Source organism: Cyprinus carpio, chromosome A9 (assembly GCF_018340385.1).
Source record: "Cyprinus carpio isolate SPL01 chromosome A9, ASM1834038v1, whole genome shotgun sequence".
Taxonomy (NCBI): domain Eukaryota; kingdom Metazoa; phylum Chordata; class Actinopteri; order Cypriniformes; family Cyprinidae; genus Cyprinus; species Cyprinus carpio.
This window is the reverse complement of record NC_056580.1, coordinates 30,588,182-30,641,959: the sequence shown is the minus strand read 5'-3', so window position 1 is coordinate 30,641,959 and position 53,778 is coordinate 30,588,182. Positions and strand designations below refer to the sequence as shown.

General features: G+C 36.8%; 1 protein-coding gene across 1 annotated transcript; it reads right to left on the bottom strand.

The window, feature by feature from the left end:
• Positions 1-6,180: 6,180 nt before the first annotated feature.
• On the bottom strand, positions 6,181-45,824 carry LOC109057972 (NACHT, LRR and PYD domains-containing protein 12-like). The gene is made up of 11 exons (XM_042764424.1): positions 45,643-45,824; positions 36,099-36,180; positions 35,807-35,920; positions 35,430-35,543; positions 33,520-35,328; positions 30,566-30,739; positions 16,456-16,570; positions 10,602-10,643; positions 10,294-10,487; positions 9,344-9,522; positions 6,181-6,484 (listed from the first exon to the last, which is right to left on the bottom strand). Coding segments are annotated over exons 2-11 (2,793 nt in total). The 5' UTR covers positions 36,149-36,180; positions 45,643-45,824; the 3' UTR covers positions 6,181-6,482.
• Between the last annotated feature and the right edge of the window lie 7,954 nt (positions 45,825-53,778).

The following is a 53,778-nucleotide window of genomic DNA, read 5'->3' as shown; positions in this document are numbered from 1 at the left end:
TTCAAAGTTGATGTTTTTTACACTATCAATAACATTTTGCTTTTCAAGCAGGAATAAGCTGGTTGGCCAAATAGTCCCTTGAGGGCTAACTGTGTGTTCACACCGCCGCCGTTGATAGCGTAAAAATCGCTCTGGCCGCCCTGCTCACAACGCTGCAGAAAGATTGGTGAGCGCTCTGACGCTCTGACGTAGATCGAATGCTTATCTTGTATTTAAAGCGGCCGCAAAGCAAACAAACTTGTTAAACTTGTGCAGACTAACCACAATGAGGTTAACGTTATAAGTTAACCTCATTAAATATTGTTGTGGATGAAGTATTAAGATCCTTTACTTAATAATGTATAAAGCACTGTAAAAATACTCTGATGCAAGTAAAAGTCCTGCATTGAAAATGTTACTTAAGTAAATACAGTGGCGGATCTAGAGATTTTTTCCTGGGGTGGCAAAGGGGTGGCATGAGGTTTCAGGAGGGGAGCCATGGACATTATTCATAATTTAAAATGCTACGGTTTTCATTGAATGTGTTTTGTTCTCTACACTACAGTACACGGAGTGGGAGTCAAATCAGAGATGTAGTGGGTTTTAATTTGTGAATTGTGGACCCTTTCTCTGTGTAATCACTATCAACAGTCTGTGTAGTCTATACTTAAATTGTACTGTGTGAAAAATCAATTCTTGGGGTTTTGGGGGTATGCTCACCAGGAGATTTAAATAAAAAGAAATTATGTCTTCTAGTGATTTTTGAGGAAATATGGACAGATTTAGTCATACAACATAAGCCATCAATAGATTTAGGTTGTCTGGATTGAAACAAGATTATAATGCAGGATTGTTGCAATGATAACCATGACTGTCAAAACATTTCCCTCTGATTCAATAAAGACTCAGTGAAGTACCTTTTTAGTCAAACATTATTTTGGATTTATTACAATATAACATACAACAATTTAAAATGTACATAAGAACGTCATTCATAATCTCTCTCTCTCTCTCTCTCTCTCTCTCTCTCTCTCTCTCTCTCTCTCTCTCTCACACACACACACACACACACACACACACACACACACACACACACACACACACACTCTCTCTCTAAACTGCTGATCACTTTAAACTGCTGATCACTTGAGGGCAAACATCAAAAACAAATCAACAGGAATTATGGAATTCATATTAACTATAGTTTGGGCATTTCAGCCCAAGATAAACATTTATGGATGCCAGGCATTTGTGAGGCTCCATACTGTATGCAGAAAACATAGGAAACATTTTGTGACAGCAGTAGTTTAAACACACACAAAGAGCTAGACTAACGTTAGACCCTTATCTGACCTGACGATCATAGAAAAATTCAATGAGACAACAAAGTATTGCGGATGTAAATAACGTAACAATGTGGTTGTTGCAGGGTTAACTGTCTGCTTATGTATTTTTTTCGACTTGGTGTCAAACTTATCTCTAAACTCACTGCCAACTGCTTATCAACCTCTCTTCTCCGAGACACTGCGTACTGCAGACAGATGCACTGTGCAGTGAAATTTTGCGGGGTTCGCTGCCGTGCTGATGATGGGTGAAACCATTGTGGCTGTGAGAGGGAGGCAGGGGCAGATTAAGGTGATCAGGGGCCCCTAGGCTGCTCTTTGTGTGAGCACCCCCCCCCCACCCCAAAAAAATTATTTAGTGCCATACATGTCCATATGCTATTTGTGTGAGCTGGCATACACACACATTGAGACAGCCAACACTACAGTGTTTTCTTTACATTCCTTCAAGTGGTGGACCACAACAGTAAGACAATTACCACCACACCACGTAGGTAAAATGAAAAATTTAACATTACAAACAAGGCCCAGTGCTTAGAATCAACCATTTAATTTTGATCAAGAAACACTGGCAGAAGAACCAAAACTAACATAAACAGAGGTGTAAGTACAGGCAATTGGTTGATAAAACATTGATCAAAATTAAGATACAATTTATACAAAACGAAAATCTTTTAAAAAAGAGACTACAAAACAAATTTTAATGAAGTGGTCAAAATGTTTTACTCATGTCTCCAAACATATTGCGCATTACATGATGTATCGTATCTTTCTCATGCTGCATGCTCACTTTCATAATCAACATTGATTAAATTAAAAAACAAAATGACGTCACATATTTTCCAACCCAGCTCTCAGCCCTGTTGCAACCGTTGTTGTTTAGGTACCTTAAACACGCACGTACACTCTCATAGTCATCGCTGCAACCAGGAGATGAAGAGAGCTGAGATCCACATCACCTAGCACATCTTCGTCTCTGCCACCTCAGGGTTCTAGCACGACCAGTGCCGTTGCTAGGAGAGCGCTTCTGCCTCGCGAGTGGATGATAGCCCTGAAGACGCCTAGCAATGGTATACCTTTAGTGGTAGTATACCTTTAGTTAAGTTATACCTTAAGAGTCTTTGTAGTGCACTAAGAGACAGCATTATCGGGAAACGCAGCCCAGGTATGATGCGTAATGGAGATTCCAAAGTGCTCTTCTTTGGTCAGAACCTGGAGAGCGATCGCGGATAGGTCCGTCCTATGCACCGAAACTTTTTTACAATGCAACAGAATATTTAAAGAGCATTAAGCTATTAAAATCTATATTATGTATACTCACAGATAATTTAACAGTATATTAGTCAGTAATTTTTATTAGGTTAAATAGTGATTGGATAACGTTTTTAATTTAACGTTCACAATTTGTCTGGCCCATCCAAACTGGAAACTGGAATGATGCACCATGCTGTGCCTGGTTCGCACTTAAGTCTGGTCAATCCAAGGCCCCCTGCACACGTGGGGCCCTTAGGTTGCAGCCTATGCAAGCCTGTGCATTAATCCGCGCAAGGTGGGAGGGGATTCTAAATCGGCGATTTCTGTTTGAGAGGAGTTTGGTGCGGGTCTCCTTGGCCTTCTACGTGTAGGCTATGAACATAAAATATACTTAAAAAATATTATCTGATTTATAAATGGGGTGGCAACAGGGGTAGCAAGACTGTATCCCAGGGGTGGCAGCTGCCACCCTTTGCCACCCCGTAGATCCGCCTCTGAGTAAATATAATCAAGTATAAACATTACTTAATGTAAGTATAATCAAGGAAATTTGTTTAAAAGTAAACTGGGACTACTGTACTATTATTTATTATATCATTAGATTATTATTCCTATATCGTTACTGCACATCAGCAACTCACCAGGAACATGAACAATCTCAGACGCCTTGGTCCACGTATCATTTTTATTTAATTTTTTATAAAAAAAACGCAAACAGCGACACATCATAGATTACTGCAAACCCGCCACAGCAATAATCAACCTGTCCTATATTTTGCTTGGGAACTAATGTGGTCGGAGCTGCGTTCTCTGGAATCCTCTCAAGCGGTGGCCTTCTACGTTCTGACTGGTTGCCACCGAACCCCGTCATAGCTCATTACCATAAAGTTGCCCTGATTTCAACTCTCCTCGATGCTCTCAACGGCCAAGTCGCGCCGCACCGCTCCTCGCCGCTGCTTGACGCCGGCTCACATTGAAAATGAATGACTTCTGGCCACTTTGACGCTCTCGACGGTGGCGGTGTGAGCACACAGTAAGACACTTGTTCATTTTCCTAAATTAATGAAATATAAACTGTTATACTTATAGCCATTTATACACACACTCCATTAAGCCCCTATTTTACAAATAATAATGCAGCAAGGAGATGGTGTGATGCAATGAGTGGTTTCCACATTTTTAAACATTGAAAATGCATGAAAATAAATATTTTCTATCACTTTATCACTCTTGAAATGAGCTGTACACTAAATAATCTAACCTTCATACTTACATAACAATAGCAGTCTATTTATTTAGTGGTCCAAGTTGAAGTCAGTATGTATATTAATGACAATATGGGATAAATTTAATGTAATTTAGTGTAATTTAGTGGTGGCAGGTGTACCGCGCTGCTGGTACATGTACAGTCAGACAAAACGACGTGCACAGTTTTCAAAGGCGCAAGTGCGCGTATATTCATAGGAAACTATGTGTTTGGCAGTTAAAGACGCAACGCGGTGCATCTATGGAGTGCGCGTCATTGGAAACAATGTCCTCTGTAATTAAAGAGGCAGGGCGGCGTTTCTGTTATTTGGTTTGTGATTTGGTTTTGGCGGCCTATTTGGTTTGTGATTTGTGTATTTGGTCACGTGTCAAAACAAACAGCACATGGTGTCAGTGATTCGTCTTTAGAGGTCACTCTTGCTCTTGTACCGTAAAAATACAGCAGACCCAGCCGCTCCAGCAATGAATGCAAACCAGAAAAACTATCGGCATGGATTTTATAGCCAATAGTTCCGGCAATCAACTATCAGTGCAGATAGAAGAGAGAAGAGAGGTTGATATTTATTGCTTTTAAATACAGAATTCCAAATCCAATGATGATAAACCTCTACCACCGTTTTCATTTATTTTGATAAATTTCTAGTATATATTCTGTATTTTATTTGTAATTGCTATTTTGCTTTCATTAGAATTTTATTTAAATAGGTACTTTTACACTTGCCATGTATTTATGTTTTGACACCTTGACAAATAAAAAAAATGGAAATGAAAATAAAAATTATTTTAAAAAATAATTTTAAAATATATTTTATTTCTGTCTGAGGCCCAATATTGCCAAAGTTCATTTCAAAATAAAAAAAAATATTTAAAATATTTAAATCAGGATATGGCAGGGCACACATTTCTTTAGATGGTATCAATCGGAAGCCCCTCTTCTCGAGATGAGACATAATTAAAAAATAAACACATTCCAAGGCTAGACACTCAAATGTGAGACTAGAAAAAAGTACAATAAAGAAATGTACAAGGAATAGTTGTCTATTCCTGAATTTCAAAATACACAGTTATGATGATCTATATTAAATCTATTCCTGAGAGGCTGGACAGCTCAAGATATAAGCCCATCACTGAAAATCTTACATTGATTTTCTTTGGTTTTTGGTGGTGTATAAACATAAAATCTATTTACTTAATGTCCTTTAGATAAAAAACCTTGACACTCCATTACTACGTTGTTTTGTAAATGTGTGATGACCTCTGTATTATGTGGGGTTTACCTCAGATTAATTGTTCTGTGGTAGTTTCACTGAAGACGTCTGTTTTTGACTTCCTTTTGGGCCTTTTAAAAGAAGCAAGATGAATGGCCACAAGAGAGCTGATTTTGTTTGGTTTCTTTTAAGCTTGTGCCTTTTGTACATCCAACACTGCTACACTACATTACACTTCCATGCATTCATTTAACTTAATATCACTGATTCCTGACTGTTACATTCTACATTGTGTTTTTTGTTATAGTTTGATTTTTTTTAATCTGATTCTTTCTCGTGCGTTCCTGTTTTTGTTACATCCCTTTTGAGCCATGGGTTGTAACAAATGGGGGCTCGTCCTCGTCGCAGTAGAATCCAATCAGTGTGAGGGTGATCTGGAAATATCTGAAAAATTTTGTCGTTTCATTGTGTTTTGTTGTGTTTTTGATTCCTTTGTACGAGTTTGGAAATCATGTTTATTATACCACAAACACGGGTTGAGATTAAACATACCGGTCTGAGCTGACCTCACAGAACAAATACCTTTCTTTACATTTCTCCTTAAATATCCACCCTTCCAGGTAAATTTTCTTTTTTAAACATGTTTAAAACAACAACTTGACACACAAGCATTTGTTACAACACAGTGATCATCAATTAGGTCCTGCTGGAGATTCTGGAACTGCTTGATCCTTTACACGCTTGTGTTTGTGTCCCAAGGTGTAATATCAATGAAAATGAGAATAATAATTTGCATTAAAAATAAAAAACTGTAGCTAATTTTCACAACTGCCATTTCCCTTGCTAAATCTGCCTTTATAAGCCCCATGTTTTCACTCTCTCATTGTGAAGTCTTTTTTGTGTAACGCTGCATTTCTGATCACTTTCTCTGGATACACGTGTTATGTTTTGATCTTGAGCCTGGTTTCTTGGATTTCCCTGTTTGCCCGTGTTTTGGACTCTGTTGTTTGGATTGTTTGACCTTCTGCCTGGTATTTGAATTAGGATTGTGGATTACCCTTACTTAAGTGTCGTTTGCATCTTCAACCCAAGTCTTGGAGCAGTTCGTAACACAAATACACTCTTTTAAATTTTCTAAATAATGTGTTATTTATTATTTTACATTATTGTTAAAATCATCACGAGGGCCAGATTGGACATCTGATGTACATTGTAGACAATATATAGTGAATCCAAAATGATTCTGCACTCAATTTCATGGGCCATTACCTATAAAACAAGACATTAAAAGACGACACTCATGACAGTGTGATGCTGTGTGTCTCTGTGTCTTCAGTCTCTGCTGATTGTGTGACTGTGACATCTCTGTAGCGGCTCTTATACACCTTCAGATGATCCTGAGGAAACTGGACTGATGTCTAAATACTGAGAGTCCTACAATAAAACACACAGACAGTCACATATGAGTATGGGACATTACTGCTGTCACATCTCATCAGCAGATCCATTTCAGAAAAAAAACACAGTATAATCATATTACAGCCAGAGATATTAATGAAAAACTGATCATAGATTAATAACAGTGAATGATCAACAACTCTGTCTTTATCACTTGCATACAGAGATGAAAAATATTCATATACTTATAGATCATCACATAATTAAACACAGTTTAACCTGTTAACAGCACCCCCCATTATGGGACTCACACATGAAAATGCCATACCTAACTTAAAATTGCAACGGTTACTTAAGCCAGTGTGCTACACACAATTTTGGTGTTTTTGGAAAGAAGACCTTTTGGGTCTTACTTTTCATCACCCAGAGTTGATAATGCTCAAAAAGATTAAAAGTTATAGACACTGAAGTGCCTTAAAAATTGTACCACACTGAATTTTGTTTTTATTCATATAAAAATACATGAAATCAGTCCTGGAGCAATCTAGAAAAGTAATGGGTTGAAAGTCACGTCTCATGAGTTTCTATTTCAAATCTGAAGAAGGTACCTAACACCCGATGTACTTGCTACATCGTTAGAAGAATGGCATCTACGCTAATATTAGTCTGTTTCTCCCTTATGCTGAGGTCACCGTAGCCACCAGATCCAGTCTGTATCCAGATCACATGGTCACTGCAGTCACCCGGATCCAGTACGTATCCAGCCCAGATGGTGGATCAGCACCTAGAAAGGACCTCTACAGCCCTGAAAGACAGCGGAGACCAGGACAACTAGGTGAGCCGCAGAGACAGATCCCCTGTAAAGACCTTGTCTCAGACGACCACTGGGACAAGACCACAGGAAACAGATGATTCTTCTGCACAATCTGACTTTGCTGCAGCCTGGAATTGAACTGCTGGTTTCGACTGGCCAGAGGAGAACTGGCCCCCGACTGAGCCTGGTTTCTCCCAAGGTTTTTTCTCCATTCTGTCACCAATGGAGTTTTGGTTCCTTGCCGCTGTCGCCTCTGGCTTGCTTAGTTGGGGACACTTAATTAACAGCGTTATCGTTGAATTGATTGCAAATGATTGCACAGATACTATTTAAACTGAACTAAGATGAATGACATCACTGAATTCAATGATGAACTGCCTTTAACTGTCATTTTGCATTATTGACACACTGTTTTCCTAATTAATGTTGTTCAGTTGCTTTGACATAATCTTTTTTGTTTAAAGTGCTATTTAAATAAAGGTGACTTGACTTGACGGTACCATGAAAAATGAGATTCCTGCAACCATTTTTCTGATACTATGTCTAGTCGCCAATTACAGTACATCCTGAGATTGCTAGAAATACAGCGTTTACACTAGATGGTAATATAGTCAATTATCACGTGCTGACGTGCTGATGGCCAGTTATAGAGATGGTAATCATACAGATGCGCCATAAAGTCAATAATCACACTCTATTCATAAAGAAGGTGTTCACATTGATAGCTGTGATTACACAGTAATAACATGCTGATTTGTGCTCAAACATATGGTAATCATGCAGATACATCCATATTCCCCACAAAACACACACACACAAAAAACGTTGAAAAAGAAAAAAAAGGACGTATATTTATTTGTGCCAAAGCCCGATTGCTAAGTTACGCCCCCATCAGATGACCGGTGCGTCACAGCGCATGTCAGGAGAGAGCGCCAGAATTCAAATAAACAATCTTCCTTCTATCTTTGATTTTTATTTATTTTTTTTTATTTTTTTGTGGATCGTCTCATTCTGTTTGTGACTGTCACGATCATCAGCTGGAGTGCCCAGGAACTCCAGCAGAGGACACTCCACTCAGGACTTTTGTATTTGGTGTCCCTTTCCATTCCCAACTCCATTTCACAGAATCCCGTGCTTAGGGCTAATCATCACCAGGTGTTCCCCATTACCACTCCCCTATATATACTGTGTTTGGACTCTCAATGATTGCGAAGTCTTGTTTAGCCTAGTCTGACATTTCCGAACGTTTTCCCTGTGTTTGTTCCTTCCGGGTTTTGTTCTTGGATTGTTTATACCGACTGTGATTCTCTGCTGCTTGTTTCTGTTTTCGATTTTGGATATCCTTTGACATACCTGACGCTGTCCTCTGATCATTGCCTGTTTGACCATTCTGATAATAAAGTACTGCATATGGATCCGAACATCTCTGACTTCATGTTACAGTGACACTGTATGCTACAAAACCATGCTATTTTTTTTTTTTTACTACCAAGATGCAGTTTTTGAGCATGAGTTATTCCATAATGGACACAGACAATAGTGTCTCTGAAGAACTAAAATGTAAACAAAGGAATTACTATCCATATTACAACGTTATTGCTTCATTGGACTAAATGTGGTCTTTGGAATGTCGTTCAGTGGACCCTTACCTTTCTAACTAAACTGGGATTTACAGCTGTGGATGCGTTTATGACTCATTATTAGGATAAATCTGGTACATACTGCTTTTTGATTCTTCATGTTTTGATGTGTACTGCTTAAACAAATTTAGCAAATACATTCTTTATAAGCTTTCCATTGAAAAACAGTGATCTGTTGTCGATGTTTGAGGCTTTGATTTTTACAATGATATATAGTTTGTCAAGATTAATTTTGTCCTGTTTCATTTAATCTATTCATAATCACTGACACATGCAAACAAAGAGAGTTCAGTGTGCCTGTGTCCAGGTGTGGGTTAACAGGTTAAAGTACAGAGAATAAAGTGGAGCTGAATTATTATCTTATATTCTCCAATTACACACATATAAGGCCTGTTACTAAACTTTGGCCATTTTAAAAGATTTAAATAATAATATACTCACAGAAGTCTAATGTCTCCAGTTTATAACGTGGATCATCTTTCAGATCAAAGAGTAACTTCACTCCTGAATTTCCTAGTTTATTCCCAGTCAGATCCAGTTGTCTCAGGTGTGAGGGGTTTGATCTGAGAGCTGAAGCCAGAGCAGCACAACCTTCATCTGTGATGCCACAATCTCTCAACCTGTAGAGAACAATGACACAGTGTTAATTGTAGATCAAGTGTCTGTAGTTTCTTATTGACTCTGGTTTCAGAGCAGGAGAGGAGATATAATGACAAGCATTGCCACAAACTGCTGCTGATAGAATGAGATTCATGTTTGTTGATGGTCAGTGCTGCTGTTTGAAACTGTTATGTGCTTCAGGATTGAACAGACCAAAGAGCTAATTGTGAGATATTGTTTCATAGTGATATAAAGATGGAGCTGTCTGGAGAAACAGTCACTTGCTCCTCTAATAAACACCTACAGGAGGACATTTGCTTCACATGAGCCACGTGTTCCCCATTACATCGCATTTATCAACTCTTGTGACCAAACACATCATTGTTTCATGTTTGGCAGCTTTTAAACTGAACAGAAATCACTAAATCACAAATTAGTATATGAACATTCAGGTTCAATCTTTATGACATCCGTGAGAACACAATGAGCTCATGGGATTTCAGAAGAAGTGGAAAATAAAAGGAAAATAAACTATTACACAGAGATGAGCAGGTGAAGGAGTATTAATCAAACTAGCAGAAGCAACTGAAGCTCCAGTAAATGTTTGGTGGATCAAAAACAGGAGCAGAAACTCATGTAATGTTATGGAGATGAATGAAATGAACTTCATCTTCAGTTGTCAGAGTCAGTTGTGCTGAGATTGAGTGTGTTTATTGAAGATTTAAGAAGCCTTAGTCTTAGAATTTACATCAAAGGACAAAGACATGATACTATTAGAGAGATGATTTTACCACAGTTTTTCCAGTTTACAGTGAGGATCCTCCAGTCCAGCAACGAGACGATTTATACCCAAATCTCCTACTTTATTCCCAATCAGATCCAGTTGTCTCAGGTGTGAGGGGTTTGATCTCAGAGCTGAAGCCAGAGAAGCACAACCTTCATCTGTGACGCCACAATAATTCAACCTGTAGAGAACAATCACACACTCTTCACTATGTCAGATCAGATCTGTTTAGCAGTGAATCCACTGGTAAAGACAAAGTACAAATCAATGTTTGATGGATCATTGGACTGAGCAGGGCCGGATTAACAATAGGGCTAGGTGGGACTGAAGCCCCAGGGCCAGAGCAACAAGGGGGCCCTTGATTGGCTGTGGAGTGGATTGACTGAAACACCAATCGCCAAAGCCCCACCACGCCCCCACTTATTAGCACTATTATTTAGTGGAATTTAGCCGTAAATTCCATGTATTACCATTAGAGATTGAAACGTCACTTTTAAATTTGGTTTGCCAATCAAATGCATTTATTCTGTATTTGACTTTTGAATGAACTGTATGCACATCTATCAGGTGATTGCTCCACCTGATGTCCGCATTCACCTCCACTCTTGACTTCATTATGGCATAATCTGGAAATGGTCATGCAAAGAGCAATCTTCGATAAGTAAAAATGTTAGCTATTCTGAAAAAAAAATTATAGCCCGTGATAGAGGGGCTCAATAATAATAATAATAATAATAAATATACATAAAATAAGAAAAACGTAAAATACAAACAGCAGATAAAACATAACCTAATCAGTAAAATCCCCAGCTATCAGGTTATTTTACTAAAGCTGATGATGGAGTAAAAGCTCTGAAACAGCAAGTGGACCGGGCACATGGAGCAGATAAAAACAGCGCCATCGTCCACACAGAGTTTAGGTTAGTTTGATTATTAACTTGATGGATGTATTTGACTTTTTGTGTTTGATCAAACTCTATATATTCACTTAAGGGTTTGGGAAATAAATGTCATTCGTTTTGTGCGTCATGATGTAAGCTTAAACAAGTTTTAAGAATTGTGGTTTAAAAACAAATGGTTTTAAACCATTAATCAACATTAAGCAGCGGGGCACAATTCTTGTTGGTAAATATGTGCATTAAAGAGTTAGTTCACCCAAATATGAAAATTCTGTCATTAATTTCTCACCCTCGTGTCGTTTCAAACCTGTAAGACCTTGGTTCATCTTCGGAACACAAATTAAGATTTTTTTCGATGGAATCTGGAGCTATCTGACCCTGCGTAGACAGCAATGCAACTGAAATGTTCCCAAGTCCAGAAAGGTAGCAAAGGAGATCTGTTAATTAATCCATGTGACATTAGTGGTTCATCCGCAATTATATATAGCTATGAGAATACTTTTTGCATGCAAAAAAAAAAAAAAAAAAAAAAAAAACGACTTTATTCAACAATTTGTCTCCTCCGCATCTCCTTGGTGCCATTATGGAGAATATCTCAGCTGCATCACGCCGATACGCTGTTTCTGTTCAGATCAAATCACAACAATGTAGGAAATAGTTCTGGTGTGACGCAGCTGAGACATTCTCCAAAATGGCACCAGGGTGATGCAGAGGAGACAAATCTGTTTAATCACACTATTCATTACACAGCTGAGATTTATACTGTTATTTTGCTCTGTGTGTGTGTGTGTTTCTGCTCCATCACCCAAGGAGAGCAAAACCTGAGATCACACTGTGAGATATTATTTATACTTAGTGTAAATTGTAGCAGATAGTACTTACACCTCAATGTATACCAGTGCTTTACAAAACAGTACGTGATAACATATTCTTGTACATGATTCTATTGATTATAAACATATGCTGCCTTATAGTGTCCTTACTTGTGTCTATTCCTAAAGCCACTCCTACACCTGCTACTAATCATACTGAAGCTTCTGATCAGTGAAGTTGTTCTTGAAGCTGCAGGAAGAGACTCACACTTTTGAGTTTGGGAACAATATGAGCTGCATGTGGTTGATTCACCAGTCAATCTGATCAACGTGAGGACACCACATATAATTTCTATTATAGGCCTATTAAATGCCTGTTGAACATTTTATTTCCATGTTTTGAATATTTTAATTTTTCTTTAATATAAATACATATCTGAGCTAATATTGAATGAACAAAAAAAAAAAAAAACATGCAGATTTGTACTCGAGTTGGTCGCCTCAAAAGCCCACTGTCCTTACTCTCCCACTTATCTGACTGGTTTCTTTAGTAATTTTGTCTGCTAAGAGTCAAGCCTTTGCTAACAAGACGGTTTTAATTTTACACAGTGTAAACAGACAATCCATTTAAAGGTTTTGCTATTGTAAAAACAGCTTTAACATGAACACAAAAGTCCACACATGTACTGTACAAGAAACAAAGTCACATTTTTTTATTATTTGGGTTTTATCGTCATTAAGTAACATAAAATTATTAGTGAGCCACACTGTTTTCTTGCAAACAGGCTTCCAGTGTTTTGAGTGCTGAGTTATCATTACATTTTATTGGTATGTAGAGTTGTGTATCACTTGCGTAGCAGTGGTACGATACACCAACTTTACTCATAATAGATCCCAAAGGTAGCATATACAATGAAAATAATAATACTGCTAAAATTCATCCCTGGGGTACACCACAAGTAAGTTAAGCCATCGAGGATGAAAAAGCACCTGAGCTAATGGAAAAACTTCTATTTGACAGGAAGGATTGAAACCATTTCAAAACTGTGCCAGAAATGCCAATTGAACGTTCAAGTCGGGATAAAAGAATCCTGTGGTCCACAAATTCAAAGGTTGAACTCAAGTCTAACAACACTAAAGCCTTAGTATCACTAGAGTCAGTGGTCAATAAAACATCATAAAAAATTTTTAAGAGCGCAGACTCAGTGCTGTGCAGTGTTTTAAAACCAGATTGAAAAATGTCAGAGATGGAGTTGCTTTGCAAACAATTTAGAAAACAGCTTTTTCAAGAATTCTAGATAGCAATGGCTAATTAGAGATGGATCTATAGTTTGCATAGTTAGCTGCGTCAAGTGAGGTTTTTTTTTTTTTTTTTGAGAATTGGGGTCACAGTAGCAAGTTTAAAACAGGCTGGGACAGTCCCTGTTGACAGACAATTATTAATAATACATAAAATGTCTGGACCGATTGTATCGAAGATCTGTTTTAAAAAATGTGGTGGAAGGATGTCGCGAGGAGAAAAAGTGGGTTTTAATTTTAACACGATTTCTTCACATGTCTGAAGAAAAATCGTCGTAAATTCGCTCCACTGTGAGTAGGAAAGAGAGAGATCGGATACAGGTTGTATCGAGGTAAACATCTGAGCTCGAGTAGTATTGATTTTGTTGTAGAAGAAATTGAGAAATTTTTCACACTCAAAAGAAGAGCAAGCAGATGAAGACTTAACAGACGGATTAAGAACAAAATCAATGGTTGAAAATAACATTCTAGAACAGTGGGAGTTTTTTTTTACAAATAATATCAGATAAGAATTTATGCTTAGCACTCCTGACAGCCCTGACAAATATTCTGTAAGGAAACAATCAACATTTCAAATGATATTTGAGGCCTGTCTTTCGTCCATCTATGTTCAAGCCTTCGACATTGCTATCGTAGTGATCCAGGGCTGTGACTTGTTTCGAGGATGGACGAGCTTTCAAGGTGCAGTAAAGTCCAAGACTTCTGAACATTTGCTATTAAAAGATTGAATCTGCTTATCAACATCTGGGTATGATGAAGCAAGATCAGAAATAGGAAAATATTCAGCACCCAAATACAGTTTGGAGAAGACGTGATTGGAGTGGGAAGTCAATGTGCAAGGCCACTGTGCTTGACGTGGTAAGGTTATAGGTGGAGCAGGCAAAAGTGTGGAAAAGAGCACTGGTCTTTGATCAGAAAGTGGAATGTCACAGATGTCAATGTTAAATCAAGTGTATGACCATGACAATGTTCAGGACCATTTACCCATTGAACAACATTTAAGGAAGACAGTAGATTTAGAAATTCCTAAGCTAAGGCATTGGTAGAGCAGCATACATGAATATTAAAATCACCAAGTATTAAAATATGACCCTATCTGATCAAAACATCCCCTAGGAGCTCAGCAAACTCATTTATAATGTTACTAGAGGAAGGGGGGGCGATAAATTAATAAAAATAAAATGGGATGAGGACAGTTTAAGTGAATTTTTTGAACCTCAAAACTACTAAAGATGGCCGTGGGAGATAAGTGGCAGTGAAATTTATTTTTGAAAACAGTCACCCAGCCAGTTAACCGGGGAGTATTAAAAAATTCATACTCAGGAGGAACCAGTTCAGAAAGAGGACTTGGATCACCTGATTTTATCCAGGATTCAGTCACGAAGAAGACGTCAGATTGTTTGAAGAAATTAGGTTGTTACAGATGAACCTTTTGTTTGGCAAGGATTGCGCGTTGGCAAGTCCCATCTTGAGCTGCCGTGGATCATGCTAAATGTGTCAGAAGCTCAGCAAAGTGAGCACAAGTTGCAGAGATTCGCTTTCCTACATCGAAGTCATGGAAAACTCAGACGGGTAATCCTGGGAAGTGAATCCAGAACAGTCAAACGAATCCCCAAACAACCATGTTCCACCAAGCACCAAGAGATCCGGGGGCGGCAGACCGAGTCTGGCGGCACTAAGGCCGAAAACAGGGAAGTAGGGAAACCCGATGCCCAGGCCAGCTTCAGTCGCACAGCCACGCCACCTCGTTTTCCGCATTGTCTCCATCTTTTCATTCCACGTAAGTCTCTTACGTGGAACCCCGGGAGCATAACAGTGTAGGTAGTCGAACAAACTGGACTGCGTAGCTGGTGAGTGGAACTCATAGTTTTTTAGAATAGAGTGGTGCCCAGAAGGTTTTGGCATAGCATGATATACAGTACAGGTCAAAAGTTTGGAAACATTACTATTTTTAAAGTTTTTGAAAGAAGTTTCTTCTGCTCATCAAGCCTGCATTTATTTGATCAAAAATACAACAAAAAAAATGTAATATTGTGATATATTATTACAATTTAAAATAATTGTTTTTAAATTTATTATACTTTAAATTATCATTTATTTCTGTGATGCAAAGCTGAATTTTTAGGATCATTATCACATGATCCTTTAGAAATCATTCTAATATGATGATTCATTATCAAAGTTGGAAACAGTTTTGATTTTTAATATTTTTTCAGAACATGTGATACTTTTTTAGGATACTTTGATGAATAAAAAAAAATAAAAAAGAAGCTATGTTTTTAATATTTAAATATTTTGTAATAACAATATACACTACTGGTCAGTAATTTGGGGTCAGTAATTTTTTTTTCTTTCTTTTTTTTTTTTAATAAAATCATTACTTTTATTCAGCAAGGATGTGTTAAATTGATAAAAAAGTGATAGTAAAGAAAATATATTATTAGAATATATATTATTAGAATTTTTTTTTATTTTGAATAAATGCATTTCTTTTTAACCTTTTATTCATCAAATATATTAGACAGCAGAACTGTTTTCAACACTCATAATAAATCAGAATATTAGAATGATTTCTAAATGATCATGTGATAGATTGGATGTTACATGTGACACTGAAGGCTGGAGTAATGATGCTGAAAATTCAGCTTTGCATCACAGGAATAAATTATTTTTTTAAAGTATATTCAAATGGAAAACTATTATTTTAAGTTGTAATAATATTTCACAATATTACTGTTTTTTTCTGTATTTTTGATCAAATAAATGCAGGTTTGATGAGCAGAATAGACTTCTTTCAAAAACATTAAAAATAGTAATGTTTCCAAACTTTTGACCTGTACTGTATATCAATAAGTTGTTGGCGAACAAACAACAAATGACAGAATGGAAATAGTAGAGTCAATAAAAACCAGATGAGTAACGGAGACAGTGGACGGCACGCCATACACACTGGCGCCATCTTTTCATCCAATCAGTAGTAAGTATTCCATTTATAAACAATACATAATTTGTACATTTTGTCTGAATTTTTCTGACTTTCTTTGGGTGATTAGTTTTTTTTTTACTTCACAAATACTTTACAGTATGTCATATATAATGATTATGAGAGAGATGATCTTACCACAGTTCCTTTAGTTTTAAGTGATGGTGCTTATTTACTGAATTTAGTAGTTTATTTGAATTTAGTTTTATGTTTCTAGGGTGTTTGGGGTTTGATCTCAGAGCTGAAGTCAGAGCAGCACAACCTTCATCTGTGACGCCACAATCACTCAACCTGTAGAGAACAATGACACACTCTTCACTCTCTCGGATCAGATCAGATCAGTTTATATGAAGGTAAAAGTGTAGCATAACTTGACAGCTAGTTGATTTGAATTTGAGAACTTTTCATATTAATATTCCTATTTGTTAGTTAAAATTTACACACAGTTCTGATGTGAAAAGATTCAAATCTTAGCACTTTGATTTTCCTACCCCTTTTGCAATATTCCTGTTGCAAAGCACACTTGTGCGCATGTAAATTCTTCTTGCATTATTGTCTTCTTGCATTATTGACAAACTATTTTCCTTTTTGAGACTGTAAAGCTGCTTTGACACAAACAGTATTGTATAAAGCACTATACAAATAAAGGTGACTTGACTTGACTTAAATGCAGATGCGTGAGAGCAGAACTGGGGCTGGGGTGGGAATGTAGCCATTTTATTGGTTCATGCCTGACCAGTAAATTTGGATGGTTTCTTTGTGTGATGATGTCATACAGCAGCAGCACTTAGTTTGCCATTTTGGTAGGAAAGCCAGCTTTGGGAATGCAACGGCACGGCAGAACACCTGCTCACCTAACAACACAGAAGACACGGGAAGCCATGGTGGACAACAGACTCTCCTCACTCAATGGAAGATTCACTGTCCTCCCGGCTCCCAAAGCAGACAACACATTCTGCTGTAATGTAATGGTCAGTTTCATACAGTAATGTCCCATCTGAATATGTAATTCCTTTTCATAAACAAAGATTCTGTATCAACACTTCCCGGTTCTTATACAAAAATAAATACATAAAAAATTCAAAATACAGTGCTGTTTCAAATGAACATAAAATAAATAATAAATAAACTTAAAACTGTATTAGTAAGTTCTTCGGTGAACCAATGTGTATTTCTTCACTATAACCTATTGATGAGACATTATTTTATTAAACTATGTAATATTAAGATCATTAAATGTGGCAGCTCTGCTTAATGTTTTCACTAAAAACTGTTTGACTGGAAGCAAAGTTTCCAGTTGTGTGATGCCTTCATTTAGTAAATAAAGCATGCTTACAATACATGATATAAACTGCACAAATGAATCTCTGACCTAATAAAATTTTTATAACCTATGCTGTTCTGTTGTCCTCAGTTTCTTGTATAAATATCAAAGGTAGACTTGAGGTAAAAGATCATGCAAGAATGTCTCGGGTTACTTGACTATAACCCTGTTCCCTGAAAAAGCATGAACAAAATGCAGCGTTTCAATAAAGCTAATGATAACATTCTTTGTTCAACTGGTTGTGAAGCATGTGTGTCCAACACGCCAAAAATTGGCTTAAATAACCTCGGTAGGTGACGTCATTTGTTTACGTGCACCTGTGGGGTTATAAATAGACGTGAAATGGACACACCTTCAGGTTACACCTTTGTCTGAAAGGACGTCCAGGCACGTCTACAGTGCAGCACTGAGGTGCAAGCATCTCATTCCAGCTTTTTCAAGGAACAAGGTTACATTCAAGGAACAAGGTTACATTCAAGTAACCCGAAACATTCCCTATCAAAAGCTACTCTCGATGCTGCACTTCAATAACGCTAATAGTAAGGAGAATACCAATGCCGCAGCACTGGAAGTGTCTGGACCCCCCCCCCCCCCCCCCCAAGGTTGTGTAGTGTGTGGGCACAAACATTGAAGGGGTCTCAGAAATGACTCTGGGATGTTGACTCAAGGACATGCGAGCCCGGAGTAGCATGGACATCCAAACTGTAGAATCTGACAAATTTGTGCAGAGAGGACGCATCACACACTTGCTGCAAGGGGACACCTCTTGCCAGAGCCATAGAGGATGCAACCCCCATGGTTGAATGGGCCCTAACTCCTAGAGGCCGAAGCTTGACCATGCGCCTCGTAGGCTAGGGCAACAGCATTCCTCAGCCAATGTGACATTGTTTGTTAGTGGCAGCAGCCCCCCAGTGTTGTGAACGAAGGAGGGTATATGGCTATTAGGATGAATGTTTGTATGTTAGAGTTTGGAAATTTGTTAAGATGATTGGTTTGAGGATGAATGGTTGCTTTGTCAAGAATGGGGGTTTGATCTAAGCAGGATGACGAGTGTTACGAGCCCCTGCTCTTTCTTTCCCTTTTTCCCTTCCTGAGTGCAGCTATTACAAACACCTGAGGCCTCTACTTATTTAAGAGTTGCTGGCACTTCAATAGCAGCTTGCCCTGGGAACTCCATTTTGTGTTTGCTTTTAGTCTTGTTTTTCCTTATTCTCTTTTGTTTAAGGATGGGGAGTGATTGCTTGTTTAGTTACCACAGAGTACATAGAAAGCATAGGTAAGTGAGCTGACCCGGAAGACTTTGCTGTGTTTGATTTCTTCCTCGGGAGATAGGAAGTTTTTTTAACTCTTGAGTTAGTGGTAGTTTAAATTAGTTAGCTCACCAGTCCTTATTTAGGGTTTGTTTAAACTTTTTGCTGTTTTCCTATTTTTGATTATTTTAATTTACCTGTATAATAATACTTTAACTTTTTGCCCTGGCCACTGTGGTGTTTGTTCCCATTAGAATGGCTTTCTTATGTTGGTCCCTAAACAGGGTCGTAACATAAATTGGGGGCTTGTCCGGGATCTGAATAGCCTTTTGTTTGAAGAGTTACTTTTTTGTAGTATGTTTTGTTTTTTGTTTGTTTTGTTTGTTTTTTTTTGTTTGTTTTGTAGAATGCTTTGTAATATTTATAATATTTATGCAATGCTACTTTTGTGTTTTGTAGTTTGCTTTAAGATATTGAGGCAATTCTACTTGTGTCTTGTAGCTTGCTTTGTAAAGTTGTTGCATTGCTACTTCTGCTTGTTTGTAGCATGCTTGTGTTTATTGCATTTCTACTTCGTTTTTGTACTATAGCATGCTTTTGTATTTGAGGCATGGCTACTTTGGGCATGTCCTTTGGCTGCATTTATTAGTTTGAAAGGTGGGTTTGGACCAATTTTTGCTGTTCTTTTTGTGCAAACTACTTTTGAGTGACCATGGGCTGGAGGTGTTTCATGGGGTAAAGTTCTTGTATTTGCTTATTTGTATTTTACAGTAGGTTCTTACTACATTTTGGAACCTTTTGTAAGGAGAAGTTTTGTGATGGAGGATTTTGATTTGGATGAGTTTTTTGCAGTCCTTCATTAGTACAGCTTTATAGATATTAGAAAGCAGAACTTAAGTAAATTGCAGATTCTGATAAAACTGTGTTTGTGGTAGTGTTAAAGCTACCGTGAGACATTTTATCTAGATTAGTAGATCAAAAGGCATCTTCAAGTGATGCTGCTTCAAAAATAATTTTGCAGACTAGTCAGTTTGATTTGCATAAACACTCGCTTGTTAAAGTCTCAGAATGTGCAGCCACTGACAGAGCCTGCAAATCCACAATTCTCTTCAGAGAAGTAATGGCCATAAGATAAACCACCTTAAGAGTCAGAATCTTGACAGGCACTGACTCGAGTGTTTCGAAAGGGCTACCCAACCAGACATTCAAGTACTTTAGCTTATTAGACTATAGACAATTGGACGAGTTTTTGGGGCAGACCTGACCTGTTGAAAAGAGATGGTCTTCATCCCTCCTGGGGTGGTGCCGCTCTTCTCTCTAGAAGTATGGCACATAGTCTTAGAGTTTGTATTTGACTAACTGGGGCCCAGGTCAGGAAGCAGACAAACTGGCTAAACCAACTGTCTGCTAGCCGCCTCACGTCACAGAAATCTAAAACTACTATATCTGATTACTTTTTGTCTCTTTTAGAAGAAAACAAACATAACCCGAGGTATTTATTTACACAGTGGCTAAATTAATAAAAAATAAGGCATCAACAGGTGTTGACATTTCCCAACAGCACAGCAGTAATTACTTTATGAACTACTTTACTTCCAAGATCGATACTAATAGAGATAAAATTGTAACCATGCATTAAAGAATTTGCCGATTTTCTATCCGAGTTAGTCCTGGCTGCAGATAAAGTTTTAATTGTTGGTGATATTAATATCCATGTTGATAATGAAAAGGATGCATTTGGATTAGCATTCATAGACATTTTGACATCTATTGGGGTTAGACAACAAGTGTCTGGACCTACTCATTGTCGTAATCATACTCTAGATTTAATACTGTCACATGGAATTGATGTTGTTGAAATTATGCAGCCAAGCGATGATATATCAGAACATTATCTAGACATGTGCAAACTTCATATAGCTTAAACGGTAAATTCTATTCCTAAGTATGGTAGAACCATCACTTCTAACACAAAAGACTGCTTTGTAAGTAATCTTCCTGATTTATCTCAATTTCTCAGCATATCCAATAGCTCAGAACAACTTGATGATGTTACAGAAACTATGGACTCTCTATTTTCTAGCATTTTAGATATGGTTGCACCTTTACGCTTAAAGTAAAAAATGTAAACATCAAAGATGGCGGTGAGGTCCACTGGTGCTACAGGTGCTCTTGTAGCCCTCTTGATATACTCCTTTGTTTGGATTTTTTTTAAACTACCAATTTTTTAATGTTCAAGTTTGTAAATGGGAATATGATCAAAAACCGCTGGGCAGTTGCAAGTTTTTTGGTTCTGGATGAAGAGTGATCCTCTCAAATTCTTGGAGGTACTCCTCAACAAACAAATACGCGCATGGCATTGCTCAAAGAGAACGCAGGAGAGATAAGTCGATCATATCTCTTTGCCTTTTGTTATCGGGAGACATTCATCAGTGCCCTGGGCCTGAAAATCAATCTCTTCGGGGAACCAGAGATTTTATGTCGGCGGGCTTGGAAGGTAGCTGGCATCGGAAAGAGGGTGTGTTGGACGGCAGGTGGGTGGTAATGGAGACAGAAGAGAACTTAGAACAACGAGCCGACAAGCATGTGGAGATCTGAGAAAACCTTTCTGTGGGAGAAAACCTTTATGTGGGAGCGAGGGTGGACAGCTCAGTTGATTCTTGGTGGGGGGAAGTTCCTTTGCCATCGAACGGGCTGTGCCAACAGAGTGGCCAGCGGTCGGGGGCTGGCGGGAGAGGCACGGAGGGGTCTGCTCAGACTCATGCTGTCTCTTCTGTGGTGGAAAAGCTACAAGCAGAGTCTCCGTTCCTGGACTTCAGTTTCACCAAAGGTCTACACATTATGCAACTTAATGTTCGCAGTCTTTTTTCCAAATTTGATGAGATAAGATTGGTGAAGTGTAAAAGTAAAGTTGGGATTGTGTGCTTTTCAGAGACCTGGCTGGACGCTTCGATCAGTGATACTGAAAATGAAATTGAAAATTATGTTGTTTTAAGAAAAGATAGAAATCAAAAGGGGGCGGAGTATGTGTTTATATTAGGGCTGATATTTGTTTTAATCGTAGAATGGATTTAAATCATGATCTTATTGAAGCTGTGTGGTTTTATGTACAGTTAACTAAAAGTAAGCCTATTTTAATTGGGGCTTTGTATAAACCTCCTGATCAGAATAATTTCTATCAGTTGTTGGAAGAATCTTCTGTCCCCTGTAGTGATTTTAAGAATGAGGTTATAATGATTGGTGATTTTAATACTGATGTTTCTAACAAGGATCATGTGATGTACAAAGCGTTTAATAGGTTTTGCCAGGTTTTAGGTTTACAGCATTTAATTCAAGAGCCCACACAAGTGGCTAAAATGAGTCAAACGGTCATTGATCTTATTTTGGTATCTGAGCAATCTATGATTTCCCAGAGTAGGGTTGTAAATTGTTCTATGAGTGACCACTCATTAATTTATTGTACAAGGAAAAAGTTTAAAGCTGCATTGAAGAAACAAAACACAATTAAGATCAGGTCATTAAAAAAATATAGTCGTGTGGTCTTTATTGAGTGTCTAAATTCACTGGATTGGCCTCTTGTGTTATGTTTAGATGTTGATGAGGCATTTTAAAAATATGTTCTTAGAGGCAGTAGATAAAGTTGCTCCTATAAAAACTATTAGAGTAAAACTGAGGTCAGAGCCATGGATGAATGGTGATATTTTAGAAGCAATTAGTAAGAGAAATAAAACCTTTTCTGTATTTGGGAAGAATAAAGAGCAGGTTGATTTGGATAATTATAAGAAGTTAAGAAATATAGTGCAAAAACGTGTAAAAGGGACTTTTTTTCATGATAAATTAATTGAGTATAAAGGTAACCCAAAGAAACTCTGGCAGTCATTGAAACAAATTCGGTGCAGTAATAGACTTAAGACAAAGTCAAATAATATTTGCCTTAACATCAATGGGGAACTCTCTTCTAATCAATTAAAGGTTGCGGATAAATTTAATTCTGTTTTTACTTCTATAGCTGGATATTTAGTTGAAAAGCTACCAAGAAAACTTGGGTTGTATGATGGTGAGGTTATTCTAAGCTTGGAGTGGTAGCAGACTCTTTTTGCCTTTCTATGGTTTTACAGGATGAGGTATTAAAGTTATTAAATGGACTTGAGTGTTCGAAGGCAATTGGTCTAGATGAAATACCGGCCAGATTTGTAAAAGATGATGCAGAATTTATTTCTCCATATCTCACTCATATTTTTAATCTTTCAATTATGTCAGGTAGAGTTCCGAAAGATCTGAACCTTGCTAGGGCTGTTCCGCTATAAAAAAAAGGGAGCAAATTAGAAGAGGATAACTATAGACCAGTTTCGATTTTGGGAGGTGTATCAAAAGTTTTGGAGAAAATAATACAAGAGCAAATAAATAATTACATTAGTAATTCTGATTTGTATTATGAATTGCAATCTGGTTTCAGGACATTTTATTCTACTGATACGTCAAGTCAAGTCAAGTTACCTTTATTTATATAGCACTTTAAACAAAAAAGATTGAAACAGTGTGTCAATAATGCAAAATGACAGTTAAAGGCAGTTCATCATTTAATTCAGTGATGTCATCATGCAGCTCAGTTCAGTTTAAATAGTATCTGTGCAATAATTTGCAATTAAGTCAATGATATCGCTGTAAATGAAGTGTCCCCAACTAAGCAAGCCAGAGGCGACAGCAGCAAGGAACCAAAACTCCATCGGTGACAGAATGGAGAAAAAACCTTGGGAGAAACCAGGGTCAGTCGGGGGGCCAGTTCTCCTCTGACCAGACGAAGCCAGCAGTTCAATTCCAGGCTGCAGCAAAGTCAGATTGTGCAGAAGAATCATCTGTTTCCTGTGGTCTTGTCCCAGTGGTCATCTGAATGTGCAGACTTTACAGGGGATCTGTCTCTGGGGCTCTAGTTGTCCTGGTCTCCGCTGTCTTTCAGGGCTGTAGAGGTCCTTTCTAGGTGCTGATCCACCATCTGGGCTGGATACATACTGGATCCGAGGGACTGCAGTCTGACACCGTGGTATAATGAGCACACTCCCACCCTAAAGAGAGCAGCCCGGAAAATGGAGCGCAGCTGGAGGAAAACAAAACTAGAGGTATTTCGTATTGCTCGGAGGGAAAGTAACCTATCCTACAGAAAAGCATTAAAAACTGCTAGATCTGATTACTTTTCGTCTCTTTTAGAAGAAAACAAACATAACCCCAGGTATTTATTCAATACAGTGACTAAATTAACGACAAGACTCAAGATTCAAGATTCAAGATTTTTATTCGTCACATACACAATTATATAGAGCATATACAGTAGGTGGCCATCCAAATCATTGGTCCTACTGCCACTCGTACCGCCGCTGCGCCGTCTGCAAAGTGCATTTTCAGCTTTTGACCGCTGAGTGGCGCTTTAATCACAAGTTTTCAAACAAGCGCATCAAAGCACATTTTCGCAAATAGACGTCAGCTTTGCCTCACCGAAGTGTTATATTTGACTGCAGTCGGGGAAAATGAAAGAAAAAAATATTTAATATTCACAGATGAAAGTTTAGTCCTTATGAAGATATGTGTGTTTCTTAGAATGAATTCAAGCAGGATAAATGTCAAGCCTATGAGCCTGTGCTTATATTTTCTCTACACCATATTTTAGATTAGACACATTTAAATAGTGTGCAGTATTATTTATATAATATGAATTATGTGTTATATTATTAAAAAGAAAATGTGGTTTACTTTGCATCGGAGCATTAAAAGTGGTAACCTATTGTGAGCTAGGCTCGCGTGTTTTATAAATTATTTTCTTTATTTTAGTAAAATGTGAGGCATTGTATAATTTCGCTCCCATTATTTAGGCCTAATTAAAACAAGAAACGAATAAATTAAACCTGCACGATTTAACTAAATCACTGAAACTCTAAAGAATGGATGGATTAATAAAACGTCCTCACTTATCAACAAAGTGCACACGATGTAAAAAAAAAGAGCTTCATTAATTGACAATTTCAGTGATTTTAAATGGAGTCTTCTTTACTTGCTTTCATATAATTTAAGTAAAGTAAAAATAAATAAATAAAATAAATGAATAAATTGCAGCCGCATTTAAATGCAGGTTTGTATAATATTCCGTAAAATATCAGTGCAAGATTTGCTCTGCGCACGATGCTGAGTGCACGTGCAGCATTTATTCTTATTTGTCTACATATTTTATCTTCATTACAAATCTTGTTTGGTTTTATTTTTGATAATTGCATGTAAAAAAATTATTTACTTTGTAATGCATATGCAAAATGTGAATTATTATTCATATTCAAGTGCCAAAGCAAAATTATTCCAAAGTGGCCCGCTGCTCGCGCCGCATGGCTCGGTGAACGACTGCTGTTTCCAATGAATATGTGCGCGTGAGGCACCAGCGCGATCAAAGTCACAATTCACAATTATTGGTCACACAGTAAAGGCATAATTCAAAAATGCAAAGTGTTAGCAGTTTGAAAAATCAAGAATAATAACAGAGTTAATAAGAATTATTTGTAAATGCTGGACCGTTCACATTTCGCTCTGCAAATGGACCCTGAAGATTATTATTATAATTTTTTTTTAACCAAGAATGAACTGAAATGAAAACATTTTTATCCATGTATATATATATATATATATATATATATATATATATATATATATATATATATATATATATAATGACTGTTATAAAACAATAGCATGCATAAGAGCCTTTGTGCAAAGGTCTTTCTTTAATTTTTTGATGAGTAGACTGTAGCCTAAGACTGTCCTATTTTTTAATGGCTTTTAAGGATGTTATAATGTATATTATAATGTTATTGTTGTTTTACGTCATCCTTTCATTTTACAATTACATTCAGTTCACAATCCGTCCCTTTGCACCACCTGGCGGTAGTTTCGCAAATGATTTTAACACGCGACTGATTTGCAGTTAACGCCGCGGCGGTATTACCCATTTTGGTTGTCTACCTACTGTATAACCAGCAGTGAAATGTAAGTCAGGTCCACTCCATGGACGGTGCAATTATTGAAGAATACAACACAGATGAAAATTAACATAAATATAGGTATGAAAGAATGAAATAAAAGTAAACAATAAAAATATAAGAATAAAATATAAAAAGATGTATACTGTAGAATTAAATATAGAATAGAAAATAATGTGCATGAAAGTATACACAGGAATGTACAAGAGGCAAATGTGCATGTGTGCATTATACTGTAGTCTTAAATATTAAGATACACAGGAATGTGCAAGAGGTGAATTTGCAAACAGGTTGACACTGTCAGTATGTCAATGTGAGGTAGAGGATGATGAATATCTTACTGATAAAGTGAATATTAAGTGGAGACATAAAGATGTTAAGAGGCTGGTTTGGAGTTTAGGAGCCTGATGGCCTGGGGGAAGAAACTCCTCCTAAGTCTCTCGGTTTTTGCCATCAGGCTATGGAAGTGCTTACCAGATGGCAGCAAAGTGAAAAGATGGTTACTGGGGTGGATGGAGTCCTTGATGATTTTAACAGCTCTGCTTTTGCAGCGTTTGAGGTAAATGTCCTGCAGAGAGGGGAGAGCAGACCCTGAGATGCGCTCAGCTAAGCGCACAACTCTCTGCAGGGCTTTACAGTCTTGAGAGACTAGATGAGCCCCAGATACAGAGCTGCAGTAAATACCTTGTCTTCTAGATGGCCACCGAAACAAGACCACGGGAACCAGAGTCCTTTGCACAATGTGAATTTGCTGCAGCCTGGAATTGAACTACTGGTTCGTCTGGCCAGAGGAGAACTGGCCCCCCGACTGAGCCTGGTTTCTCCCAAAGTTTTTTCGCCATTCTGTCACAGATGGGGTTTTGGTTCCTTGCAGATGTCGCCTCTGACTTGCTTAGTTGGGGACACTTAATCCTCTGAAGTCGATTAACGCCGATACGCGTTTTGAGGGATTTTCTCCTGATAACCCCGAAAAGAACTTAAATTACACTTTCAGTTTTAATCGTACAAATAAGAGCAATACATCAATCAAATCTGTAAACTGAGTCTACTTTTATTTGTATACACACATGATAACAACAAAACTTTGTGCATTTATAAAATAAAGAAAACAAACAAGGTGTGCTGTCTGGTCTGCGGTGATCTTCATTCGAAGACGCGTCATTAAAATGAATTGTAACTCAGTGAATACTCAACGAAAAGACATGAGAGAGATATCTATAGAAAGCTTAGATATCTCTCTAAACTTTTAAACTAAGCAAGTGCTACCAAAAACAAATATTCTGTGATAAAGTAATCCATATGAAAACAACGCAATGTCCGTCTTTCACATCTCCCTTCATTATATCTAATGCAACCACGCAGCTCGCGGCGGGTAACCGCCCTCATCAGAGCAAACAAAGCAGTGAGACTGTACTTCGCGTTTTTTAATTGTTACTGTTCGCTTCGTGCTGAGAGGAATAAGACATAATTCACCTCAAGAAGACCGCTGAGAGGAATAAGATTTGGATCACCTCAGAAAGAAGAATGAACGAAGCGGCTTGACCCAGCAGAGATAAACATGAGTAAGTCTCTTTTATTATTAATCTACTTGTATTAGTTTTCATATAACTTGTACACATTTTACTAGTTAGACTTTTTCCAAACTATAATTCCTGACTAAATGTATAATCAGGTGAAATATTATGAAGTTTCATTTACATTATCTCAATGTTTCACGATGCCAGGATGTTTTTTTTTTATTATTTTATGTTCTAAAACATAGACAGCAATATGATATAAAAGTAATATGAGTTATAATGTTGCTAGCTTTATGTCAGTAAGAATGATTAGACAAAACTTTACTGAGTTAGGCTATTCTCTGTTCACGAATATAGCCATATATGTTTGGAACTATATATATAGGGGCAGCTGTGGCCTAATGGTTAGAGATTTGGACTTGTAACCAGAAGGTCGCAGGTTCGAGTCTCGGTGCTGGCAGGAGTTGTAGGTGGGAGGGAGTGAATGAACAGTGCTCTCTTCCACCCTCCATACCCATGGCTGAAGTGCCCTTGAGCAAGGCACTGAACCCCCAGTTGCTCCCTGGGCGCTGGATATAGCTGCCCACTGCTCCGGGTCTTTGTTCACGGTGTGTACATTTCTCACTGCTGTGTGTGTGCACTTGGATGGGTTAAATGCAGAGCACCAATTTCGAGTATGGGTTACCATACTTGACAAATGTCACGACTTTCATATTGTATAGGCCTTCATACAAAGCATGCTTGTGTTTTCAAACATGTAACTAAGCTTCTGTTCATCAATATCTGCTCTGGTGTAAATAAAAAAAAGTCTATCAAGGAAGCTGTAAATATCACTGACAATAAATGTTCTATGTGGTAATTGTGTTCTTTTTTTTTCCTGTAAATTACTAATAGTATCAGTGACCATCACAATAATGTTAATAATGCAGTTTATTTGCGTAAACAGCATGCTTACTTTTTTATTTCTGATAAATAATAATCTTTTGCAAAGCGAGCCAATGCAAATAACCAGCCCACTCAGGAATCTGGAACACAGCTAAGACCAAGCGAGGCACACACTCCCATTTCTTCAAAGTCTCTTCAAAAAAAATATGTCCTTCAGAGCACATAAACAATATACATTTTGGAAATGCAAGGTATGTGACGTTCATTTATATATTTCAACATGACACATGAGCCTGCATTTATTTGATCCAAAATACAGAAAGTTGCATTTGCTAAAGCAGTAATATTCTGAAATATTTTTACTATTTAAAATAACTGCTTTCTATTTGAATATATTTTAAAATTTAATATATTCCTGTGATCAAAGCTAAATTTTCAGCATCATTACCCAGTCTTACTCCAAGTGTAACAATATACACTATACCATTTAAAAGCTGGGAGTCAGTATATATATATATATATATATATATATATATATATATATATATATATATATATATATATAATATATATACATAAACTTATTTAGCACACAAGTGATGATAAATACAAATAATCATGTTAGAAACGATGCTGTTCTTTCAATTAATAAAAAAAAATATCTTTTCAAAATTAATAATAATAATAATAAATGTTTTTTGAGTAACAAATCAGAATATTAGAATGATTTCTGAAAGATTGTGTGACTGGAGTAATGATGCTAAAAGTTCAGCTTTGAAAGTCAGCTTTGATTGTTCCTAATAAACTGTTTAACTGCACTCGCAAGTGAATCTCAAGTTATTTTGTGGGACAATTAAATATATTCTAAATAAACTACAAACCTAAAAATATATATATTTATTTTTTCCTCACATTCTTTCTTGTAACTCTTCCCTCTCAGTCACATACCTGACTGAAAGGCTCATTATGCAGCTCATTATGTGGATCTTTGTCTTCTCAGGTGTGAATCACACAAATATTCATGATAGTTGACGCCTACTCGCATATGCCCTTTTGAAACAAAAAGTGTCTTAGAAATTTTAAATTAATCTATTCTTTTCTGTGAGTTAGTAAACAAGATGATTTTCACATCATTTTGAAGCAAATATTCTAGGCTACAAGCTCCAGGTATGACAGTCTTATGAACGAATGTTCAGTATGTGTTTTATGACCTTATTTCAGTGACTTCAAAATTGTAGTTTTTTACTAACCACGCATAAACGTTGTTTAACTGAAAATTGAGTGTTTAATATAGTCATTTTGCATTATTGACACTATTTTCCTATTTAATACTGTAAAGTGCTTTGACACAATCTGTATTTTTAAAAGCGCTATATAAATAAAAGTGACTTGACTATTGTTTTTTTAAATGATAGTGGATTTGGGCTTCGGCCATGACACTCGCTGTGAGAAATACTGCAAAACGGTGTGATACAAATGGTGAAACAGTTTGCGTGTGATATTGGGTGAATATCTATGGTGAATATCTTCTCAGCCAATCAAATTTGAGGACCTGATTGTTAATCAAATATTGATTATTGTTTGTGTACACACTGAAAGATTCAGCTTTTTACATCAAAACTGTGAGTGTAAATTTAAACTTTCAACAAATACGAATATTACTATGATAAGTTCCCAAATTCAAATCAGCTCGCTCTCAAGTTTTACTACTCTTTTACCTTCATAAATTTAGCAGTAAATCCATTATTAAAGAGAAAGTATAAACTTAAAGCACAAATCAACATGTTTGATGGATCATTTGATTGAGATCCAAAATGTCACAGAGCACAAAACACGATGAATAAATCATCTAAAGTTTCATTCAAGCAGGATAAATAATACTACTTCATTGCACCAACTGTCTGCATGTTATTTAAAAAATGTTTGTCTTATACAAAATCTGTTTTAAATAAATGACAATATTCACTACCCGAGTTTAACTGTGTTCTTTAGATCTGTACTCACATGTATGCAGCAGTGATGTGTGTGATTTTACACAATTAAAACAACATTTTAAAGAGTAACTGACTGTGCTGAGCTCGAGTCTGTTCAAAAGAGACGGAAATGTTGATTTTGTGTAAAAGTGTGTATTTCAGTGTGACTCTCAGTCCTGCAGTATCATGTTACTGATGAGCAGCTCATGTTTTCAGTCATTTACAGCTCAATCAGCTGAACTCTCAGCAGCAGAAAGAGGCTGAACACTTCAAATATACTTTACATTGTGTTTCATGTGTGAGAGTCAAATATGATCTTACCACAGTTTCTCCAGTTTACAATGAGGATCCTCCAGTCCAGCAGAGAGCAGCATGACTCCGGAATCTCCTATTTCATTCCCAGACAGATTCAGTTCTCTCAGGTGTGAGGGGTTTGATCTCAGAGCTAAAACCAGAGCAGCACAACCTTCATCTGTAACGCCACAATTACTCAACCTGTAGAGAACAATGACACACTCTTCACTCTCTCAGATCAAATCAGTTCAGCAGTGAATCCATTATTAAAAATGAAGTACAAATATAAAACACAAATGAACATGTTTGCTGGATCATTGGACTGAGATCTAAAATGTCACAGAACAAAAACATGATCCTTATGTAAGAAAGATAAATATTACTTTGTTGCACAATGTCAGTGGTTTAAAGATTACAATGATTTAATTTTTTTTTTTTTTTTTTTTTTTTTTTTTTGCTAAGACATTTTTAATTATTGAAAAAGCAGAATAATTTATTCATATGCCACTTCTCTGACTCTGAATTGATATAAAACCACTGACCACTAAACTCTGGACAACATCTGCAGCACTGAAGATTTGTGAGCTTTTAACTAGTGTTAATTTCATTAACAAAAACTATGATGAAAAATGTTCTTTGACAAGGTTTTTTTCACTGACAAAAAATGAGATGATGACGAGACAATAATAAGGTCATTAAACAATAACTGAGACTCAATGAACATGCAATATCGTTGATGAAAAAAGTAGTAAAATGTAGTTAATATAACAAAAACTTTAGCAAAACCGTTTTATTTTTAAAAGTGGAGCCAAAACATTTCTGACTTCTGTTGCCAGATATCAAGACCCCAAATAATATATATATATATATATATTAGTTATTTTGTGATAATTTTATGGTGCTAATTAATATTTATGTAATAATTGTGAACAAATTTTCCCATTAAAAATAGTACAAAGAATATATATATTTTTCTATTTTTTCTAAAAAAAAAACATTTTTATTACTGCAGTATTTCAAATTAAATAGAAACTAGGCCTTTCAAATTCAATTTTTGAATGCAGATTAGCACCACCTGGTGAGAGCAAAGAAAGAAAAACATGTAATTTCATGGTGTAACCACTAAATGCCTGTATAGCACCCTATTAAGAGGCTTGTGAATTCCCAAGCTGTTTTAGACATACTTATATTAAGTTGTGGACTTGAATGTATATATTAAGACATTCTTAAAGACTACTTTTTGTCAAGGTTTATATATATTTTATGTTTACCTGAAATTTCAGTTTTTGCATTTATTACTGCTACAGTCAAATCTAAACACAAAGAAAGCATTTTGTTACACAAAGCATTAAATTCTATAAAAACGTAACAAAAATGAACAGGAATGCTTTATCAAAGTTTAATCCTTCTGGGTCTGATCTGATTTCAACCTCTTATTTCAGACTTCTGACTCATTCTGGATATATGTTTATTCCATTTGAGTGTGTAAAATTGTGCATGTGTGTGTTTGTGTGTCTGTGAGTGGATGTGTCTGTTTTGCACTCTCGATGTTTTAGAGTGTAACCCGTTCGTTGCTGAGTACTTTTTTTCTGTATCATCACTGATTTGTAGATTGTGCACAGAAAAATTCTCTGAATTGTTGTGTTTTTGTCCATTTCCCATTCATTTCCTATGGTCGGTCATTTTTGACCGAAGACAACGAGTGTGACTATTTTTTTATGACCACTTAGCCTGTTCAAATCATGGCCTCAGTGTTTTTCTGTGTTCACATTCCAAGTGCCATAAAAGTCACCAAGTTTCGTACCATTCCAATGAAGCTGTGATTTAAAAAAAATTCAAAACGTAAACTTCTCCGGTCAGAAATTACCGATGACCATGGATATGTTATCTGCACGGCTTTTGGCTATCTGGCAACCATTCACATACTCTTTCTGTGAAGGCACCATGATCTGAAAACACTGACAAACAGTACTGTACAAGTAAACTTGAGTTCAGTGATTTCTGTCTGAGGTATTCTGCTTAAATGAAAGTCATTCAGCCAGTCTGTGTTCTGTCATGGATCTCGAGTGTATTATCTGCAATAGTGACTGCTCACTGTAATGTTACTTACGCAACATTTTTTTCCATTGTTTTTATAAGAGAAACATTAGTGCAGTTTGGAATTATTGGAATTACTATTAGGAATTTGTTATAATATTTGAGAGTATTTTGGTATATGGGTTTTTGTTACACCTGTTTTCATAAAGTAGACAGGGAGAGTGTATCTGAAGTCTTTGGTGGCTGCTTATTTAGCCTCTAATTGATATGCTGATATAAATCTGTACACTAATGTTAGATGAGGTAAAATAAACCATGCATACGAGTCGATATTCGATTGATTTGTGCTTAGTGGTGAAAGAGAAACTTCTGATGAAATGTAAAAATACATTTCCCAAATGACAACAATCATTGCAATTAAAATTGAGCAAAATAAAAATAAAGATTTCATCATTTTAACCATTATACAGTAAGACAAAAAACGTTTCCACTGACTAAAACTAGACTAAAATTCTCAAACATTTAGGCCTAGTTTCAAAAACAGGGCTTAAACTAAGCCAGTATTGGTTCAATCAGGACATTTAAGTAATTTTTATAATCCTTAGAAAAAACATTACTGGTGTGCATTTTGAGACAAAATAAAGGCACTGATATATTTTATGAACAGTCAGAGCAAGTTTCTTTCAGTTGAAACAGCTCAGATTTAGATTTTTGCCTGGGATTAGGCTTAAGCCTTGTCTGTGAAACCAGAGGTTAGTTGACTAAAACTTGACTTAAACTAAAACAGGACAAGTTGACTAAATATGATAAAAACTAAAAGTTACATTTGACACAGGACTAAGAATAAGACTAAATTAAAAAATAGCTGACAAAATTAACACTACTTTTAACTTTGATTTTCTTAATGTTTTAACAGTGAAGTGATTGTTCTCAGTGATACTTACTGAACTGATCTGGATTCTTTAATCACAGGCAGCAGCTTCTGAAGAACTTCCATATTTTTATGTTTATTCTTTGCTTTAACAAATTTATCAAGACAAAACTCATCCAGGTCCTCTTCTGATGTCAACAACACACAAACTACAGCTGACCACTGAGATGAAGAGATTGTGGCTTCCTTTATTTTTCCAGATTTCAGACACTTTTGTATTTGCTCCACTAGTGAATGATCACCCAGTTCATTCAGACAGTGGTACAGATTGATGGATTTCTCTGGAGAGTCAATGGTCCTGATCTTCTTCTTGATGTACTCAACTGTTTTCTCATTGCTGTCAGATCTGCTTCTTTTCAGTTTCATTATTTGTTGTAGGAGAATCTGATGAGACTCCACTGACAGACCCAGAAGAAACCGCAGAAAAATATCCAGATATCCATTTTTACTCTGTAGAGCCTCATCTACAGCTCTCTGATGCAGCTCAGATAATGAAACATGTTCTGATGAATTTAGTTGAAACCGGTCCTTCACTTTAGACAGGGCATTTAGTTTGGTGATTGGCTCAAACACATTTCTGTTGTTGTTTGTATGGGAGAGGTGCACATATAGTGCTGCTATATGTTCCTGAATGCTCAGATGAACAAAGCAGAAGACTTTCCCCTGATACAAGCCCAACTCCTCTCTGAAGATCTGAGTGCACAATCCTGAGTACACTGATGCTTCTGTCACATCAATGCCACACTCTCTCAGGTCTCCCTCATAGAAGATCAGGTTTCCTTTCACAAGCTGCTGAAAAGCCACTTTCCCCAGTTTGAGGATCATGTCTTCATCGGTCACCTTCTTCTCATAGTCCTTCTCATGTTTGATGTTGATCTGAAGGATCAGGAAGTGTGTGTACATTTGAGTGAGAGTCTTGGGAATCTCTCCACTCTCTGCTGGAGTCAACATCTTCTGCAGAACAGTGGCTGAGATCCAGCAGAACACTGGGATGTGGCACATGATGTAGAGGCTCCTTGATGACTTCAGGTGTGAGATGATCCTGTCAGCCAGACTCTGATCACTGATTCTCTTCCTGAAGTATTCCCCCTTCTGTAGCTCATTGAAGCCTCGTACCTCTGTCACTCGCTGGACAAACTCAGAGGGGACGAGATCAGCTGCTGCTGGTCTGGAGGTGATCCAGATGAGAGCAGAGGGAAGCAGATTCCCCACAATGAGGTTCATCAGCAGCACGTCCACTGAGGCTGATTCAGATATATTACACAGTTTCACTTTGCTCTTAAAGTTCAGTGACAGACGACACTCATCCAGACCATCAAAGATGAACAACACTTTATATTCATCACTGGATATTTCCGTTTCTTTAGTTTCAGGGAAAAAGACATGAAGAAGATCTGAAAGACTGAGTGTTTTGTCCTTCATCAAGTTGATTTCTCTGAAAGGAAGTGGAAATATGAGCTTGACGTCCTGATTCTCTTTCCCTTCAGCCCAGTCCAGGATGAACTTCTGCACAGAGACTGTTTTTCCAATGCCAGCTACTCCCTTTGTCAGCACAGTTCTGATGGCTTTGTCTTGTCCAGGTAAAGGTCTAAAGATGTCACTGCATTTGATGGCTGTGTCCTCTGTTGCTGCTGTCCTGGATTGTGTCTCAATCTGTCTCACCTCATGCTCATTACTGATCTCTCCACTCTCACTCTCTGTGATGTAGAGCTCTGTGTAGATCTCATTCAGGAGTGTTGGGTTTCCCTGCGTCGCTGTTCCCTCATACAGACGCTCAAACTTCTTCAGCAGATTTGATCTAAACCTGCTGAACACTTCATGCCTGGAAAATTAAATTACTGCATTATTAAATAAGCTAATGAGCACAGTGTCATTTATGTATTCTGTATCATAATCAAATAATTTTTGACATAAATATTAGACCTGAGATCAGTCTTTGTATCTTTACTCTTATAATCTAATGGCTGATTCACAGACGCGTCACTCCTCAAAGACACACAGCTGGGCTCTGCTTCTGATCTCTTCTGATGAACTGAACTATAACAGAGAGAGATTAGAGTGAATCCTCTCAATTAAAATATTTAACAAAGTACATCTTAATTTCTTATTTAAACAATCACTTTAAAAAGCACATCAGAATCATTAACACTATTTATTACAATAGATGTTAAGAAGAACTGAGTGCTTTCACAAATGTTTCTCTCTGTGTAACACTATATATGTTAAAATATCAGATAAAGATAACACTATTTTGATAACATAAAATGACATGTTGTAATAATATTTATATAAAAATGTACCTGAGATCAGTCTTTGTATCTTCACTCTTAAAATCTATTGGATGTTCCATAGACCAATCACTCCTCATAGACACACAGCTGGGCTCTGCTTCTGATCTCTTCTGCTGAAAGGAACTATAACAAAACAGTTGTAATGAAATTAAGTATTATTTCTTAATCAAAAACTCTCCATGAGGATGTTTTTTTAAATAAAATCTTAATTTTAGCTTAAAAACCTCCAGACACAAAAACACGATTGAGACTCCCATCTACCATCATTCAAAGTGATTTAATACAGTGTTTATTGAAATACCTGCATCGTGGAGAAACATCTTCAAGTGTGGATGTTTGTGTGTCATCCATGATGAAACAGAATCTGATCTCCAGCACTGATTCTGAATAGAAATGACAAACAAACACAATAAGTCAGCTGAACAACGGTCCGTGTACGTTTTGATCATTTCATTTCCTATTTGGAATGCAATAATGAGAAATGGAAAAATGGCTCATTTATACGTTTTCCTGTTTAGTTTAACAAACGGAAAATTCGATTTTGGCTTGATTTCTATTTTTTCATTTGAGGTTTACAAATCGGATTATGGCTTCAATATTTGACGCACTTGTGGGCGGCGCTGAAACGCTGCTTTCATCTGATTGGTCGAATAGCTCCGCCTTCAGCACGGCCTTTTCATTCTTTCAGGCAGAATAAGAGTCAGTACGAGTGTGGCACTATTTACATTACATTTAATCATTTAGCAGATGCTTTTATCCAAAGCGACTTACAAATGAGAACAGTAGAAACAATCAGATCAACGAGAGAACAACAACGGTATACAAGTGCTATGACAAGTCTCAGTTAGTCTAGTACAGAACACGTAGCCAGGGTTTTTTTTTTTTTTTTTTTGAATATGGTAGACAAGAACAAGAAAAGGTATGTACTAGTATTAGTTGGTTAAGTGCAGGCGAAAAAGATGAGTCTTTAGATGTTTTTTGAAAATGAGTAAAGACTCAGCTGTTCGAATTGAGATTGGGAGGTCGTTCCACCAGCTGGGAGCAGTCCAGGAAAAGGTCCGTGAGAGTGATTTTGAACCGCTTTGGGATGGCACCACAAGGCGTCGTTCACTTGCAGAGCGCAATTTTCTGGAGGGTGCATAAGATTGAACTAGTGAGTTTAGGTATGCTGGCGCCATGCCAGTGGTCGTTTTGTAGGCAAGCATCAGTACCTTGAATTTGATGCGAGCGGCTACTGGTAGCCAGTGTAACCATGATGAGGAGAGGAGTATCATGAGCTGTTTTTGGCTCATTGAAGACAACCCTCACTGCTGCATTCTGGATCAGTTGTAGAGGCTTGATAGTACATGCAGGAAGGCCCGCCAGGAGAGCATTGCAATAGTCCAGTCTGGAGAGAACAAGAGCTTGGACAAGAAGTTGGGTGGCTTGCTCTGCCAGGAAGGGTCTAATCTTCCTAATGTTGTATAAGGCAAATCTGCAGGACCGGGTCGTTGTAGCAATATGGTCTGTGAAGCTTAACTGATGATCCATCACAACTCCTAGGTTTCTAGCTGTCCTGGAAGGAGTTATGGTTGACGAACTCAGCTGTATAGAGAAGTTGTGATGAAACGATGGGTTAGCTGGAACCACCAGCAGTGCAGTCTTAGTAAGGTTGAGCTGAAGGTGATGGTCATTCATCCAGCTAGAAATGTCACTCAGACAGGCTGAAATGCGAGCAACTACTGTCGGGTCATCTGGTTGTAATGAGAAGTAGAGTTGAGTGTCATCAGCGTAGCAGTGATAGGAAAAGCCATGCTTCTGAATGACAGATCCTAATGATGTCATGTAGATGGAGAAGAGAAGCGATCCAAGTACTGAGCCTTGAGGAACCCCAGTAGCAAGTTGTTGTGACTTAGAGACTTCACCCCTCCAAGACACCATGAAGGATCTATCAGAAAGGTAGGAGTTAAGCCAGTGCGGTTCCAGAGATGCCCATCTTTCTGAGGGTGGACAGGAGAATCTGGTGATTAACAGTGTCAAAAGCAGCAGACAGGTCCAGCAAAATGAGTACTGAGGATTTTGAAGCTGCTCTTGCTAGTCGCAGGGCTTCAGTAACCGAGAGGTGGGAAGTATTTGTTGATTGGAAGCTTTACCCCTCAACCTTCACGCTGTCCAGGAGGTTGTTCTGTACAAGAAACATAGAGAGCTGGGTTGAACACAGCTCGTTCGAGTGTCTTTGCAATGAATGGCAGAAGGGATACCGGTCTGTAGTTTTCTAGAAGTGCTGGATTTAGAGATGGTTTCTTCAGCACTGGGCTTACCCGAGCCTGCTTAAATGCTGAGGGAAATGTTCCAGAGTGAAGAGAGGAGTTGATAATATGAGTAAGTGAAGGTATGACTGAAGAAGAAATCGCTTGAAGGAGGTGAGTGGGGATCGGATCAAGTGGGTAAGTAGTAGGATGACTGGACAGGATAAGTTTGGAAACGTCCGTCTCTGAGAGTGGAGAGAAGGAGGAGAAAGAGTGAGCATTAGTTGTTGTAAAGTTATCCTCAGTCTGCGGTGTGGAGAATTGGTCACTGATGGTTCTTGTCTTATTTGTAAAGAAAACTGCAAAGTCGTCAGCTGTAAGAGTCGATGGAGGAGGAGGTGGAGGCGGATTGAGAAGAGAAGAGAAGGTTTTGAAGAGTGTCCGAGCGTCACAACAGTTGTTAATTTTGTCGTGGTAATATGATGTTTTAGCAGTGAAGACGTTTGCAGAGAAGGAAGAGAGGAGAGACTGATACACACTGAGGTCGGTAGAGTTTCTTGATTTATGCCATTTCCTCTCTGCATCCCTGAGTTTAGAGCGATGTTCACGGAGTACATCGGACAGCCAGGGGGCAGATGGGGTGGTGCCTGCTGGTCTAGACGACAGTGGGCAAAAGTTGACTATAATGTCTGAAACCACCACTCACTGTTAATTAGCATAATATTTGAATCAGATGTTGCTGGGCACATAATTCATGCTGCTGCGACTTGCAAGTGACCCCCTTTAAATTATTTCTAGATTACAGTATTGTATGAATATTGTCCCATTGATAAATACAGTGCAAATAGTTCTGTCTCCTTGGATAAAAGTGAAGTGGAAATAAAAATCAATAATAGACTGAACAGTTCCATGATAATATGTCTGTAACATTTACCACTCTCGTCATTTAAGTCAAAAGGCACTAGGTAAGTGTGTGTAACATTAATAAATAATTGTGAAAATTAATAAAGTTAAATTTATTAAATAAATTAGAAATAACATTTAAATTTATGAATGTAAGCATGTGTAGCCAACTCAGTTCAAATGAAAAGAATGAGGTAGAAAAGTGAAAAGGTAGAATCAATGAATGCACCTTACTGACAAATATTAACAGGGTTTAAGGCAAATAAAATCCTTATTTTTCATTTCTTATAATTTTATTAGTTTTATCACAGCTGGCGCCGATCAGCTGGCGCCGATACAGGATGGCTGCCTCCGTGACGTGCTATGCAGTTGTTTTTTTGTTTTTGTTAGTTTGTCCTGTCTTTAGTTATATTCCTGCAATCAGTTTCACCAGGGACGAATTGCTGGACATTCGGCACCACACATCTCCCGATATATTACCGGTTTTCGGCTATTCTGATGTTTTGCTGGGCATTTTTGTCGGTGGAGCAGCTGCGCTGATCACACGCTTCAAGAGGACGCGAAGACGGGGAAAAAGAGCTGGCGCGCTCGTTAGACTCAGAAAACGCGGATTTCGAACGCCGTTGCCTAGCATCCATCTGGCAAATCTCCGCTCTCTACCCAACAAAACGGGCAAACTCCTTCTGCTCTCTCGGACAAATAAGGATTTCTCACGCTCTGCTGCTCTGTGTTTCACGGAAACTTGGCTGAATGACGCCATACCGGACAGCTCGCTCCATCTGCCAGGCTTTCAGCTGTTCAGAGCGGACCGCGACACAGAATCAACGGGGAATCGCGCGCGGCGGCGGGATGTGCTTTTACATCAATGAACGGTGGTGTACAGATGTAACTGTGTTAAAAAAGATGTGCTGCTCAGATCTCGAAACACTCTTCATTAACTGCAAGCCGTTCTATTCGCCGCTGGAGTTTCACTCGTTCATTCTGGTGAGTGTTTACATCCCTCCGCAAGCGCACGTAAGCCTGGCTTTACAGAAACTCGCTGACAGAGACAGAACAACAACACCCGGACTCTGTTTTAATCATTCTTGGGGACTTTAATAAAGCCAATCTCTCCCTTGAACTGCCAAAATACAGACAACACATCACTTGTCCCACCAGAGACAGTAATATATTGGATCACTGTTACACCACAATAAAGGATGCATATCACTCTGTTCCACAAGCAGCTTTGAGACGTTCTGATCACTGTCTGGTTCATCTTATACCGACCTACAGGCAGAAACTAAAATCAGCTAAACCTGTATTAAGGACTGTAAAAAGATGTAATAATGAAGCAGAGCAGGATTTACAATATTGTTTTGACCTCACTGATTGGAGTGTTTTTCAAGCTGCTGCCACCGATCTGGACGAGCTCACAGAGACTGTAACATCTTATATCAGTTTCTGTGAGGATATCTGTATTCCTACCAGGACTCAACTAATTTACAACAATGACAAACCATGGTTCACTGCAAAACTCAGACAGCTCCGTCAGGCCAAAGAAGATGCTTACAGGAAGGGGGACAATGTCTTGACCAATTACAAGACACCACCCCCCAGCACTGTGGAGAATCAATGACTGGCAGACGATCTGAACGAGTTTTACTGCAGGTTTCAAAGAACACCAATCACCTGCCCTGAACGCCTCTCCACACAACCGTTCACACCATTCACAACTCCTGCAACCCACCCTGAATGCCTCTCCAAACAACCGTTCACACCACTGACAACTCTTGCAACCTGTCCTGAACACCTCTCCAAACAACCGCCCTCACCATTCACACCTCCTGCATCCCCCCTCTCCCCCACACCTGCAATACAGATAAGCGAGGGTGCGGTGCGCCAGGTCTTCCGGAAGCAGAAAAGAAAAAAGCACCAGGCCCAGACTGTGTTACACCAGCTTGTCTGAAATCCTGTGCTGACCAGCTGGCCCCCATCTTCATACAGATCTTCAACAGATCACTGGAGCTGTGTGAAGTCCCTTCATGCTTCAAACGCTCCACCATCATCCCCATCCCAAAGAAATCCAAAATTACAGGACTAAATGACTATAGGCCTGTGGCTTTAACGTCTCTGGTCATGAAGTCATTTGAAAAACTGGTGCTGGCCCACATGCAGGACATTACTGGACCCTTACTGGATCCTCTTCAGTTTGCCTACAGAGCAAACAGGTCTGTGGACGATGCAGTAAACATTGGACTGCATTATGTTCTGAAACACCTTGACAGACCGGGGACTTATGTGAGGATCCTGTTTGTGGACTTCAGCTCGGCCTTTAACACGATCATCCCAAACCTCCTCCTGCCCAAACTAACTCAGCTCTCCATGCCCACCTCCGTCTCTCAATGGATCAACAGCTTCCTGACAGACAGGCAACAGCTAGTGAGGCTGGGAAAATACACATCCAGCACCCGTACAATCAGCACCGGAGCTCCCCAGGGCTGCATTCTCTCCCCACTGCTCTTCTCCCTGTACACTAACAATTGCACGTATAAGGACCCCTCTGTCAAGCTCCTGAAGTTTGCAGACAACATCACACTCATCGGCCTCATTCAGGACGGTGACGAGTCTGCTTACAGACAGGAGGTTAAAGAGCTGGCTGTCTGGTGCACTCTATACAACCTGGAGCTTAACACGCTCAAAACAGTGGAGATGATCGTGGACTTCAGGAGAAACTCCCCTGCTCTTGGAGCTCAATAACCATCATGAACAGCACTGTGACTGCAGTGGAGTCATTCAGGTTCCTGGGCACCACTATCTCTCAGGACCTGAAGTGGGACATTCACATTGACTCCATTGTGAAAAAGGCCCAGCAGAGGTTGTACTTCCTTCTCCAGCTGAGGAAGTTTAACCTGCCACAGGAGCTGCTGAAACAGTTCTACTCCGCCATCATTGAATCCGTCCTCTGCACTTCAGTAAACTGTCTGGTTCAGCTCAGCTTCTAAATCTGACCTCAGAAGATTACAGAGGGTAGTCCGGACTGCTGAGAGAATCATCGGTACAACCCTCCCATCTATTCAAGAACTGTACTTATCCAGAGTGAGCAAAAGGGCTGGTAAAATCACTCTGGACCCCTCACATCCAGCACACTTCCTCTTTGAACTGTTGCCATCTGGTCGACGATACAGAGCACTGAGCACCAGAACGGCCAGACACAGGAACAGTTTCTTCCCCCAGGCAATCCATCTAATGAACACTTGATAATAACTGTGGAACACATTACACTATTTATATTTACAGACACACACACTTATTTATCTAACACACATACTTAGTGTACACTTAATTTATTTATTTTTTTGCACATAATATACCGGTACATACATAACTGCTCATTGTAATATATCTGCCATACAATTGTCAATTTGTATATTCTCATTCCTTACCTACTTATTTGTATTTTTTGTTTTTTTTTTTCTTTTATTGTGTACTATTTGTTCTGTAGCTGTTATTATTTTTAATTGCAGAGCTTCTGTCATGAAAACAAATTCCTCGTATGTGTAAACATACCTGGCAATAAAGCTCATTCTGATTCTGATTCTGACATACTAAATTGGTTGATGTTTCTCTTCTTAGTCTTCTTTGTTGGGCTTGAGAAAGCCAACATATATTTAAACATTATTATTTATTATGAGAGTAATTGACACTGACTAGAACTTTAATGTTTCACCAAATTCAGCTCAGATCTTCAGACTCGTCTGACTCGCATTGCTCATTGTTCACTAGAGGGGGCGACAGGTTTAAAAAATCCAGTCTACTCTTTTTCAGTTTACATCAGTTTAAATGACAAATAAATACATGAATTTCATGTGTACTGCCATGAATATGCCATATCTGTGTACAAGAACAAGCTTCACACTTCGAGCTGTACAACTACTTAAAACTTCCCATTCTGGGTTTTTCAACCTACCTCCAAATTTTGTTTAAGATATTGTTTATTCACACTGGTTTATGCATTTAATGTTTGTCCACCTGGAACTTTTATTTTTCATGAGCTGTATATTTTAAGATGTACTAGGTGTTGATAAATCACCTGCAATGAATGTAAAAGGGCTAATGTCAGGGCTCTCAGTCCTGCTCCTGGAGGGCCAGTGCCCTGCAAAGTTTAGCTTTCCAAATAAACACACCTAAGCTAAGCAAGGTCTTCAGGATCAGGATGTCCAAGCAAGTGTGTTGGAACTGAACTCTGCAGAACATGGTTTTCCAGGTTTAGGACTGGGTTTTAAATCTATAAATGAATTTGTACAGTTGGGTGTCTGCATGCAGAGGTGTACGTCAGTAAGTGCAATGGAAAATATAATCTGTAAAAACTTGATGACAAAATCTTCAGATCTGCATTTAGTGGACTACCTTGATGTCTCCATCCATCAATACAGACCTCGCACCCCACCACACTCCTGCAGCATGAGCTGAATACAGGTTCTTCAATGATTGCCTGGGGGGGTTATAATATAAAAACTCAACATTAACTGCAGCTGGTGCCAAATAAAAATGATTATGCTTTGGAAAACAGCAAGTCAAATGTAGAATAGGGGCCACACACTTGCACTGAATTTCAATTGAATTGCAATTGTGTGGCCCTCTGTTCTACATTTGACTTGCTGTTTTCCAAAACATAATAATTTTTATTTGGCACCAGCTGCAGTAGTTAATGTTGTTTTATATTATACAGCTATCATTGAGCTGAGGTATATCCCCCCTCCCAAGCTATCATTGAAGAACCTGTATTCAGCTCATGCTGCAGGAGTGTGGTGGGATGCAAGGTCTGTATTGACCAATGGATGGAGATCTCAAGGCAGTGCCCTAAATGCAGATCTGAAGATTTTGTCATCACAGAAGTTGCAGGCCTATCCAAAGTTTTTGAAGTCACTAAGAGTGTTGTGTAATTCTGTGTAGGACAGTTTGCTTTTTTTCCTACTTCCTCCAGTAAAATTTTTCAGCCAGTAAGGTCCAAGCAGGGTATGTGCAAATATGATAGTTTTCTAAAACACTGCAGTTTTGTTTGCATGTTTTGTGAAGATTAAATGAAGTTTTTACAGATTACATTTTCCGTTGCACCTACTGACGTACACCTCTGCATGCAGACACCCAACTGTACAAATTCATTTATAGATTTAAAACCCAGTCCTGAACCTGGAGAACCATGTTCTGCAGAGTTCAGCTCCAACACACTTGCTTGGACATCCTGATCCTGAAGACCTTGCTTAGCTTAGGTGTGTTTATTTGGAAAGCTAAACTTTGCAGGGCACTGGCCCTCCAGGAGCAGGACTGAGAGCCCTGACATTAGCCCTTTTACATTCATTGCAGGTGATTTATCAACACCTAGTACATCTTAAAATATACAGCTCATGAAAAATAAAAGTTCCAGATGGACAAACGTTAAATGCATAAACCAGTGTGAATAAAAAATATCTTAAAAGAAATTTGGAGGGGAAGGTTGAAAAAGCAAGAATGGGAAGTTTTAAGTAGTTGTACAGCTTGAAGTGTAAAGCTTGTTCTTGTACACAGATATGGCATATTCATGGCAGTACACATTAAATTAATGCATTTATTTGTCATTTAAACTGATGTAAACAGAAAAAGAGTAGACTGGATTTTTTAAACCTGTCGCCCCCTCTAGTGGACATTAAGTATTAAGGCCTTCATTGCTCAGATAACGAAAGTCAATAGGATTTTTTGGGAAGGTAAGTCTGACCAGTTATACAGCAACGCGAGTCTGATCTGAGCTGAATTTGGTGAAACATTAAAGTTCTAGTCAGTGTCAATTACTCTCATAATAAATATTTATATTTATATTTCTATCTATCTATCTATCTGTATAAAATATTTATATTTTGTGTTTATCAAGATTAATAATGAATAATAAGAAGTGCTATCTTTAACCAATTTAGTATGTAATAAAACTAATATTACTAATTTATTTAATAAATTTAACTTTATTAATTTTCACAATTATTTATTAATGTTATACACACTTACCTAGTGCCTTTTGACTTAAATGACGAGAGTGGTAAATGTTACAGACATATTATCATGGAACTGTTCAGACTATTATTGATTTTTATTCCCACTTCACTTTTATCCAAGGAATAATTTAAAGGGGACACTTGCAAGTCGCAGCAGCACGAATTATGTGCCCAGCAACGTCTGATTCAAATATTATGCTAATTAACAGTGAGTGGTGGTTTCAGACATTATAGTGCCGCACTCGTATTGACTCTTATTCTGCCTGAAAGAATGAAAAGGCCGTGCTGAAGGCGGAGCGATTCGACCAATCAGATGAAAGCAGCGTTTCAGCGCCGCCCACAAGTGCGTCAAATATTGAAGCCATAAACCGATTTGTAAACCTCAAACGAAAAAATAGAAATCAAGCCAAAATCTAATTTTCCGTTTGTTAAACTAAACGGGAAAACGAATAAACGAGCCATTTTTCCATTTCTCGTTATTGCATTCCAAATAGGAAATGAAATGATCAAAACGTACACGGACCAACAACTCTGTTAGTCGAGTGTAACAAATACTAAAATAAACCACAGACAACACTAAACACCAATGAAAACACGTTCATTTGCCTGCAAAAGAAAATTTTGAAACATATGAAATGATACGTCCTTTAAAGCAAATCTGAAAGCGGAAGTCCCCTGTAAAGCAGAGACTTGGGCTCTCAGCACTCACCTTATCCACACACAGATTCACAGAATCACCGCCTTTCTATGAAGCAGCTACACGTAAAATCATCGCTTAGCTTTTACAAAGGTTCCTATGAAACACTTTGATATTCCGTATCGAACCGACTCTGGCTGTTTAAATAAAGGAACATCGGCTCTGAACTTTTACTTTCACTTTTTATTTGTGACGCAGACAGTGATGGCATCACCCGGGCCCGGTTGATCCGGTTTTTCCCGAATGAACGATTACAGGCAACTAGTATAGTATAAGGATACATCAGATCAAACGTCAAGCGCGGTAAAGTTATTTTTAGCTTCAATATTCGCTGGATATTCGCCTATAGTGCGTAAGGGAGCGTCTTTAAACTCCAAACACAGCGGGAAAACGTTTGTGATGTCAAATCATTCATTCAAATAACGTACACGTTTTAGCATACAAAATCATATAAATCTTATAAATCATACTAATCTTAGTTGCGTATGTTTCAGTGCTCAGACTTCAACTGCTTCACAGCAACACCCCATAAACTTTTAATTTCCATAAACATTCCCTCTTATTTCCTATTCATGAAGATCAATCAACAATAAGAAATTTTAAGTATAAAAACATGATACAAGTAAAAAATGATTTAATGATTATATACCATTAATGATTAAAAATAATCAAATGATACATTACATAAATGGCTAATGATTATATATTATTGTATGATTATATGATTAAGCAATAAATGAATAAAAACAAGAAAATAAAACACAACAAATTTATGGATGCTCTTTTGAAGTGACACAATTTGCATTTGACGGTATATTTGAATAATGTATTTGACAAACAAAAATAAATGAATAATCTAGCAAAGATATTAGACATGTCTAGACAATAAAAATGATTTATTAAATATTTAATATTAAGACTGTTTTATTAGATTAATGTAACTAAATGTATTATTGTATTACTTAATGTAGCCTCAGATTCTGTATAAGAGGACATGCTGTGGACACGTTGAGGAAGATGGCATATAAAAATCATGTATATATATACACATGATTATATATATATATATATATATATATATTTTTTTTTTTTTTTTTTACTTAGTATTTTTGTATTGTTGTTTCCAGTCAAAATTTATGAAGACTCTTAAATCAAGATGCATTTTCTACATGAGAAAAATGACAAGAATTAGTCTTGTTTCCTGTGGGCATTTCAGTGCATTTTACTTATTTTGCAAATTATCTGCCAATGGGGTAACAAAAATAAAATATAATCTTGTTTCTGTTTGCATTAAGATTATTTTTCTTATCCCATGGCAGATCATTTTACTTGTTTTAGGTAAGATTCACTTAAATGCACTTGTTTCCTTCATTTCAGGGTTAATATACTCAGAGTTTTCACTAAACCTCCTTTCTGAAACGGGCCTCTGAATTGAACAAATCGGCGTCTCGTTTTTATTGAACCGGTTCATCATCTGTAGAGATTATATTAACTAAATCAGACTTCAAGAAAGCTGTACAAATCATCACAAGTGTCACTGACTCCTCTCGATCAGTAGAGGTCAGTGTTTGTATGTCTAATAAACTACAGACACAAAAACAGAACATGAGCGATTCAGACTGACAGGAAGTTCATTTGGCTGTAAAGAAACAGCTCGTTTCCTGCAAACACACTGAACAGGGAAAAATATTTAAAACTTTCTATTTGCTTTGTAGTTTGCATAAATCAAGGACTACAATAATAAAAAACAAGACATTTCTCTCTTCAAGAGCACACAAATAATAAGGGTTTAAGAAAAACAAACAAAAAATGCTCATTTGATAATTAGATGAGTAACAATTGAGTCAATATTGAGATGAGACTTTTGAATGATCTGCAGGGGCTTGAGAAGGTGGCCAATAACACAAGCTATTTCTTGATCTGGCAAAGCAGTGAAACGCTGAGGTGTTTGTCCAGAGCTGAGGGGGTGCTGAAGCTCAGCTGCTGATCCTGGAGCAACACCATCACTTTATCTTTATCTGATTCTGAATTGTCAAAACAGCAGCATAAATGAGCTGCTTTCTCCCCCTGAACTACAACAGTGTAAATGTTCAAGAGTTTTTTGAAGTTAAGACGTTAATGTTTGTGTCTGTGCAGAAACGGACTATCCGCAAAAAACTACTCCACTTCCTTGTCAAATGTTGCCATTTTGAATTGAAATTAGCATAATTTACTTTATGTGATTCATGTAATTCATAAGTGACTGTGACTCATGACAAGAAACACAAACAGCTGTTTTCTGCCTTTTGTGTTTTATGATTAAAGAGCAGATGTGTGCATATTTTAAAATAAAAATAGTATTTGCAGTAGTTTAAATGCAGTGTATTTTTTTTTCTATGTTGTAAATAAAAATAAGATTGAGTACGATTGACATGAAAACATAATTTTAGTGTTTCTACTTAATAAGCGTTTCTGGGTGAAAATTGTTTCTACTCCATTATTTTTCAGTGTGCATTACAAGATATAGTTCTTTTACTATTTTTCTTTATTCTCTTAAAACTCTTTAAAATTGTGTGCCTCGGTCAATTTGCGATCACTCTGTCAAAGTTCACGACTTTCACTTATCATTTTCTATAAGTTAAAGATGTTCATTTTTACTGACTACAAACATTAACGTGTTTGTGTATATAAGAAAATAAAAAAAGCGATCGTTAATTGATGTGTATGTCCTCGCTCCATGATTGCGCCGTTGATTAATTTATAATAAATAAACTACCCGCTCTCCTCCATGTCTTGTTTTAAGGAATAAATCATGATTTTAACCCCAAGTTAAACACAGAAGGAGAAATCCTCTGTCTGTCCCACAATAAGCACAGAACATTAGCAGGTCTATTAAGCTCAGAGATGGTTAAGCCTGTTATGAATCACGTTTCAGATCGATTACATTTTTCCTCAATGTCCAGCGTTTCCTTACGCTAAATCCTAATTTGTTCCACTCGAATGGACTAAACCAAACTTTCAACTCAAATTGTCATTTTTCAATTGAGTGTTTAGCTACTGCAGCGAGTGGCTGTATCCGTCTTCTCTAGAAGAGCTCTTGATTGTCACATCCAGTTATTTAAATGGCCTTCTAGAGGCCAGGACCTGGAATGGAACAATATCCTTTGGCTTTGCTTCATGGCTCCAGCACTTCTCATTTATTTTAATGCAGAGCTGTGTTGGCACCTTTCCACCGTGAAGGTAATCCAGAGGAGCCCGACTCCTGAAGCCGAACAATGAATCAGTGCATTACAGTTCAATAAAAGTGCACAATTGCTTCTTTCTGCTCCACTTGGCCTGCGACAGCACTTGGAGAATGAGCGCCCCTTTAAAGTTAAACAAAGTCGTTTTGTTTGCTCGAGACAATATAGTGAAATAATGAAATGCCTTACTTCCAATTACAGCACAAGAGGTTTATTATAACCACAGGTATGTGTCCACATCCGTGCTTTAAAAGAGTTCCAGAGGGGAAACTCAACTGTAAATGTCTCGACTCCTTTAGTCACACTATGTTCATGATATTGCAAGTGCAGATTTTCAGATTTTCAAGAGCATGTTGAGTTGAAGTCAAACATTTTTGGTAAAATGAGTCATTCATATAAAACTTTTTGATAATTTTCCCCATTGCCATTTATGCGGTTATGTTTATGGTTATTCCTGCCTTGTCACTATTGTTTATGACATTTTTGACGAGTCAACACTAAAAAAAAAATCCACCGACTTCAACATCAAAACTTAAGACCTTGCCGTACCTTTTTAATTACAATTGAGATCATTTCAACTTAAATTACCTTTAAATTGACTTAAAAATGAAGTTGAATGTTGTATAACTTAAAAAGTGAAGTTTAAATTAATTTGATGAGTTAAAATAATGGAAAAACATAAGTTACCAGGACTTATGAGCCACATAATTTTTACAGTGTAGAATGCCGAAATGAAACATTTTGTCGCATGCAAACTCGTGGACATGGCATTTATTCATTAATATTACTGATAATATTTACATTCACTAGACACGCTAATCGGGGTATAGGAATTTATTATTTTATTTTTTTGTAAACATAAAAAAAAAAATGGTTTGGCTTTTTCAGCAAGGGCTCCACCTTCTTAACAAAATGGATAAAAACATAATATAATTTTAAAATTATTAAAAATACTGCGTGACTGATACAATCTTCGTCATGGAATACACTTGATTATTCACAGCGAGTTCTTTCAACGTTCAAGTTTCCTTTATTTTCAAGATCTGAGGAGGAAAAGTATCCATTATTGTCGCTTTCAGAATGGCTATAAATGTAACGCTAAATGTTATTCAAATTCTCATTAAGCACTTTTAACATTAAATAAGGCACATAATCAGTAAGCGTACCTATCATAGTTTGTAGCCTATGGGCTACTATTGTTTCAGCCGGGACATCGCACAAATAAATACAGTTTCTAAAATAGAAATATGCTAAAAATACACTCAGTGCGTACCGATGTCGTGGTTGGTTAGGACAAAAACAGATCAGTGTGGAAAAGATACGCTTATCGCGTGTTACGGAGTGTCACGAAATTCCAGATTACATGGATTTCTATTAAAATGACTGGATTTTGCTCGATAAAAATATACAGAATAATGGTAAATGTGATTTTGGCATTTCAACAAGTTTTTTTTTTTTTTTTTTTTGATTTCATAGTTTGTGTGTGTTTTGTATTTTTTATTTTATATATATATTATATATATATATATATAATATATATATATATATATATTGTCTAGACAACTTTGATTTTGGCATTTATTGTAATTTTTATGTTTTTGATTTTGGTTTTTCTAGTAGTTTTTGTTTTTAAGTAAATTTAATTTTATTGGACTGCATCACACCGAAAAATTTAAGATAACAATAAATGTTAAGGCAGCGGAGTAACAGTTTTTTAAGTTGACTCAACAGATTATTTTTTACAGTGCAAGCTGTTCAGCGCGATGCGTCACAAAAACTAAACCACACGATGTAAACACGGTGAACCCTAAAATATTTAATAAGTTCAGTCCACCTCTGAAGGTCAAGAATGAAGAGGTTTGGAGATCGACAGCACAGCTCTAGCGGTTCTGGGCCGGAGCCAGACTGATAATAGAGAGATTGGATGCAGCTAAGAACTGAAACATTGAGCTCAGTGCGAGTCTCATACAGTTCACTATATTTATCATCCTTTTGACCATATCCAGTATCACCCTAATTATGTATCTGCCCAGAAATGGCTTAAAAGAGTGCCTTTTTCAGTCAGAGGGAAATTAGTCATTGTCATTTATAGTATGACTTGTTTTTAATAATATTCTGAATTAGTTTTTTTTTTCCTGTTTTCATCTTAAATTGAAAGTTTGGGTCATTTTGTTATATTTTTGTATTTTTTATGTTTTATTAATTTGTATTAAGTTTTTGAGATATTATATATATATATATATATATATATATATATATATATTATATATATTATATATATATATATATATATATATTATATATATATATATTAATGAATGTTAAGTTAAACTAAACTAAAATAAGAAATGTTGCCTTGGATTTTAAATTACTTTTTATTTTTATATTTTACATTAAAATTTTAGTTAAAGTTTTAGTAATTTTGTTGTGTGTTTTTGTCATATTTGTAAGTGTCTATATAGTTTTTATTAACTTTTATTCCAGTTTTTGTTTTATTTTATTACTTCCGATTAAACTAAATTAAAATGAGAAATGTTGCCTTGGATTTTGAGTTTTTATTTTTCATATTTTAATTTCAATTAAAGTTTTAGTACTTTTGTTGTGGTTTTGTCAGTTTTATTCTTTATTTCTACAGATTTTACAGATACAAATGTATTAATTTTTATCTATTAGTTTTTATTTATTAATTGGACTTTATCTACTTAAACTAAACAAACATTAAGTTAAACTAAACAGAAAAGAAAAATTGGATAAAAAAAAAGTTTTCCATTTTAATTTTAAAGTTTAGTAATTTTGTTGTGTTTTTGTCATTTATTATTTTTTATGTCTATTTATTTTTAATTAATTTTTTATTTATAAATTTTAGCTTAGTTGAACTAAACTGAGAAATGTTGTCTTAAATTTTGAATTAGTTTTTGTATTTTCCATTTAAATTTTAGTTAGTTTTAGTAATTTTGCTGTGCATTTTTGTCACATTTTATTTATTTATTTTATTTTTTTACTTTTACTTTTTTTTTAAAGTTAAGCAAAATTAAAATGAGAAATATTACTTTGGATACTAGTTGAAATAAAATAAGTTTAATTTTTAAAAATATTTTAAATAATTTAACATTTATTTTATTTCAGTGCGTTTTTTAAAATGTTTTTAGTTTTAGTTAACTAACCCTGATATGCACCAATATAGCAATGCACATTAATAAACATCAATTGTTACCTAAAGAGACATTTTTAATAAACAATTTTAATATATGAAAAGTACAACGTGGGCACAAACAACTATTTTTGAATTACATGACTGATCTTTAAATCAGAGACGTAAAGAGAAGAATGTGGTGTTTGTCATTTTAGATGAATTTGAGGGAATTTGCAGCTGAATCAGGTGAATCATGGAGTTTGAATCACTGAGTTCATGAAGCAGCTGGAGGCTGAACAAACAGATGGAGGAGAAGAAAGAAGCTAAGCAAGATCCTGATTTATCTGAGATTATGGGCTGTTTGGTGAAGGTAAGATGGACATCTGTGACCCTGGGTTTATGGATTTGGAGGAGAAAGCTGTGTGATCTCAGCTGGACAAAGAGAGACTGGATTAATGAGAACATATTTTATGAAAACAAATCACTAAACACTTTATAATGTACACATGTTTTCTATTTTTAAAAAATCACAAGTGTGTGCTTTTTAAAAAAGAGAACATCATTATGTCATCAAAGTGTAGCACGCAAAATCAGCAGCTGCTCCTTCTTCAATGCTGGTCCAGATTCTACATCTCACTGCTAAGAGGTCAAGGTCTGCTGGTTAGTTTGACCTGGTCAGGCCTGGTGGAGTTACCATTTTGATTCCAGAAAGCATCTTTCTGATTCTGTTGCACGATGAAGCTTTTCCAGTGACAGGCTCCTTTCTAAGACGCAAACCAGTAATTTTAATCAAACATGATCCAGATCTGATTGATTCAGGTGAAGTTCTTATAAACAGACCAGTTCAAAAAGAACAATTCACTAATTCAGTCCTCTTCTTTCCTAATAGCTTTTTAAAAAGCATATTTAATGCACAGCTGATTATCAGTATTTTCAAAACAGATTGGGAAAAACATTGTAAATCATGTAAAAAGTTGTAAATTGTAATTAAGCTTAGTCTAGTACGTTTTACATGAAAACACTATTTAGGTTTTTTAATGTTTAATTCAATGTAAATTGTAGTTTTTTAATGATAAATATATATTTCTGTTTTAAAAATACTATCACAGAAACTGAAATTCATTAATTTAAAATCATACGGCAAAAAAAAATATAATAATAATAATCTGGGCAAATTATATTTTAAATGTAAATGTTTACATTTTCATATTTTAATTTTTATATTTTGTTTAATATTTCTTTTTTTAAAATATATTTTCAAAAATTTGCAATTTGTGGAAATGGTATTTTTGTTTTAGATGTATTTTTTTTGTTTTTATTTTAGCAAATATATAAGTATTTTGGGCCAATTTTTTTATATTCTGAAATATTCAAAAACATATTTGATTTTTTTTTTTTTTTGATAGTCTTTTCTTATAAACCACAGTGCGTTTGAATATTTGTGAATTGAAAACAATGATAAATATCAGTGTGTTTTCACATGAAGCTTGAGCTTCATCAGACTGGAAAGAGTTACATGAATATATGAATAAACAACAATATCAAGTTTGTCATGATCATTTCTCAGTGTCTGGACTCTCTCTCTTCACAAAGGCCTGTATATGCCAGGAAACATTTACAGTAATTTTAAATTTCCAAAAGTAAATAATACAGGGACTTCTGGCCAAACACAACAAATTAAGTTCTTTTTTTTTTCCCACCGGATGGATTTACGTTTAAGAAAACAGCTTTCAGGCCGGTGGTCATTTCCATGTTTATTTTATTGAATCCCAAATAAAAAGATTATGGGAAATT

Coding starts and splice junctions, on each gene's coding strand:
- LOC109057972 (XM_042764424.1), bottom strand. CDS start 36,148: ATGGATGACACACAAACATCCACACTTGAAGATGTTTCTCCACGATGC. Junction 30,740..33,519: donor AAAGAATCCAGATCAGTTCA/GTAAGTATCACT, acceptor TGTTCTCTACAG/GTTGAGTAATTGTGGCGTTA. Junction 16,571..30,565: donor TGTAAACTGGAGAAACTGTG/GTAAGATCATAT, acceptor TGTTCTCTACAG/GTTGAGTGATTGTGGCGTCA.